Raw genomic sequence first — 60,948 nt, 5'->3', positions numbered from 1 at the left:
CACAAATGCATGGGTCCAGATCTACGTTTGGGTCAAGTTTCATTTAATTTTGAGAACGTTCAAAATTAAGCGGTTCTGCACGGTTTTATTAAAGCAAGTTCGTTTTCCTTTTACACTAACTTGTAGTTATTATTACGCTTAGCAAATTTACAAGACGAATGCATGGGACAGTCCTACGTTTGGTTCAAGTTTCGTGGAATTCTAAGAACATTCAAAATTTAGCTGTTTTGCGTGGTTTTATTAAAGCAATTTCGTTTCGCTTATACACTAACTTGTGTTTATTATTACGCTTTGAAAATTTACCACAGAAATGCATGAGTTTAGACCTACGTTTGGGTCAAGTTTCGTGGAATTCTAAGAACGTTCAAAATTAAGCTTTTCTACACGGCTTTATTGAAGCAAATTCGTTTCCCGTCTACACTAACTTGTAGTTATTATTACGCTTTGCAAATTTACCATACAAATACATGGGTCTAGACCAACGTTTGAGTCAAGTTTCGTGGAATTCTATGAACGTTCAATTTTTAGCTGTTTTGCACGGTTTATCAGAGCAAGTTCGTTTCCCTTTTACACTAACTTGTAGTTATTATTACGCTTTGCAAATTTACAACACAAATGCATGGGTGTCGACCAACCTTTCGGTCAAGTTTCGTCGAATTGTAAGAACGTTCAAAATTTAGCTGTTTTGCACCATTTTATTAAAGCAAGTTGTTTTTTCTTTTACACTAACTTCTTGTTATTATTACGCTTAGCAAATTTACAGACAAATGCATGGGTCTAGAGCAACGTTTGGGTCAAGTTTAGTGGAATTCTGAGAACGTTCAAAAGTTAGCTGTTTTGCTCGGTTTTATTAAAACAAGTTCGTTTCCCTTTTACACTAACTTGTAGTTATTATTACGGTTTGCAAATTTACCACACAAATGCATGAGTTTAGACCTATATTTGGGTCAAGTTTCGTGGAATTCTGAAAACGTTCAAAATTTAGTTGTTTTTGCACGGCTTTATTAAAGCAAATTCATTTCCCGTTAACACTAACTTGTAGTTATTATTACGGTTAGCAAATTTACCACACAAATACATGGGTCTAAACCAACGTTTGGGTCAAGTTTTGTGGAATTCTATGAACGTTCAATATTTAGCTGTTTTGCACGGTTTATTAAAGCAAGTTGGTTTTCCTTTTACACTAACTTGTAGTTATTATTACGCTTAGCAAATTTACCACATAGATGCATGGGTCTACCAATATTTGGGTCATGTTTCGTGGAATTTTGAGAACGTTCAAAATTAAGCTGTTTTGCACGGTTTTGTTAAAGCAAGTTCATTTTCTTTTTACACTAACTTATAGTTATTATTACACTTAGCAAATTTACCACACAAATGCATGGGTCTAGTCCTACGTTTGGGTCAAGTTTTTTTTTTTGGTAAAAGTAAGTTTCATTGAGTAAAAATGGTACAGTACAACAATATGGTCCCCAAATGGTTTATCCCTCGACAGGCCAAGGGATTCGCCATAATCGAAATAAAGCACTTGTATTGAGTGATCTAGCGAGTGAGATGCTTTGGATTCGCTGTCTAATGTCCTCAATGGTCAGTAATGCTATGGTAGTAGGCGTCCTCTCGGTGTGATCGAATCGTCTCAGGTTTCTTTCCTTCCAAATGTGGTATACACATGCTGCAAGTAGTGCTCTATAAGACATGTTGATTATGTGTTTACCCCTCCATCTCTGTGAAGCCCATGTTTGGGTCAAGTTTCGTGGAATTCTGAGAACGTTCAAAATTTAGCTGTTTTGCTCGATTTTATTAAAGCAAGTTCGTTTCCCTTTTATACTAACTTGTAGTTATTATTACGGTTTGCAAATTTACCACACAAATGCATGAGTTTAGACCTACGTTTGGGTCAAGTTTCGTGGAATTCTGAGAACGTTCAAAATTTAGCTATTTTTTCGGGGTAAATGTAAGTTTCATTAAAAAAATAGGTAAAAAGTACAAAGTACAACAATCAAATGGTGGTACCCCCAACAGACCAAGGGATACGCCAAAGTCTATAGAGTGCACGTGTACTAATAGAGCTGGAAAAATTAATGCTAATTATCCTCTGTCTAACGTCTTCTATGATGCAAGTAGCTAATACAGCTTCCGGCCGATTGGTGTGCTCAAATCATCTCAAATTCCTCTCTCGCCATATATGGTATATGCATGCACCAAGTAATGCTCGATAAGCAACATTAACAATATACTTTCCCCTCCACTTCCTCGATGCCCATTCCACGTCTCTTGTCCACTCACGATTGGGCCAAGTAAATCGGGTATGATGTCGTATAGCTGCAAGGCATCCTCTGCTATATCGACATCGGAAGAACATGTGAGTGTGTGTCTCCGCTGCACCCTTGTCATAGAGAATACATCCCCTTAGATGCGTCATCCATGGTTTATCAGTTTTCGGTAGCTTCTCCTGAACTGCTAACCAAAGAATGAAGTTATGATGGGGAATCTTCAAAGAACCCGAAAGTAGTGAAGACCATCCTACTTTCGGTTCAGGTGGACAGAAAAGTCTATATAGGGATTGTGTAGTGGGCCGTCCCTCTGAAAACCGCCAGTTGATCCTGTCATCCCCTCCATAAATCTGGGGTAACATGTAAATAATCTCCATACATTCCAAATCGGTAATGAAGGGCCACTGCCATTGCCCCTCATTAATGACTACTTGTAGTTTGGCGGATTCATCAAGTCCTAAGAGGCTCGGTCCCCTTGGGAATCTAGCAATAAGTGGGCCCAAGTGGTGCCACGGGTCCTTCCACAAGTAGAATGACCTCCCCTCTCCAATAAGAAACTCTGTCATAGGTAGTATAGAGCTGCGAAGTCGGAGCAATTTCCGTCATCCCCATGATCCTCCCTTCTCATTAATTGTCCAAATTGAAGTGTTGTGCAATCGTGTCTGCTTCAACCATTCAACCCATATAGATGTTCGGTCACATCTAATAACATCACATAACTTCTTTGCTATTAATGAGCGGTTAAGGATACCGATATCCTTAATTCCTTGGCCTCCTTCTTTAATTGGTTTACACACATCCTTCCACGCTACCTTGGCGTATCCCGACGTAGAAGTGTCTTTCCAAAGGAAAGTTCTGAGCCGTTTCTCAATTTGTTTAATAATAGCCTTCGGTAAGATGAATGCAGACGCCCAATAAATGCTCATTGCTGAAAATACAGATTTAATGATTTGTATACGTCCAGCATATGATAATGAAATTCCTTCCCAGCCATTAATGCGAGCATCAATTTTCAATAGAAGTGGTTGACAATCGGATATAGACAATCTAGAAGACAGTAGAGGGAGACCCAAGTACCTCATTGGTCCCTCTTGGAAGCCCATAATTGTTAAAATCTGATCCTTCCAACCTTGTGCCGATCGAGAGATAATGACATGACTTTTTGTACATTCAGCCGAAGTTCCGACCATTTTGCAAATCGGTCCAACCCCCTCTTGAGGATCCTGAGTGAATTCAAGTCAGCTCTACAGAAAAGCAGGAGATCGTCTGCGAATCCCAACTGGAAGACTTTGGCCGGCTCACATTTCCAGTGATAAGAGAATTGCAAATCCTGCTCAATAAGTTGCATTAATCCCAAATGCAAGACTTCCATAACGAGAACAAAGAGATAGGGCGATAGAGGGTCTCCCTGTCTTAATCCACGTGCTCCTGCAAAGAAACTGTGAGGGTTTCCATTAAGACCAATCGAAAATGCCGCCGTCGTTGCACACTCCTCAATCCACCTGGTGAACGTTTGGGGGAATCCAAAAAATTGCAAGACCGCAAGTAGGAAATCCCACTCTACAGTATCATATGCCTTCCTGATATCGACTTTTAGGGTACAACGAGGTGGAAGCCTCACCTGGTTGTATCCCGTGAGCAGTTCCTGTGCCAACAAAATATTGTCCCTAATGCTACGCCCTGGGATAAACGCTCCCAGATAGGGACTAATTATCTTGTCCAGAACCACACTCAACCGCTGGACAAGTAATTTCGCAATAATTTTGTATAACACATTACAGCATGAAATTGGCCTAAAATCACCAACAATCATAGGAGTGTGTACCTTTGGGATTAGTGGCAAAAGTGTGGAGTTGACTTGTTTGAGTAGTTTACCGGTACTAAAGAATTCCAGTACCGCCTTTGTAACTTCCTGTCCCACCACTGGCCAGGCTGCTTTAAAGAATCCTGATGATTATCTATCAGGTCCCGGGGCCTTGTCATCTGCAATGTCAAATACTGCTTGCTTCACATCATCCGGTGTAAACGCCAATATAAGGTGGCCAACCTCTTCATTAGAGAGAATATGTCTTGCCCACGGTTTGAGAAAGCCAATATCTAGCGTTATCTGACGTTTGTTACCGCCCAAGAGATTTTGATAGTAACAGACAAATTCATTGATAATGTAACAGCCCAAAAATTATAATATATAATTGGGGGATTAATTGGTAAATTATTATGAAACTTGGTTAATTAGTAAATAAATTATGTTCTATAATTGGAATATAATAAACTTGAACGGATTAAATTGGAGTTCGTTATAATATTTTGGGACAATTTATATTAATTAAGAAAATTATGAAGGACGTAAATGGTATTTTGAGAAAAGTTTAATTAAATAAATAAAATAATAATAATATTATATATATAAAAATAATATGTATATATATATAAGTAGAGAGAGAGAGAATTGAGAGTGGAGGTGGGGCCCAATTCCCACCGCCTCACTCTCCTCTTTCTTTTTAAGTATTTGTTTGTTGTTGTTGTTGTTCATTAACACACACACATAACTCATAACACACACAATTGCAATCTACATTCTGTCCGGCGGAAAAACTGAAAACATAGGTATGAAATTTGCTATTTTAATTTATATTAATTTATATAATTATATTATTTAATTAGTTGGTTTATTAAATGTTGATTATACTAAGCGATGTACCATTTAATCGGAATATTTTACGGGTTTGGCTATTTAAAATAGTGTCAAATTAAATATAGAATCGGATATAAAAATGATGTCGTTGGTTGATTAGATTATTAAATTTATTAGATTCGAATGTTGCTGTAGCAAATTTATATAATTCCATCGGAATTGTTAACCAAATACGTAATTTTACGTATTTTTATTTAATTAAATTATATAATAGCGAGAAATTGATAAGAAATCCGTAGGAATATTCCGAAAACTATACTTAAGAAATAATATATTGTTAAAGAGGAAGAATGAGATTTTAAGGATAATTTAATTTAAGGTGTTATTAAAAATGATAGCTATAAATATATAGGGGTTTCGTTAAATAAATTCCTATGACTCACCTGGCAAATTATAAATATTTTTATGAAGCCTATAGTGTCGAGTTATTGAGAAGAACTAGAACGAAGATTTATATTTCGATAGAAGTGGAATATTAAAGAATTATTAAAAATTGTACGAACAATATTTAATATTATATTTAAAAGAAATTACAATATTCTCGATATACTAATTGTATGTGATATAACCCATTATAGGACACGGAGTGAGGTGAAAGGACCGACAATTAGCGATTGAGTAAAAAGAAACGTTGTGAGGTTGAGGTAAGTAAATAATTAGTATTATCTATATATGCTTTCTGTATTTGTGGTTTTACTGTTATATGAATTTGTGGTTAATGCTGTCATTGATTTGTCTGAAAGTATATAAGTGATGAATGATTTGATTTGATTGTCGATATTGTGTACGTGGAATGAGGAAATACGTTGAAATATCATGTTTGTTGTTTGATGTGTTGTGGGTGTCTGAAAATGAGAATGTAATGATATATTGTTTTACGTTACTAGTTGCTTACAAGAATGGTGATATGTGGAAATGAGGGAGTGGTGGAAATTGAATATAATTGTGGCGTGAATACCCCTTGACGTGTTGAAAAGAGCTTTGATGCGATATGAGAAAGAAATGAAATGAAAAGAGCTTTGATGCGATATGAGAAAGAAATGAAATGAAAAGAGCTTTGATGCGATATGAAAAAAAAAAAAAAGAGATGTGATGTGAAAAGAGCTATGATGCGAAATAAAAGAGCTATGATGCGAATTGAAAGAGCTATGATGCGAATTGAAAAGAGCTATGATGCGAAATGAGATTAATGAGCCGGCTGTCAAGGGGATTCACTTAAATTTATATGACGGTGAGATTGAGTTGACGGGAAAAAACACGATATCACCTTCTGGTAAGCAAACTAGGAAAAAAGAAGTTTAATTGATTATTTTATTGTGAGATAGCTATGTGGTGTACTACAATTGATTATGTTGGAGTTAAATTGACTATAATCCATGCATGTTGCCTACTTGTCATGTTTGGGCTGTGTTTGATGTACATATATAGATAGGGCTAATTATTTACTTACTGAGTGGCAGGCTCATCCCTCTGTTGATACTTTCTTTCAGGAGTAGACTTTGAGGTGTTTGACTGTCGAAGAATAGGTCTACGCACTATACTCAGTCAGGTCGGGCCAGTATGCTGTTTTCTCCTCTTGTCAGTTAGAGTACAAACCACATTTTGTTTGTACAGAGAGAATATAAGCGTACGGATTACTTGTGACGAATCACCTTGTGGTGTGTGATATGTATATATATATATATATAATGTTGTGGGTTGATAATACGTGCTATGATGTGTTGGGATTACGTATGCAAATTGATTAGATGGTTATGTGCAAATGTATATACATTAATACAGGGATAAGTATGACATTTAGGGTAAATATAGCTCTTGTAGCGAAGGGGGTGCTACAGATAATCTCTTCTGGTTCAGTGTGGATGGTCCCGTTGTCATCATTAATCTGCAGTATCCTCCTTGCCACCCTTCTCTTGGCAATTTTACGAAAGAAAATTCGGGAGCACTGGTCACCCCCCTTCATCCACTGCATCTTGGCTCGCTGTTGCAGCATGATTTGTTCCAGTTTTGCCGCTTTTGCATAAACCAGACGGCAACAGTGTTCTAATAGTAGAAAGGCCTCATTCTGTCTATCTGAACTCACCAGCTGTTGTGCCTCATCTAGAAAGACTTTAGCTAATTGAACGTTTAGAGTCAAATCCCCCTTCTTCCTCCTTTGCTCTCTGAAGACCGGCTTCAATGCTTTAAGTTTACGTGTTACCGCAAACATAGGCACCCCAACGATTGTATTCTGTCAGATATTCTGCACACTAGGGATAAATTCAGGTGAGTGTATTAGGTAGTTGTCAAATCGAAACATACCTCCTGTTTGATTTTGCCTGTCCCCATGCAGTAGAAGCGGCGAGTGGTCAGAAGTCCGCGGTAAAAGGCAATGATAACATGAGGAAGGGAACCTCGCAAGCCATCTATCATTAATAAGGATTTGATCCAATCTCTTCCATAGACTCTGCGAGTTCGTGCTGCAGTTGTGCCAAGTATACCATTCCCCTTGCATAGGCAAGGGTATTAACCCAGCCTCCTGAATACCAACATTGAATTCTTCCATGGCCATCCTTATATCTCTAGAAGCTCCACACACCTCTTTCATTTCTCGGACCGCGTTGAAGTCCCCCCGCACCAGCCAAGGCTCATCCGAGTGCTCTCGAGCTAAAACTTCCAAGGTATTCCATAAACTTCTGCGATCAATCATCTTAGAGATACCATAAACAATAGTGATTATGAGGGATTCACTATCTGCCCTATGAGTGACACGACAGTGCATAAATTGGTTCCCCAAATCAAGAATATGAACGTCCACAACATTATCATCCCACGCTACCCAAATAAGGTTACCCACAGTTGCATAATCAACAAACCATTTCCAATGAGGAAGCAAAAAAGACTGAATATGCATGACGTTGTTAATACGCACATGAGTTTCTAAGATGCCTATAAAATCTACCCTGTATTCCGAGATAAGGTCCTTTAATGCGAGCTGATGGTCTCTCTTATTCAGCCCCCGGACATTCCACACCGCGAGGTTCAACATGGATCACTACTAGAGGGGCTGCATGTGTTTGGACCCCTAGTATCCTCATCTGCGTCGTCCAGTGAATTCAGAGCATCAAAAGGATTAAAAGTAACCACTTCCTTACCCTTCTCTTTCTGCAATGAGGTGTAGCGTTTATTCTGTTTTTACCTTCATCTCCTTTCACTTTATCCTCCACCACAACCACGGTCTTATGTTTCTTTACTCTCTCCTCGGTAACTGGTGGGGGGGGGGGATGTTGGCTTTGGTACATACACTTTCACCGGAGGCTTTGTCTGTTTCTGAGGATTGGTCAACGAACACTCCTTCACCGAGTGACCCAACATCATGCATCCTGTGCATTTAGTGGGAAGCCATTCATACTCGATATCAACCTTGCATGGGGTTTCCCCACCATCTTCATCTGGCGTCATTATAATAATATGTTTTTCCAATTTCTGAGTAACATCAATCATCACGCATACACGAGCGAAGTCCAGTCTCGTGCATGCCCTCGTTATCGCATCAGGGTATAGTGGCTTACCCACACCGCTAGCCACAATACTCAATCCTTCCGTCGTCCAGAATTCCAATGGAAGGTGTCGCAGTTTTATCCAGACCGGCACTTGTGTATGCTTCAACTTTCTCATAGCCATACCCGGTTTCCACTTTTGTAGCACAATTGGTTGTCCCTGAAACAGCTATGGCCCCCCTTCTATGACCTCCTCCATATCGATTTCCGTTTTAAATCGAAAGAAAAAGAAGCCATTAGCAGTTGTTGTGACCTCTCGTAGAGCCGGCCAAATCGAATGGGCAAACTCCTTTAAGTGGTGATAGTACGGCCGCTTACCCATAAAATATCCCACTGCCGTAGATTTCCATCGTTTGGCTCCGTCCCGCACAGTATCAAGTGAAGGACGAACTACAACCTCCCCATTTTGCTTCGTTGGGGCAATGAAAGCATTTTTCGGGACGAATTGTTGAAAGCATCAGCAATTTTATCATTAACAATCCCACTAGAACCAGTGTGAAGCGGAATGTTCCCAATAAACAAGGGAACTGGCGTCAATTTTTCCCCAGATTGCTGTTTTTCCCCCCCATAAAATTAGTGATGTCAGCCTTAGGATGGATGACATCAACCCTAGCATCATCGATGACATAAGCCCTAGGATCAACGATGACATCAGCCTAGCATCATGGATGACCTCAGCCCTAGCATCATGGGTGATATCAGCCCTAGTAGGGCTTATGTCAGCCGCCCTCTCATCCACCTCACCTATCTCATCACCCACTTCCGCCGCCAAGTCAGCTCCGGCAACGTCAGCGGTCGCCGAGAACGTCACCGGCCATTCACCAACACGCCAGGAAAAACGCGCAAGGGGATCCAGGCACTACAGAACTGTTCGCAGCAACCTTCCGACCGCCGGCACTCATCGGTCGTCCAGAAACTCCTTCGTTTCCGCCCATCTCCGACGAATAATCGCAAACAGCCGCTGCCGTGGGGTTGAAGCTTTGCAGCCGTCTCACCTCCATTTCCGACCATCGTTTGCCTAGCAATGCGAGGGAGAAGGCAGCGCCTGGCCTTGAGAAGTTTTTCGGTCACTGGTCGCTCTTGCCCGCGGGCCACCATTGGCGTTGCACACCGATTTCCGCCGTCTCCAAAAAATTTTGCTGTTTTGCACGGCTTTATTAAAGCAAATTCGTTTCCCGTTTACACTAACTTGTAGTTATTATTACGCTTAGCAAATTTATCACACAAATGCATGGGTCTAGTCCAATGTTTGGGTCAAGTTTCATTTTCATATGCTGGGCGGGTACAAATCATCAAAACCATACTTTCGGGATTGAGTTTATACTGGGCATCTGCATTCATATTACCTAAGAAAGTTATCAATAAAATTGAGAAGAGGTTGAGGAACTTTCTATGGAAGGGTACGAAATCTTCTGGTTATGCCAAGGTTGCCTGGAAAGATGTGTGTCGACCGGCAGATGAGGGGAGACTTGGATTCAAGGACATCTCTACCTTGAATCGCGTATTAATGAGCAAGAAATTATGTGATGTTATCCGATGTGACAGGACATCCATCTGGGTTCAACAGCTTTACCAAGGCCGGTTACGGGATACATCAATTTGGATTGTCCGTGAGCAGGGAGGTTCTTGGGGATGGCGGAAAATGCTCAGGCTCCGTCCTTATCTTTGCTCTATTGTGGATTACCATATTAGAAATGGATGTAGATTCTTTATTTGGCAAGACCCGTGGCATCACTTGGGATCCACTTATTGAGCGATTTCCTCGTGGACCACGCCATCTTAGACTTGAAGAATCAGCAAAACTCAGTTCGGTGATTTTAGCTGGAGAATGGCATTGGCCTACCATCACGGACTTTGAATGTTTGGAGATCACACATAACTTACCGCTTATTCTTGGAGGTGAGGATCGAGTGGTGTGGAGATGTGACGAAGGGCAACCTACTACTCAGGCCCTCTACCGATTATTTGATCACTCTGAGCCGAAAGTAGGGTGGGTTTCACTACTTTCGGGCTCCCTGAAGATCCCTCGGCATTCGTTCATCTTATGGCTCGCAATCCTTGGCAAACTACCTACCACAGACAAATCATGGCTGTCTCACCTAGGAGCGTGCATATTGTGCGATGAGAGAACTACGGAATCTCATTCACACTTATTCTTCCGATGCAGATTTAGTCGTAAGTGTCTTCTTGAGATTCGCAGACGGACTCGCTTTCACTGGCCTAACAGGGATTGGTCAACAGATATTGAATGGGCGACGCGAAAATGGAGAGGTAAGCACATTATTAATAGTGCTTACCGTACACTACTTGCATCGTGTGTCTACCACATTTGGAGGGAGAGGAACTTGAGGAGATTTTAACACACTGAGCGGACACCGGCCACTTTGAGTATCCTAATAGTCGATGACGTCCGGCAGAGGATTCTTAGCGTTGATTTAGCTTCGTCAGTCAGTACACGAGCATTGTATAGATTATGGCGTATCCCTTGTGTTGAGGGATAAACCATTTGATGGCCACATGTTGTACTGTACCATTACTCTTTATTAATGAAATTTACATTTACCAAAAAAAAAAGTTTCATTGACTTCTGAGAACGTTCAAAATTAAGCTGTTTTGCATGGTTTTATTAAAGCAAGTTCGTTTCTCTTTTATACTAACTTGTAGTTATTATTACACTTAGCAAATTTAACACACAAATGCATGGGACTAGAACTACATTTGGTTCAAGTTTCGTGGAATTATGAGAACATTCAAAATTTAGCTGTTTTGCATGGTTTTATTAAAGCAATTTCGTTTCCCTTATACACTAACTTGTATTTTAATTACGCTTTGTAAATTTACAACACGAATGCATGGGTGTAAACCAACGTTTGTGTCAAGTTTCGTCGAATTCTAAGAACGTTCAAAATTTAGCTGTTTTGCACGGTTTTATTAAAGCAAGTTCTTTTTTCTTTTACACTAACTTCTTATTATTATTATTACGCTTAGCAAATTAACCACACAAATGCACGGGTCTAGACCTACGTTTGGGTCAAGTTTCGTGGAATTCTAAGAACGTTCAAAATTTAGCTGTTTTGTTCGGTTTATTAAAGCAAGTTCGTTTCCCTTTTACACTAACTTGTAGTTATTATTACAGTTTGCAAATTAACCGCACAAATGCATGAGTTTAGACCTACGTTTGGGTCAAGTTTCGTGGAATTCTAAGAACGTTCAAAATTTAGCTGTTTTGCACGGCTTTATTGAAGCAAATTCGTTTTCTGTTTACACGAATTTATATTTATTATTACTCTTAGCAAATTTACCACTCAAATACATGGGACTAGACCAACGTTTGGGTCAAGTGTCGTGGAATTCTATGAACGTTCAATATTTAGCTGTTTTGCACGGTTTATTAAAGCAAGTTGATGCCAAGCAGCTTTGAAAAAGCCCGATGAATACCCGTCTGGTCCCGGTGCTTTATCCTCAAGAATATCAAAAACTGCCTGCTTGACGTCCGCTGTTGTGAATGGCAGGAGTAAAGAATTGACGTCCTCTTCACTCAAAGTATGTCTAGGTCGCAGGTATCGAAAGTTTACCACAGCACGTCGTCGGTTCCCACCAAGTAGGTTTTGGTAGTATGTTACAAACTCATTGGTAACATCTCTTGGTTCTGTTTGATCATCATTTATTTGTAAGATTCTCCTCGCCGATCTCCTTTGAGCAATCCTACGGAAGAACACCCGGGAACACTGGTCACCTCCCTTCATCCACTGCATTTTTGCTCGCTGTTGAAGCATAACCTGTTCAAGTTTGGCTGCTTTAGCTAGTACTAACCGGCAGTAGTGTTCCAACTGTAGGTATAGTTCATCCTGTCTGTTTGAACTAACAAGTGATTGCGCCATCTCAAGAAACCCTGTAGCTAGTTGGACATTGTGAGATAAGTCCCCCTTATTCCTCCCATATTTCGGTCAAGTTTCGTGGAATTCTAAGAACGTTCAAAATTTAGCTGTTTGTCACGGTTTGATTAAAATAAATTTGTTTCCCTTTTCTACTAACTTGTAGTTATTATTAGGTTTAAAAAATTTACCACACAAAAAGAATTTGTCTAGTTCTTCCGATACCGATATAGCAGAAGATGCCTTATAGCCATACGGGAAATTATTCGATTCGATTGGCCCAATCGCACATGGGCAATGGATGTGGAATGGGCAGTAAAAAAATGGAGAGGGAAGCATATCATCAATGCAGCATACCGAGCATTACTTGGGTCATTGGTTTACCATTTGTGGCGAGAAAGAAACTCCAGACGGTTCCAACAAAGTGAACACCCGCCTAATGTATTGGCTTCTCATATTATTGATGATGTTAGGCAGAGGATTCTGAGCCTTAATCTTTCCAGTTCGATTAGTACATGGGCCCTTTATAGACTATGGCGTATCCCTTGGCCTGTCGAGGGACTACCCAATTAATTGTTGTACTGTACCATTTTTTAATAATGAAATTTACCATTACCGAAAAAAAGAATTTGTCTAGACCAACGTTTGGGTCAAGTTTCGTGGAATTTTGAGAACGTTCAAAATTTAGCTGTTTGGCATGGTTATATATAAGCAAGTTTGTTTCCCATTTCTACTAATTTGTAGTTATTATTACACTTAGCAAATTTACCACACAAATGCATTGGTCTAGAACAACGTTTGGGTCATGTTTCGTAGAATTCTGAGAACGTTCAAAATTTAGTTGTTTTGAGCGGTTTTATTAAAACAAGTTTGTTTCGCTTTTATACTAATTTGTAGTTATTATTACGGTTACCAAATTTACCACACAAATGCATGTGTCTAAACCAACGTTTGGGTCAAGTTTCATGGAATTCTAAGAACGTTCAAAATTTAACTGTTTTGCACGGTTTTATTAAAGCAAGTTCCTTTTATACTATTTTGTAGTTATTATTACGTTTAACAAATTTACTACACAAATCCATGGGTCTAAATCAACGTTTGGATCAAGTTTCATGGAATTCTCAGAACGTACAAAATTTAGCTGTTTTGCACGATTTTATTAAAGCCAGTTTATTTCCCTTTTCTACTAATTTCTAGTTATTATTACGCTTAGAAAATTTACCACACAAAAGAATGGGTCTAGACCTACGTTTGGGTCAAGTTTTGTGGAATTCTAAGAACGATCAAAATTTAGCTGTTTGTCACGGTTATTTTAACGCAAGTTTGTTTCCCTTTTCTACTAATTTGTAGTTATTATTACGTTTAGCAAATTTACCACACAAAAGAATGAGTCTAGACCTACGTTTCGGTAAAGTTTCATGGAATTCTAAGAACGTTCAAAATTTATCTGTTTGTCACGGTTTTATTAAAACAAGTTTGTTTCCCTTTTCTACTAACTTGAAGTCATTATTAGGTTTAACAAATTTACCACACAAAACAATAGGTCTAGACCAACGTTTGGGTCATGTTTCGTGGAATTTCGAGAACGTTCAAAATTTAGGTTTTTGGCACGGTTTTATATAAGCAAGTTTGTTTCCCATTTCTACTAATTTGTAGTTATTATTACACTTAGCAAATTTACCACACAAATGCATTGGTCTAGAACAACGTTTGGGTCATGTTTCGTAGAATTCTGAGAACGTTCAAAATTTAGTTGTTTTGAGCGGTTTTATTAAAACAAGTTTGTTTCGCTTTTATACTAATTTCTAGTTATTATTACACTTAGCAAATTTACCAGACAAAAGAATGGGTTTAGACCTACGTTTGGGTAAAGTTTCGTGGAATTCTGAGAACGTTCAAAATTTAGCTGTTTGTCACGGTTTGATTAAAACAAATTAATTTTCCTTTTTTACTAACTTGTAGTTATTATTAGGTTTAGCAAATTTACCACACAAAAGAATAGGTCTAGACCAACGTTTGGGTCATGTTTCGTGGAATTTTGAGAACGTTCAAAATTTAGCTGTTTGGCACGGTTATATATAAGCAATTTTGTTTCCCATTTCTACAAATTTGTAGTTATTATTACACTTAGCAAATTTACCAGACAAATGCATTGGTTTAAAATGACGTTTAGGTCATGTTTCGTAGAATTCTAAGAACGTTCAAAATTTAGCTGTTTTGAGCGGTTTTATTAAAACAAGTTTGTTTCGCTTTTATACTAATTTGTAGCTATAATTACGGTTACCAAATTTACCACAAAAATGCATGTGTCTAAACAAACGTTTGGGTCAAGTTTCATGGAATTCTGAGAACGTTCAAAATTTAACTGTTTCGCACGGTTTTATTAAAGCAAGTTTGTTTCCCTTTTATACTATTTTGTAGTTATTATTACGTTTAACAAATTTACTACACAAATCCATGGGTCTAAACCAACGTTTGGGTCAAGTTTCATGGAATTCTCAGAACGTACAAAATTTAGCTGTTTTGCACGGTTTTATTAAAGCCAGTTTGTTTCCCTTTTCTACTAATTTCTAGTTATTATTACGCTTAGAAAATTTACCACACAAAAGAATGGGTCTAGACCTACGTTTGGATCAAGTTTTGTGGAATTCTGAGAACGATCAAAATTTAGCAGTTTGTCACGGTTATTTTAACGCAAGTTTGTTTCCTTTTTCTACTAATTTGTAGTTATTATTACGCTTAGCAAATTTACCGCACAAAAGAATGAGTCTGGACCTACGTTTCGATCATGTTTCGTGGAATTTTGAGAACGTTCAAAATTTATCTTTTTGTCACGGTTTTTTCGGTAAAAGTAAGTTCCATTGAGTAAAATTGGTACAGTACAACAATATGGCCACCAAATGGTTTATCCCTCGACAGGCCAAGGGATTCGCCATAATCGAAATAAAGCACGTGTACTGACTGATCTAGTTAGTGGGATGCTATGGATTCGCTGTCTAATGTCCTCAATGATCAGTAATGCTATGGTAGTAGGCGCCCTCTCGATGTGATCGAATCGTCTCAGGTTTCTTTCCTTCCAAATGTGGTATACATGCTGCAAGTAGTGCTCCATAAGACACGTTTGTCACGATTTTTTTTTTTTCGGTAAAAGTAAGTTTCATTGAGTAAAAATGTTACAGTACAACAATATGGTCCCAAAAAGGTTTATCCCTCGGCAGGCCAAGGGATTCGCCATAATCGAAATAAAGCATGTGTACTGACTGATCTAGAGAGTGAGATGCTATGGATTCGCTGTCGAATGTCCTCAATGATCAGTAATGCTATGGTAGTAGGCGTCCTCTCGGTGTTATCGAATCGTCTCATGTTTCTTTCCTTCCAAATGTGGTATACACATGCTGCAAGTAGTGCTCTATAAGACATGTTGATTATGTGTTTACCCCTCCATCTCTGTGAAGCCCATGTAATGTCATCTTTCCACTCTCTATTGGGCCATAAGAATCGTACCGTTCTTCGAATTTCCGTGAGACATCTTCGACTAAATCTGCATTGGAAGAATAAATGTGCATGTGTCTCTGTCAGTCCTTCATTACATAGGACTCATGGGCCAAGGTGAGCAAGCCATGGTTTGTCTGTCGTGGCCAACTTGTCTTGGATGGCAAGCCAAACCCAGCCTACTTTCCGTCCTGGTGGGTCACATAACTCATAAATAGCCTGTGTTGTTGGTCGCCCATTCTCAAATCTCCAAATTATACGGTCTTCCCCTCCAAAAATAGTGGGTAGTACATGTGTGATCGCCAAGCACTCAATATCCGTGATAAGGGGCCACTGCCATACTCCTTCATGAATCACCGTGCTTAGTTTGGATGACTTATCTAGTCCAAGAAGCCTCGGTCCTCGTGGGAAGGTGTCACATAGAGGGCCAAGGTGGTGCCACGGATCCTGCCACAAGAAGAAATTCCTCCCATCTCCAATCCGGTAGTCTACCATGGTTCGGAGAAACATCCGTACTCGAAGGATTTTCCTCCATCCCCATGAGCCGCCATGGTCCATAATCGTCCATATAGAGGTGTGTTGTAGGCGTCCCTTGTACAGCCATTCAACCCAAATCGATGTCCTGTCGCATCTAATGACATAACATAGTTTTTTTGTCATCAATGCACGATTCAAGGTACTGATATCCTTGAATCCAAGTCCTCCCTCCTCCTTAGGTCGGCATATATCCTTCCACGCAACCTTGGCATAGCCACTATTCGTCGTTCCCTTCCACAAGAAAGCTCGCAACCTTTTCTCAATTTCATTAATAACTTTCTTCGGTAATATAAATGCCGATGCCCAATAAAGACTCAATGATATAAGTACAGATTTAATAATTTGTACTCTACCAGCATAAGATATAGTGGTACCTTCCCATCCAGCGATCCGTTTGTCAATCTTCAGTAATAGTGGACGGCAATCTGCAATAGTTAGTCGAGACGATATAAGTGGTAACCCCAGATACCTCATTGGAAGGACCCCTTCCTGAAATCCGAGTAGTGCCAGCATCTCCTCACGTAATGTTTGCGCTGAGCGTGATATAATCAAGTTGCTTTTCTGTACGTTCAGTCTAAGACCCGACCATTCAGCAAAGCGATCCAAACCTGCTTTAAAGATTCTTAGAGATTCCATATCAGCACGGCTAAATAATATCACATCATCAGCAAACCCCAACTGAAAGATCCTGGCTGCCTCGCATTTCCAGTGATAGGAAAATAACTCCTCCTGATCAATCAACTGTAGGAAGCCCAAGTGTAGGACTTCCATCACAAGCACAAATAGGTAGGGTGATAAAGGGTCACCCTGCCTAAGTCCTCTGACTCCTCAAAAGAATCCATGGGGCTTCCCATTTAGCCCAACAGAGAATGAAGGTGTTGTCACACACTCCTCAATCCACTTCACACACGTGATAGGGAACCCAAACATCTCCAAAACTTCTATCAAGAAATCCCAATCCATTGTGTCATATGCCTTCCGGATGTCTACTTTCAGAGTACATCTAGGAGGTAGACGAGTTTGGTTGTATCCCGTAAAAAGTTCCTGTGCTAGCATAATATTATCTCCAATGCTGCGTCCCGGCACAAATGCCGCTTGGCATGGGCTGATCAGTTTGTCCATTATCACACTCAACCTTTGGACAATGAGCTTTGCAATGATCTTATAAAGAACATTACAGCATGCTATGGGCCGAAAATCACTAACCGTCATAGGTGAATGTACTTTTGGTATGAGTGCCAAAAGTGTAGTATTTATCTGCTTCAAAAGTCGGCCTGTACTAAAGAAGTCCAGTACTGCCGAACTCACCTCCTGTCCAAAAACCGCCTGTTTGACATCTGCTGGTGTGAACGGTAATAGTAAAGCGGTTGACTCCTCATTACTCAGAATGTGCCTAGCCCACGGTCTGAGAAACCGAATGTCAATACGTGCTCTTCGTCTATCTCCTCCTAGCAGGTTTTGGTAGTATGTGATAAACTCATTAATAACTTCTTCTGGATCAGTGTGAGTAGATCCCTGGTCATCGTTGATCTGGAAGATCCTCCTTGATGATCTTCGTTGGGCAATCTTCCGAAAGAACACTCGGGAGCACTGATCGCCTCCCTTCATCCACTGCATCTTCGCTCGTTGATTTAACATAATCTGCTCCAATTTTGTTGCTTTGGCCAGTACGAGTCGACAACAGTGTTCTAGTTGTATGTATAGCTCATCTCGCCTTCTTGAGCTAACAAGTAGTTGTGCTGCTTCAAGAAACCCTTTCGCCATTTGGATATTGTGCGATAGATCCCCCTTATTCCTCCTTTGCTCTCGGAAGATTGGTTTCAATGCTTTGAGTTTGCGTGTCACAGCATACATAGGCGTACCAATAATGTTATGTTGCCATATATTCTGCACACTAGGAATAAACTCAGGTGAACGAGCGAGGTAGTTATCAAATCGAAACATACCTCCATATTGCTGCTGTTGGTCCCCATTTAGTACCATCGATGAGTGGTCTGAAGTGCATGGTGTAAGGACCGAGTAGAATGTGTTAGGGAACCGTGCCATCCATCTCTCATTTATCAACATGCGGTCCAATCTTTTCCAGAGGTTCCATGGTGTCGCACTGTGGTTGTGCCATGTGTACCACTCTCCCTGCATGGGTAGTGGTAGTAATCCTGTATTTTGAGTGGCAGCATTAAAATCTTCAATAGCTATTCGGATATCCCCTGATGTGCCACATACTTCGCTGAGGTCGCGAACTGCATTAAAATCCCCTCCAATCAACCATGGGATATCAGCACACTGTATAGCTAAACTTTCCAGGGCATTCCATAACTCTCTCCTGTCAATCACCTCAGTAGCTCCATAAGCGACAGTAACAACGACTGACTCATGAATTGCACGAATATTAACAAGACAATGGATAAATTGCATTCCACATTCAACCACATTAACATCAATAAAATTATCATCCCACGCTATCCACACCCGATTACCAGAAGATCCATAATCCATATACCATTTCCAATGGGGTAATAGGAAAGATTGAATTGGAGCTGTATTATTAAATCGAACACGAGTTTCAAGGAGGCCGAGAAATTGTAACCTGAACTCAGCAACGATGTCTCTGACTGCCAACTGATGATCTCTTTTGTTCAGGCCCCGTACATTCCATATTGCTGCATTTAACATGGATCACTAGGTATGGGGCTGCTGTTTTTAGGACCCCGAGTCGACTCATCTGTATCATCCAGTATGTGTAGTGCATCAAATGTATTATATATAACAACCGCCTTACCCCTCTCCTCTCGACTTGGGCCTGTTGCATCTCTAGGGGATTCACGGCCCTCTCTCTTCTTTTCTACCACTGGAGCTTGTGGTGGTCTGCTTATCTTTCGATCAGGCAAACGTGGTGGCCGAGATGGTATATAAGTTGTATCGCCATCCTCCCTAGGATGGTTCCTACTCCGTTCAAACATTGCTGTTTCATGCGGTGTCCCCACTTTGGGTATGTATACAGCAATCGGTGGTTTAATTGGTTTTGATTTGTTAAGAACACACTCTTTGGCAGAGTGCCCCAATGTCATACAACTTTTGCACTTCGGGGGTATCCATTCGTACTCAACATCTACTTTACATGGGGATTCTCCTCCTTCTTCATCCGGTGTCATAATTATGATGTGTTTCGGTAAATTTGAGGTCACATCCAACATTACGCATACACGAGCGAAGTCCAGTCTCGTGCATGCTCTCGTAATCGCATCTGGGTAAAGTGGTTTACCCACTCCACTGGCCACCGTACTAAGACCCCCCTCTGTCCACAACTCGACTGGAAGGTGTCGTATTTTGATCCACACAGGAACCTCTGTATGCTGTAGTTTCCTCAATACCATCCCTGGTTTCTTTGAAGAATAATAGGCTGCCCCTGATATAGCCATGGACCTCCTTCAATGACATCTTCCATAGCAACTATTGATTTGAATTGGAAGAAAAAGAACCCATTATTTGTACCAGTGACCTCCTTTAAGTCCGGCCATATCGACTTTGCAAATTCCTTTAGATGGTGAAAGTACGGTCTTTTTTCAAGAAAATATCCCACCGCGGTAGCCATCCATCTTTTAGACCCATTCCGTATAATATCCAGTGTTGATCGCACTATCACCTCTCCTTTTTGTACCGTTGGAGCCACATAGGATAGGGTCTTTCGAGTTGAATCGTGGAATGCAGGAGCTATTTTATCATCGTTAATCGTGTCCGAGCATGCATGCAATGGAATGTTTCCAACGAACAAACCCGTAGGAGCGCGATAATCAAAAGTAGAAATCTGTTTTTTTGTCTTTTTGTGCAGGATGATGTCATCCATGATGTCAGTAGTGATGTCATTTGGAGTGATCTCAGAAGTGATGTCATCTGCAGTGATGTCAGCAGTGATGTCATCTTCCACCTCACCCTCCACGTCACCTACAGAAGCCACGTCAACTGATTTTGGAATACCAACCGTCGCCGGACTAGTGAGTCGCCGGTCACCCTTCACCGGAGCTGCCATATCAGTCGACGGCGGCAGCAAAGCAAGTTCATTTCCGACGGAAAGTCGCGAAATCTCAGGCACCGGCGACTGTAGATCTGAATCTGTCGAGTTCCCATCAGTTTCCGGCGCTCCACTACTTGTTCCCGACGGCAATAAGCATTTCATAGCCGGACGTAAACCACCCACGCGTGGCGGCGCATCTCTTTTCTCAACCAACAAACGCAGCGACGGGACGCTTCGAAATCGCTCCTTCCATCTAGTTTTCAGATCTCTGAGTGCTGTAATGGTTTGCTCGTCTCCTTTCTCGATCACAGCTTTGGCCAATTTCAAGAACTCATCAAGATTAAACGGCTCAAATTTCCTTCCGCCATTGATGAAAGGTGAAGCTTCACCAAACCCTAATCTAGGCGGCGCTCGGAACGAAGACGAGTCATAGGCCAAGTTCTCACCTTTCTCGTTTATAGTCGTTTCCACTTCCTCCACAGATTCCGGCGTACCTTCATCAGCCTGAATAGTGCCAGTTTCCGACGGGTTTTGGCTGCACGACCCTTCGTCTCCCAAAAACCCTAACAGCGGGGTCTGCAATTTTCCCCTTGTTTCAGCCCTCAAAAAACAATCACTCGACGTTAGACTTCCATTCCCTTCCTCTGAAATTACTGTGTCATCGTTCCCAATTGTCTGATCTGCCATTGTTGCCGGCAAACTGCCCAAAACCGGCGATTTACGTTCCAATTGCAAATTTCCTATTTTCGCTCTCGGGTCACTGGAAAACTGACCAAAACAGTCCGTCTCTCGTCGTCCTTCATCACCGTCAGCCTCCCCCTCGCCAGCCAGAGCTCCTTCCTCGTCGCCGGCAGCGGTTTGAGTTGTTAGGGCTTGTGTGTGTGTGTTTTGTGGTGTAGTAGTGTGTGAGAGAGAATAGAGAGGGTCCATTTTTTAGAGAGAGAATTTTTTTTTTTCCATACTTGTCACGGTTTTATTAAAACAAGTTTGTTTCCCTTTTCTACCAACTTGTAGTTATTATTAGGTTTAGCAAATTTACCACACAAAAGAATAGGTCTAGACCAACGTTTGGGTCATGTTTCGTAGAATTTCGAGAACGTTCAAAATTAAGGTTTTTGGCACGGTTTTATATAAGCAAGTTTGTTTCTCATTTGTACTAAATTGTAGTTATTATTACACTTAGCAAATTTACCACACATATGCATGGGTCTAGACCAGCGTTTGGGTCAAGTTTCGTATAATTCTGAGAACGTTCAAAATTTAGCTGTTTTTCGTGGTTTTATTAAAACAAGTTTGTTTCCCTTTTATATACTAATTTGTAATTATTATTACGCTTACCAAATTTACCACACAAATGCATGTTTCTAAACCAACGTTTGGGTCAAGTTTCATGGAATTCTGAGAGCTTTCCAAATTTAACTATTTTGCACGGTTTTATTAAAGCAAGTTTGTTTCCCTTTTATACTATTTTGTAGTTCTTATTACGTTTAACAAATTTACTACACAAATGCATGGGTCTAAACCAACGTTTGGGTGAAGTTTCATGGAATTCTCAAAACGTCCAAAATTTAGTTGTTTAGCAAGGTTTTATTAAAGCCAGTTGTTTGCCATTTCTACTAATTTCTAGTTATTATTACGCTTAGTAAATTTACCACACAAAAGAATGGTCTAGACCTACGTTTGGGTCAAGTTTTGGGGAATTCTGAGAACGATCAAAATTTAGCAGTTTGTCACGGTTACTTCAACGCAAGTTTGTTTTATTTTTCTACTAATTTGTAGTTATTATTACGCTTAACAAATTACCACAGAAAAGAATGGGTCTAGACGTACGTTTGGGTCAAGTTTCTTGAAATTCTGAGAACGTTCAATATTTAGGCGTTTGTCACGGTTTTATTAAAACAAGTTTGTTTCACTTTTCTACTAACTTGTAGTTATTATGAGGTTATGAAAATTTACCACACAAAAGAATAGGTCTAGACCAACGTTTGGGTCAAGTTTCATGGAATTTTGAAAACGTTCAAAATTTAGCTGTTTGGCACGGTTTTGTATAAGCAAGTTTGTTTCCCATTTCTACTAATTTATAGTTATTATTACACTTAGCAAATTTACCACACAAATGCATGGGTCTAGGCCAATGTTTGGGTCAAGTTTTATAGAATTCTGAGAACGTTCAAAATTTAGCTGTTTTGAGTGGTTTTATTAAGACAAGTTTGTTTCGCTTTTATACTAATTTGTAGTTATTATTATGGTTACCAAATTTACCACACAAATGCATGTGTCTAAACCAACGTTTGGGTCAAGTTTTATGGAATTCTGAGAACGTTACAAATTTAACTGTTTTGCACGATTTTATTAAAGCAAGTTTATTTCCCTTTTATACTATTTTGTAGTTATTATTACGTTTAACAAATTTACCACACAAATCCATGGCTTTAAACCAACGTTTGGGTCAAGTTTTTTTTTGGGTAAATGTAATTTTCATTAAGTAAAATAATTGTATAGTACAACAATTTGATCATCAATTGGTTTCTCCCTCGACAGGCCAAAGGATACGCCATAGTCTATATAATGCTTGTGTACTAACGGACAAAGCAGTGTTGATACTGAGGATCCTCTGTCTGACATCGTCGATGATCAGAATACCAATGGTGTTCGGTGTCCGTTCAGTATGTTCAAATCGCCTCAGGTTCCTCTCTCTCCAAATGTGATAGACACATGATGCTAGTAGTGTACGGTAAGCTATGTTGACAATGTGCTTTCCTCTCCATTTTTTGTCGCCCATTCAATGTCTGTTTCCCAATCCATATTGGGCCATTGGAACCGAATCCTTCTGCGTATTTCTGTAAGGCACTGCCAGCTAAATCTGCATTGGAAGAATAAGTGAGAGTGGGTTTCTGTACTTCCTTCGTCACATAGGATGCAGGCTCCCAAATGGGATAGCCATGGTTTGTACGTGGTGGGAAGTTTGCCAAGAATTGCGAGCCAAAGGATGAACGCGTGTCTTGGTATCTTCAAGGAACCCGAAAGTAGTGAAGACCAGCCTACTTTCGGCCCTGGGGGGTCAAATAATTTGTAGAGGGCCTGTGTTGTGGGTTGTCCTTTGTCAAATCTCCAGACAACCCTGTCCGCTCCTCCACAAATCTGTGGCAAGGTGTGGGTGATCTCCAAACACTCAAAATCTGTAATGGGAGGCCAATGCCACTCTCCCTCTGAAATAACATAACTGAGTTTGGTCGATTCGTTAATATCAAGTAATCTCGGGCCCCGTGGAAATCGCTCAATGAGTGGTCCGAGGTGGTGTCATGGGTTCTGCCAAATATAGAAAGTCGCTCCGTTTCCAATATGATAATCCGCACTAGAGCGTAGAAAAGGACGGAGACGTAGTAATTTCCTCCATCCCCAAGAGCCTCCGTGGTCTCGAATCGTCCATAGATGTGTCACGTAGCCGATCATGGTAGAGCCACTGCACCCATATTGAGGTCCGATCACATCGGATAACATCACAAAGCTTTTTACTCATTAATGCCTGGTTCAAGCTTGTAATGTTCTTGAATCCAAGTCCCCCCTCTTCCACCGGTCTGCACACATCAATCCATGCTACCTTGGCATAGCCACTAGTTGTAGTGCCTTTCCGTAGGAAGTTTCTCATCCTCTTCTCAATTTCCTTGATAATTTTCTTAGGAAGTATAAAAGCAGGCGCCCAATATAAACTCAAAGATGAAAGTATGGATTTGATGATTTGTACCTGCCCAGCATAAGTTAATGAGAGTCCTTCCCATCCCATAATACGTGCATCCATTTTTGATAAAAGTGGTTGACAGTTAGAAATAGTCAATCTAGATGAAATCAGAGGAAGACCCAGGTACCTTTTTTTTTTTTTTGGGTAAATGTAATTTGCATTATGAAAATAATGGTACAGTACAACAGTCAATTGGTTTATCCCTCGACAGGCCAAGGGATACGCCACAGTCTATAAAGAGCAATTGTACTAATGGAATTAGGCATATTAATACTCAAGATCCTCTGTCTAATATCATCTACAATGAAGGAAGCCAAAACGTTTGCCGGATGCTCAATTTGCTGGAATCGTCTCAAGTTTCTTTCTCGCCATATATGGTAGACGAGTGATCCAAGTAGTGCTCGATATGCTGAATTAATAATATGCTTCCCTCTCTATTTTCGTGTTGCCCATTCGACGTCCCTTCCCCATTCCTGGTTGGGCCAAGGGACTCGAATATTCCGCCGAACAGCTGGAAGGCATAATCTACTGAAACGGCATCGGAAGAAAAGGTGGTTATGTGTCTCCAATGCCTCCTCGTTACAAAGAATACACCCACCAAGATGTGTGAGCCATGGTCTGTCGGTTGTCGGTAGCTTTTCCTGAATAGCCATCCATAAGATAAATGAATGGCGTGGAATCTTCAAAGATCCCGAAAGTAGTGAAGTCCAGCCCACTTTCGGTCCAGGTGGGCAAAAAAGTCGGTAAAGTGCCTGAAGACCCAGGTACCTTATCGGGAGGTGCCCTTCTTGAAAGCCCAAGACCGCCAACATCTGTTCTTTCCATTCTTGAGCGGATCGAGAGATAATTAAGTGACTTTTTTTGTACATTCAACCGGAGTCCCGACCACTCCGCGAAACGATCAAGTCCCACTTTAAAAACTCTGATTGAGTCTATATCAGCTTTGCAGAAAAGAAGTATGTTGTCTGCAAATCCCAGCTGAAAGACCCTTGCAGGCTCACACTTCCAGTGAAAGGTAAACTGCATATCTTGTTCAATAAGCTGTAGGAATCCCAAGTGCAGAACTTCCATAACCAGCACAAAAAGGTATGGAGATAGAGGATCATCTTGTCGTAATCCTCTTGCTCCAGCAAAGAACCCGTGTGGTTTTCCATTGAGTCCTATCGAAAATGAGGCCGTGGTGATACACTCCTCAATCCATTTGAAAAATATTGGTGGAAACCCGAACATCTGCATCACCGCTAATAGGAAGTCCCATTCCACCGTGTCATAGGCTTTCCTAATATCAACTTTCATTGCACATCTTTGGGGAAGACGTATCTGGTTATAGCCCGTGAATAGTTCTTGCGCTAGCATTATGTTATCTCCAATGCTTCTTCCTGGGATAAATGCTGCCTGACAGGGACTAATGATCTTGTCCAATACCCCACTTAGTCGTTGGACAAGGAGTTTAGCAATAATTTTGTATAAGACATTGCAGCATGAGATGGGTCTAAAATCACCAACTGACATAGGTGTGTGTACCTTAGGAATCAATGCCAAGAGCGTGCAATTGGTCTGTTTAAGGAGTTTCCCCGTAGCAAAGAAGTCCAGAACCGCCCTTGTAACTTCATCCCCCACCACTGGCCAAGCTGCTTTAAAGAATCCTGATGAGAAGCCATTAGGTCCCGGTGCCTTATCCTCGGCGTTGTCAAACACTGCCTGCTTAACATGATCTGTTGAAAATGGCAAGAGGAGGAGACCAGTTTCCTCATCTGTAAGAAAATGCCTCGCCCACGGCCTAAGGTATCGAATATGCACTGGAACATTTCTTCTGGTACCTCCTAAGAGGTTCTGATAGTATGAGATAAATTCATGAACAATTTCCCCTTGTTCCGTGTGGATGTTGCCATTCTCATCATTGATCTGTAAGATTTTTCTTATCACCCTTCTATGAGCAATCTTACGAAAGAAGACCCTAGAGCATTGGTCTCCATCCTTCATCCACTGTATTTTCGCCCTCTGCTGCAGCATAATTTGTTCCAACTTGGCCGCTTTTGCATAAACAATCCGAAAGCAGTGTTCCAAGTATAAGTAGAGTTCATTCTGTCTGTCGGAGCTTACCAAGTTTTGTGCCTCCTACAGAAATCCTTTGGCCAATTGGACATTGATTGTTAAGTCCCCCTTTTTCTTTTTCAGTGCTCTAAAGACCGATTTTAGGGCTTTTAGTTTGCGCGTCACTGCAAATTTAACTGTTTTGCATGGTTTTATTAAAGCAAGTTTGTTTCCCTTTTATACTATTTTATAGTTATTATTACATTTAAAAAATTTACTACACAAATGCATGGGTCTAAACCAACGTTTGGGTCAAGTTTCATGGAATTCTCAGAACGTACAAAATTTAGCTATTTTGCACGGTTTTATTAAAGCCAGTTTGTTTCCTTTTCTAATAATTTCTAGTTATTATTACGCTTACCAAAATTTTTTTTGGGTAAATGTAAGTTTCATTAACGAAAAGGAGGTAAAGTACAACAATCATGTGGTGGCTCCCCCGACAGACCAAGGGATACGTCAAAGTCTATAGAGTGCACATGTACTAATAGAACTGGAAAGATTAATACTAATTATCCTCTGTTTAACGTCTTCTATGATGCAAGTAGCTAATACACTTTCGGACCGACGGGTTTGCTCAAATCGTCTCAAGTTCCTCTCTCGCCATAAATGGTATATGCATGCACCAAGTAATGCTCAATAAGCAATATTGACAATATGCTTTCCCCTCCACTTCCTCGATGCCCATTCCACGTCTCTTGTCCACTCAGGATTTGGCCAAGCAAATCAAATATGTTGTCGTATAGCTGCAAGGCATCCTCTGCTAAATCAACATCGGAAGAACATGTGAGTGTGTGTCTCCGTTGTACCCTCGTCACAGAGAATACATCCCCCTAGATGGGTCATCCATGGTTTATCAGTTGTCGGTAGCTTCTCCTGAATTGCTAATCAAAGAATGAAGTTATGTCGGGGAATCTTCAAAGAACCTGAAAGTAGTGAAGACCATCCTACTTTTGGTCCAGGTGGACAGAAAAGTCTGTATAGGGATTGTGTAGTGGGTCGTCCCTCTGAAAACCGCCAGTTGATCCTGTCATCCCCTCCATGAATAGGTAAAGTGTAAATGATTTCCATACATTCCAAATCAGTAATGAGGCCACTGCCATTGTCCCTCATCAATGACTACTTGTAGTTTGGCGGATTCATCAAGTCCTAAGAGGCTCGGTCCTCGTGGGAATCTAGCAATAAGTGAGCCCAAGTGGTGCCACGGGTCCTTCCACAAGTAGAATGACTCCCCTCTCCAATAAGGAATTCCATCATAGGTAGGATAGAGCTGCGAAGTCGGAGCATTTTTCGCCATCCCCATGATCCTCCCTTTTCATTAATTGTCCAAATTGAAGTGTTGTGCAATCGTCCCTGCTTCAACCAGTCAACCCATATAGATGTTCGGTCACATCTGATAACGTCACATAACTTCTTTGCTATTAAGGAACGGTTAAAGATAACGATATCCTTAATTCCTTGGCCTCCTTCGTTAATTGGTTTACACACATCCTTCCACGTTACCTTGACGTATCCCGACGTAGAAGTGCCTTTCCATAGAAAAGTTCTGAAGCGTTTCTCAATTTGTTTAATAATAGCCTTCGGTAGGATGAATGCAGACGCCCAATAGATGCTCATTGCTGATCGTACGGATTTAATGATTTGTATACGTCCAGCATAAGATAATGAAATTCCTTCCCAACCATTAGTGCGAGCATCAATATTCAATAAAAGTGGTTGACAATCGGATATAGACAATCTAGAAGACAGTAGAGGGAGGCCTAAGTACCTCATTGGTAGTTGGCCCTCCTGGAAGCCCATAATTGCTAAGATCTGATCCTTCCAGCCTTGTGCTGATCGAGAGATAATGACATGGCTTTTTTGTACATTCAGTCGAAGTCCCGACCATTCTAAAAATCGGTCCAACCCCCTCTTGAGGATCCTGAGAGAATCCAAGTCAGCTCTACAGAAAAGTAGGAGATCGTCTGCGAATCCCAACTGGAAGACTTTGGCCGGCTCACATTTCCAGTGATAAGAGAATTGCAAATCCTGTTCAATAAGTTGTAATAATCCCAAACGCAAGACTTCCATAACGAGAACAAAAAGATAGAGAGATAGAGGGTCTCCCTGTCTTAATCCACGTGCTCCTATAAAGAAACCGTGAGGGTTTCCATTAAGACCAATCGAGAATGCCGCGACACACTCCTGAATCCACCTGGTGAACGTTTGGGGGAAACCAAATAATTGCAAGACCGCAAGTAGGAAATCCCACTCCACAGTATCATATGACTTCCTTATATCGACTTTCAGGGTACAACGAGGTGGGAGCCTCACCTGGTTATATCCCGTGAGCAGTTCCTGTGTCAGCAAAATATTGTCCCTAATGCTACGCCCTGGAATAAACGCTCCCTGACAGGGACTAATTATCTTGTCCAGAACGACACTCAGTCGTTGGACAAGTAATTTCGCAATAATTTTGTATAACACATTACAGCACGAAATTGGTCTAAAATCACCAACAGTCATAGGAGTGTGTACCTTTGGTATTAGTGCCAAAAGTGTGGAATTGACTTGTTTGAGTAGTTTACCGGTACTAAAGAATTTCAATACCGCTTTTGTAACTTCCTGTCCCACCACTGGCCAGGCTGCTTTAAAGAATCCTGATGAATATCCATCAGGTCGCGGGGCCTTGTCATCTGCAATGTCAGATACTGCTTGCTTTACATCATTTAGTGTAAACCCCGATATAAGATGGCCAGCCTCCTCATTAGAGAGAACATGTCTTGCCCACGGTCTCAGAAAGCCAATATCCAACGTTATCTGTCGTCTGTTACCGCCCAAGTTGTTTTGATAGTAACGGACAAATTCATTGATAATCTTTTCTAGTTCAGTGTGGATGGTCCCATTATCATCATTTATCTGCAGTATCCTTCTTGCCACCGTTCTCTGGGCAATTTTACGAAAGAAAATCCGAGAGCATTGGTCACCCCCCTTCATCCACTGCATCTTGGCTCGCTGTTGCAGCATGATTTGTTCCAATTTTGCCGCTTTTGCATATACCAAGCGGCAGCAATGTTCTAATTGTAAAAAGGCCTCATTCTGTCTATCTGAGCTCACCAGCTGTTGTGCCTCATCTAGAAAGCCTTTAGCTGATTGAACGTTTAGAGTCAAATTCCCCTTCTTCCTCCTTTGTTCCCTGAAGACCGGCTTCAATGCTTTAAGTTTACGTGTTACCGCAAACATAGGAACCGGAACGATTGTATTCTGCCAGATATTCTGCACACTGGGGATAAATTCAGGTGAGTGTGTCAGGTAGTTGTCAAATCGAAACATACCTCCAGTTTGACTTTGCCTGTCCCCATGCAGTACAAGCGGCGAGTGGTCTGAAGTCCACGGTAAAAGGCTATGATAACATGAGGAAGGAAATCTCGCAAGCCATCTGTCATTAATGAGAATTCGATCCAATCTCTTCCACAGACTCCGAGAGTTCGTGCTGCAGTTATGCCACGTATACCATTCCCCCTGCATAGGTAATGGTATTAACCCGGCCTCCTGGATACCAGTATTGAATTCTTCCATGGCCATCCTTATATCACCAGAAGCTCCACACACCTCATTCATTTCTCAGACCGCGTTGAAGTCCCCCCCTACCTGCCAGGGCTCATCCGAGTGCTCTCGAGCTAATGTTTCCAAGGTATTCCATAGACTTCTACGATCAATCATCTCAGAGGCACCATAAACAATAGTGATTAAGAGGGATTCACTATTTGCCCTATGAGTGACACGACAATGCATAAATTGATTCCCCAAATCAAGAATATGAACATCCACAACATTCTCATCCCACGCTACCCAAATACGACCCACAGTTGCATAATCAACAAACCATTTCCAATGAGAAAGCAAAAACGACTGAATATGCATGACATTGTTAATACGAACACGAGTTTCTAAGATGCCCATAAAATCTAACCTGTATTCCGAGATTAGGTCCTTTACTACGAGCTGATGGTCTCTCTTATTTAGCCCCCAGACATTCCACACTGTGAGATTCAACATGGATCACTACTAGAGGGGTTGCATGTGTTAGGACCCCTAGTATTCTCTTCTGCGTCGTCTAGTGAATTCAAAGCATCAAAAGGATTATAAATAACCACTTCGTTACCCTTCTCCTTCTGCGATGAGGTGTAACGTTTATTCTGTTTTGTACCTTTATCTCCTCTCGCTTTATCATCCACCTCAACCACGGTCTTATGTTTATTTTCTCTCTCCCCGGGGGCTGGTGGAGGGGGGACATTGGCTTTTGGTACATACACTTTCACCGGGGGCTTTGTCTGTTTCTGAAGTTTGGTCAACGAACACTCCTTCTTCGAATGCCCCTATGTCATGCATCCCGTGCATTTAGGGGGAAGCCATTCATACTCGATATCAACCTTGCATGGGGTTTCCCCGCCATCTTCATCTGGCGTCATTATGATAATATGTTTTTCTAATTTCTGCGTAACGCCAATCATCACGCATACACGAATGAAGTCCAGTCTCGTGCATGCCCTTGTTATTGCATCAGGGTATAGAGGCACTGCTAGCCACAGTACTCAATCCTTCCGTCGTCCAGAATTCCAATGGAAGGTGTCGCAGTTTTATCTAGACAGGCACTTGTGTATGCTTTAACTTTCTCATAGCCATACCCAGTTCCCACTTTTGCAATACAATTGGTTGTCCCTGAAATAGCCATGGCCCCCCTTCTATGACCTCCTCCATATCAATTTCCGTTTTAAATTGGAAAAAAAGGAAGCCATTAGCAGTTGCTATGACCTCTCGTAGCGCTGGCCAAACCGAATGGGCAAACTCCTTCAAGTGGTGATAGTACGGCCGCTTTCCCATAAAGTATCCCACTGCCATAGATTTCCATCATTTGGATCCGTCACGCACAATATCAAGTGAAGGACGAACTACAACCTCCCCATTTTGCTTCGTAGGAGCAATGAAAGATAGCGTTTTTCGGGACGAATTGCTGAATGCATCAGCAATTTTATCATTAACAATCCCATTAGAACCAGTGTGAAGCGGAATGTTCCCAATAAACAAAGGAATGGGTGCCAATTTGTTACCCAAGTTGTTGTTTTTTTCCTCCATAAAACTGCTGATGTCAGCCCTAGGATTGATGACATCAGCAGCTGTGTATGCAGTGACATCAGCAGATGTGTAAGAAGTGACATCAGCCCTAGCATCATGGATGACATCAGCCCTAGCACAATGGATGACATCAGCAGAAGAGTAAGCGCTGACATCAGCCCTTGCAGCATTGATGACGTCAGCCCTAGTAGGGCTGACGTCAGCTGACCTCTCAATCGCCACTTCAGCGTCCAAGTCACTCACAACCGGCGCCACCTCACCATCCACGTCTCTCACAACCGGCGCTACCTCAACATCCACGTCACTCACAACCGGCGCCACCTCAACATCCATGTCACTCACAACCGACGCCACCTCAACATCCATGTCAGGAAGTCGGCGTACATCACTGGTCGTCGGAAAAATCGCCGGCCGTTCACCCGTTCGCCAGAAAATCGCGCCTGAGTGTTTCTCTCTCGTTTGGACTGTTGTTTCATCGCCTTGTTCGCCAGAAAGGGCCTCGCACAGTCGTGCCGGGATCTGGGTAGTTTCTTCAAGCGCCTGCGGACCACCATCGTCTTCGTCCAAGCGTGGTTTCCACCCATCAAAAGGCGTCGATCCACCAGCGCCATTCGCCTTCCCAGTCGCCGTCGATGGAGGCCCAAAAATAAAATCTTCCCGTCGCGTTTCATTCGCCGGCCCAAGAAGGCAAAGACGGGCTTGAATAGGTCGACGGCCGTAAGGTAGCGAGGCTACAGCCATCGTCGCCGTCTGCTTAGTCGCTATTGCGCCATTGCCAAACCTTCTCTCCCATCGCGATTTTAACACCACCAAAGCCTCCATTGCATCAGCGTCGCCTTCGTCCATGACTCTGCTCGCAAAGCTGAGAAATTCAACCATATTAAACTCACGCGGTGAGATTCCAATCCTTCGTCCGCCATTAAAGGAGCTTGAAAAAGCTTCAAAACCCAAGAATGGCGGTGCTCTCAAAACAACCCTTTCCGTGGAAAAAATGGACTCTCAAAATTCTCTCTCTTCTCTCTCACACACTAGCACACATCCAAAAACACACACTAATGCTTCAACCATGCAAACTCCGGCCGACGACTTGGGTGATGAGGAGGAAGAGTTGGCAGACGAGGGGCAAGCCGGAGGGACGGGTGGCAGCGACCAGATGGCCGGCGGCGATGAGAAACTGCAATTTTTCCGGCGAGAAGATGAAAGGTCGGATTTCGAGATTTTGCCGAAGACGAGTTTTTTTTAGGCGACTAAGGACGGATCTATGGTCAGGGAGATGCAAGGAACAATTCTGGTCGAAAAAGAGCGAAACTTGGCCATGGAAAAGGACTCTATGGAACAACCGCCAAAACTAGGGTTTCTTGGTGCCTCTTCAAGCTCCAACAATGGCGGACGAGTGACAGCGCCTGCTTTTCACATCGACGAATTCCTACGCCTCGCAAACAAGGTAGTGGACGAAGGAGACACTGATTCTATGGCTGCGTTGGAAGTGCTAAAAAATCGATGGGAGGCGAGGTTTGGCCATGGCGGAAGCTATCGGTTTCAAGCACCATCTTTGAGGGGAGGATTTCAGGGCATTCCTCGTGCAACTATCAAGGCTCGTCGGGGTATTCTGAAGCCGGCGATAGACAAAACGGGCGAAAATGATGTAGATTTGACAGGCGTGACATTTGGTCTTCCACCGGCAACGCCTGAGATTCAGGCCGGTGACAGCGGGAGGCAGGGCTGTGAAGACACGATTCCGACCAGAGGGGTAGAAGTTTCGTCGTCCACGTATTCTCCGTTGAAAGATACTCCACTGGTGACGAAATCCATTGAGGAGACGAGTCGTCTTCCTCCATTGTCAACTGGAGATTTGGGGCTTTTGGCCGGCCGGACGACGACCCTGGAGCACGAAACGGGACGACCAGAGAGCTCACAACAGGCTGCTACTACTGTCTTGTTGAATAACGAGTTTCCGCCGGTGAATGAGATGAACTCGCCAGGGAAGATGGTGGCTGGTCCATCGGTAAATGACATGGCGCCCATCAGTGAGGTGGCGCACACTTTTTGTGACGTGGAAGATGACGTGGATACTTTTTCAGCAGATGAGATGGCTGAGGATGAAATGGCACAAGTGATGGTTGGTATTCCTGAAGACATCAGCAACACCAGGGCTTATGTCAGCAGCACCAGGGCTGAGGTCAGCAGCGCCAGCGCTGAGGTCAGCAGTGATGCTGCTGCTGATGTCAGCAATGATGTGGTAAAAAAACAGCCTCATTTTCAAACAATAGTCCAAATGGGATTGTACGTGGGTAATATCCCATTGCATGCATGCCCGGAACCTATTATTGATGATAAAATTGCGCATGCATTTAACCATTCATCTAGAAAGACCCTCTCGCACGTTGCGCTGACATTACAGAATGGAGAGGTGATTGTCAGACCGACGTTAGATGCCATTCGTAACGGGGCTAAACGTTGGAAAGCTACTGCGGTAGGATATTTTCTTGGGAAACGTCCGTATTTCCACCATTTGAAGGAATACGCGGTGTCGGTATGGCCGGGGTTAAGAGAGGTGACTGGTACTACTAATGGTTTCTTTTTCTTTCAGTTTAAATCTATTGCTGCTATGGAAGATATTATTTAAGGAGGGCCGTGGCTGTTGCAGGGACAACCTATTGTTCTTCAAAAATGGGAACCGGGAATGGTTTTGAGGAAACTGCAACATACGCAGGTTCCTGTTTGGATCAAACTACGCCACTTTCCAGTGGAGTTATGGACAGAAGAGGCCCTAAGTACGGTAGCCAGTGGTGTAGGTAAACCTTTATACCCGGATGCGATTACGAGAGCATGCACGAGACTGGACTTCGCTCGTGTTGTGTTATGTTGGATGTAACCTCGAATTTACCGAAGCATATTATTATTATGACTCCACATGAGGACGGGGGAGAATCACCATACAAAGTTGATGTTGAGTACGAATGGTTACCCCCGAAGTGCACTAGTTGTATGACTTTGGGGCACTCCGCCAAAGAGTGTGCCCTTAACAAAACAAAGCCAGTTAAGCCACCGATCGCTATATATGTTCCAAAAGTAGGGGCACCGCGTCCAGTAGTGCATGAACTGAGTAGGAACCATCCAATAGATCACATGAGGGAGGAGCAGACAGTGACTCGTGATACTACTTCTATACCACCTCGGCTACCACCTACACTTGATCGGGAGATGCGTAGACCATCACCAACTCGAGTGGTAGAAAAGCAAAGAGAGGGCCAGGAGTCTCCTAGAGCTGACACGCGCCCAAATTGTGAGGAGAGGGGCAAGACACTTGTTATATATAATACTTTTGATGCACTACACCTACTAGATGATACAGATGAGTTGTCTTGGGGTCCTAAGTCTAGCAGCCCCATACCCGGTGATCCATGTTGAACGCGGCAATATGGAATGTTCGTGGCCTGAACAAAAGAGATCATCAGCTGGCAGTAAAAGACATCGTTGCTGAGTTCAGGTTACATTTTCTTGGTCTCCTTGAAACTCATGTTCGTATCAATAATGTAGCTCAAATTCAATCATTTTTATTACCCCATTGGAAATGGTTTGTGGATTATGGATCTTCTGGTACTTGGGTATGGATTGCTTGGGATGCTAATTTCATCGATGTTGTTGTGACTGAAAGCGCTACACAATTTATGCATTGTCTTATTAATATCCATGCACTTCATGAGTCAGTTGCTATTACTGTCATTTATGGGGCTACTGAGATGGCAGACAGGAGGGAGTTATGGAGGTCCCTGGAGATAAAGTTGTGACGAGGAATTTTAAGTGATCCCGAAAGTAATGAAAACCAGCCTACTTTCGGTCCTGGTGGGTCAAATAACTCATAAATAGCCTGTGCAGTTGGTCGATCATTCTCAAATCTCCAAATTATACGGTCATCCCCTCCAAAAATAGTGGGGAGCACATGTGTGATCTCCAAACACTAAAGATCCGTGATAAGGGGCCACTGCCATACTCCTTCATGAATCACCGTGCTGAGTCTGGATGACTCATGCAGTCCAAGTAGCCTCGGTCCTCGTGGGAAAGAGTCACAAAGAGGGCCTAGGTGGTTCCATGGATCCTACCACAGGAAGAAATGCCTCCCATCTCCAATCCGGTAGTCCACCATGGTTTGCAGAAACATCCGTAATCGGAGGATTTTCCTCCATCCCCATGAGCCGCTTTGGTCCGTAATCGTCCATATAGAGGTTGGTCTAGACCCAAACGTTGGTCTAGACCCATGCATATGAGTCATAAATTTGCTAAGTGTAATACTAACTATAAATTAGTAGAAATGGGAAACAAACTTGCTTATATAAAACCGTGCCAAACAGCTAAATTTTGAACGTTCTCAAAATTCCACGAAACTTGACCCAAACGTTGGTCTAGACCAATTCTTTTGTGTGGTAAATTAGCTAAACCTAATAATAACTACTAGTTAGTAGAAAAGGGAAACAAACTTGTTTTAATAAAACTGTGCAAAACAGCTAAACTTTGAACGTTCTCAGAATTCTACGAAACTTTTTTTTTTTTGGTAAAAGTAAGTTTCATTAAGTAAAATTGGTACAGTACAACAATATGGTCCCCAAATGGTTTATCACTCGACAGGCCAAGGGATTCGCCATAATCGAAATAAAGCACGTGTACTGACTGATCTAGATAGTGTGATGCTATGGATTCGCTGTCTAATGTCCTCAATGATCAGTAATGCTATGGTATGAGGCGTCCTCTAGTTGTGATCGAATCGTCTCAGGTTTCTTTCCTTCCAAACGTGGTAAAGACATGATGCAAGTAGTGCTCATAAGACATGTTGATGATGTGTTTACCCCTCCATCTCCGTGAAGCCCGTGTAATGTCATCTTTTCACTCTCTATTGGGCCACAAGAGCCGTATCGTTTTTCGAATTTCCGTGAGGCATCTTAACCTAAATCTGCATTGGAAGAATAAATGTGCATGTGTCTCTGTCATTCCTTCATTGCATAGGATACATGGGCCAAGGTGAGCAAGCCATGGTTTATCTGTCGTAGCCAACTTGCTTTGGATGCCAAGCCATAGAATAAAGTTGTGACGAGGAATTTTAAGTGATCCTGAAAGTACTGAAAACCAGCCTACTTTCGGTCCTGGTGGGTCAAGTAACTCATAAATAGCCTGTGCAGTTGGTCCATCATTCTCAAATGTCCAAATTATACGGTCATCCCCTCCAAAAATAGTGGGGAGCACATGTGTGATCTCCAAACACTCAAGATCCGTGATAAGGGGCCACTGCCATACTCGTTCATGAATCACCGTGCCGAGTCTGGATGACTCATGCAGTCCAAGTAGCCTCGGTCCTCGTGGGAAAGAGTCACAAAGAGGGCCTAGGTGGTTCCATGGATCCTACCACAGGAAGAAATGCCTCCCATCTCCAATCCGGTAGTCCACCATGGTTCGGAGAAACATCCGTAATCGGAGGATTTTCCTCCATCCCCATGAGCCGCTTTGGTCCGTAATCGTCCATATAGAGGTTGGTCTAGACCCATGCATATGTGTCATAAATTTGCTAAGTGTAATACTAACTATAAATTAGTAGAAATGGGAAACAAACTTGCTTATATAAAACCGTGCCAAACAGCTAAATTTTAAACATTCTCAAAATTCCACGAAACTTGACCCAAACGTTGGTCTAGACCAATTCTTTTGTGTGGTAAATTTGCTAAACCGAATAATAACTACAAGTTAGTAGAAAAGGGAAACAAACTTGTTTTAATAAAATTGTGCAAAACAGCTAAACTTTGAACGTTCTCAGAATTCTACGAAACTTTTTTTTTTGGTAAAAGTAAGTTTCATTAAGTAAAATTGGTACAGTACAACAATATGGTCCCCAAATGGTTTATCACTCGACAGGCCAAGGGATTCGGCATAATCGAAATAAAGCACGTGTACTGACTGATCTAGATAGTGTGATGCTATGGATTCGCTGTCTAATGTCCTCAATGATCAGTAATGCTATGGTATGAGGCGTCCTCTCGGTGTGATCGAATCGTCTCAGGTTTCTTTCCTTCCAAACGTGGTAAAGACATGATGCAAGTAGTGCTCTATAAGACATGTTGATGATGTGTTTACCCCTCCATCTCCGTGAAGCCCGTGTAATGTCATCTTTTCACTCTCTATTGGGCCACAAGAACCGTATCGTTTTTCGAATTTCCGTGAGGCATCTTAACCTAAATTTGCATTGGAAGAATAAATGTGCATGTGTCTCTGTCATTCCTTCATTGCATAGGATACATGGGCCAAGGTGAGCAAGCCATGGTTTATCTGTCGTAGCCAACTTGCTTTGGATGGCAAGCCATAGAATAAAGTTGTGACGAGGTATTTTAAGTGATCCCGAAAGTACTGAAAACCAGCCTACTTTCGGTCCTAGTGGGTCAAATAACTCATAAATAGCCCGTGCAGTTGGTCGATCATTCTCAAATCTCCAAATTATACGGTCATCCCCTCCAAAAATAGTGGGGAGCACATGTGTGATCTCCAAACACTCAAGATCCGTGATAAGGGGCCACTGCCATACTCGTTCATGAATCACCGTGCCGAGTCTGGATGACTCATGCAGTCCAAGTAGCCTCGGTCCTCGTGGGAAAGAGTCACAAAGAGGGCCTAGGTGGTTCCATGGATCCTACCACAGGAAGAAATGCCTCCCATCTCCAATCCGGTAGTCCACCATGGTTCGGAGAAACATCCGTAATCGGAGGATTTTCCTCCATCCCCATGAGCCGCTTTGGTCCGTAATCGTCCATATAGAGGTTGGTCTAGACCCATGCATATGTGTCATAAATTTGCTAAGTGTAATACTAACTATAAATTAGTAGAAATGGGAAACAAACTTGCTTATATAAAACCGTGCCAAACAGCTAAATTTTAAACATTCTCAAAATTCCACGAAACTTGACCCAAACGTTGGTCTAGACCAATTCTTTTGTGTGGTAAATTTGCTAAACCGAATAATAACTACAAGTTAGTAGAAAAGGGAAACAAACTTGTTTTAATAAAATTGTGCAAAACAGCTAAACTTTGAACGTTCTCAGAATTCTACGAAACTTTTTTTTTTGGTAAAAGTAAGTTTCATTAAGTAAAATTGGTACAGTACAACAATATGGTCCCCAAATGGTTTATCACTCGACAGGCCAAGGGATTCGGCATAATCGAAATAAAGCACGTGTACTGACTGATCTAGATAGTGTGATGCTATGGATTCGCTGTCTAATGTCCTCAATGATCAGTAATGCTATGGTATGAGGCGTCCTCTCGGTGTGATCGAATCGTCTCAGGTTTCTTTCCTTCCAAACGTGGTAAAGACATGATGCAAGTAGTGCTCTATAAGACATGTTGATGATGTGTTTACCCCTCCATCTCCGTGAAGCCCGTGTAATGTCATCTTTTCACTCTCTATTGGGCCACAAGAACCGTATCGTTTTTCGAATTTCCGTGAGGCATCTTAACCTAAATTTGCATTGGAAGAATAAATGTGCATGTGTCTCTGTCATTCCTTCATTGCATAGGATACATGGGCCAAGGTGAGCAAGCCATGGTTTATCTGTCGTAGCCAACTTGCTTTGGATGGCAAGCCATAGAATAAAGTTGTGACGAGGTATTTTAAGTGATCCCGAAAGTACTGAAAACCAGCCTACTTTCGGTCCTAGTGGGTCAAATAACTCATAAATAGCCCGTGCAGTTGGTCGATCATTCTCAAATCTCCAAATTATACGGTCATCCCCTCCAAAAATAGTGGGGAGCACATGTGTGATCTCCAAACACTCAAGATCCGTGATAAGGGGCCACTGCCATACTCGTTCATGAATCACCGTGCCGAGTCTGGATGACTCATGCAGTCCAAGTAGCCTCGGTCCTCGTGGGAAAGAGTCACAAAGAGGGCCTAGGTGGTTCCATGGATCCTACCACAGGAAGAAATGCCTCCCATCTCCAATCCGGTAGTCCACCATGGTTCGGAGAAACATCCGTAATCGGAGGATTTTCCTCCATCCCCATGAGCCGCTTTGGTCCGTAATCGTCCATATAGAGGTTGGTCTAGACCCATGCATATGTGTCATAAATTTGCTAAGTGTAATACTAACTATAAATTAGTAGAAATGGGAAACAAACTTGCTTATATAAAACCGTGCCAAACAGATAAATTTTGAACATTCTCAAAATTCCACGAAACTTGACCCAAACGTTGGTCTAGACCAATTCTTTTGTGTGGTAAATTTGCTAAACCTAATAATAACTACAAGTTAGTAGAAAAGGGAAACAAACTTGTTTTAATAAAATTGTGCAAAACAGCTAAACTTTGAACGTTCTCAGAATTCTACGAAACTTTTTTTTTTGGTAAAAGTAAGTTTCATTAAGTAAAATTGGTACAGTACAACAATATGGTCCCCAAATGGTTTATCACTCGACAGGCCAAGGGATTCGGCATAATCGAAATAAAGCACGTGTACTGACTGATCTAGATAGTGTGATGCTATGGATTCGCTGTCTAATGTCCTCAATGATCAGTAATGCTATGGTATGAGGCGTCCTCTCGGTGTGATCGAATCGTCTCAGGTTTCTTTCCTTCCAAACGTGGTAAAGACATGATGCAAGTAGTGCTCTATAAGACATGTTGATGATGTGTTTACCCCTCCATCTCCGTGAAGCCCGTGTAATGTCATCTTTTCACTCTCTATTGGGCCACAAGAACCGTATCGTTTTTCGAATTTCCGTGAGGCATCTTAACCTAAATTTGCATTGGAAGAATAAATGTGCATGTGTCTCTGTCATTCCTTCATTGCATAGGATACATGGGCCAAGGTGAGCAAGCCATGGTTTATCTGTCGTAGCCAACTTGCTTTGGATGGCAAGCCATAGAATAAAGTTGTGACGAGGTATTTTAAGTGATCCCGAAAGTACTGAAAACCAGCCTACTTTCGGTCCTAGTGGGTCAAATAACTCATAAATAGCCCGTGCAGTTGGTCGATCATTCTCAAATCTCCAAATTATACGGTCATCCCCTCCAAAAATAGTGGGGAGCACATGTGTGATCTCCAAACACTCAAGATCCGTGATAAGGGGCCACTGCCATACTCGTTCATGAATCACCGTGCCGAGTCTGGATGACTCATGCAGTCCAAGTAGCCTCGGTCCTCGTGGGAAAGAGTCACAAAGAGGGCCTAGGTGGTTCCATGGATCCTACCACAGGAAGAAATGCCTCCCATCTCCAATCCGGTAGTCCACCATGGTTCGGAGAAACATCCGTAATCGGAGGATTTTCCTCCATCCCCATGAGCCGCTTTGGTCCGTAATCGTCCATATAGAGGTTGGTCTAGACCCATGCATATGTGTCATAAATTTGCTAAGTGTAATACTAACTATAAATTAGTAGAAATGGGAAACAAACTTGCTTATATAAAACCGTGCCAAACAGATAAATTTTGAACATTCTCAAAATTCCACGAAACTTGACCCAAACGTTGGTCTAGACCAATTCTTTTGTGTGGTAAATTTGCTAAACCTAATAATAACTACAAGTTAGTAGAAAAGGGAAACAAACTTGTTTTAATAAAATTGTGCAAAACAGCTAAACTTTGAACGTTCTCAGAATTCTACGAAACTTTTTTTTTTGGTAAAAGTAAGTTTCATTAAGTAAAATTGGTACAGTACAACAATATGGTCCCCAAATGGTTTATCACTCGACAGGCCAAGGGATTCGGCATAATCGAAATAAAGCACGTGTACTGACTGATCTAGATAGTGTGATGCTATGGATTCGCTGTCTAATGTCCTCAATGATCAGTAATGCTATGGTATGAGGCGTCCTCTCGGTGTGATCGAATCGTCTCAGGTTTCTTTCCTTCCAAACGTGGTAAAGACATGATGCAAGTAGTGCTCTATAAGACATGTTGATGATGTGTTTACCCCTCCATCTCCGTGAAGCCCGTGTAATGTCATCTTTTCACTCTCTATTGGGCCACAAGAACCGTATCGTTTTTCGAATTTCCGTGAGGCATCTTAACCTAAATTTGCATTGGAAGAATAAATGTGCATGTGTCTCTGTCATTCCTTCATTGCATAGGATACATGGGCCAAGGTGAGCAAGCCATGGTTTATCTGTCGTAGCCAACTTGCTTTGGATGGCAAGCCATAGAATAAAGTTGTGACGAGGTATTTTAAGTGATCCCGAAAGTACTGAAAACCAGCCTACTTTCGGTCCTAGTGGGTCAAATAACTCATAAATAGCCCGTGCAGTTGGTCGATCATTCTCAAATCTCCAAATTATACGGTCATCCCCTCCAAAAATAGTGGGGAGCACATGTGTGATCTCCAAACACTCAAGATCCGTGATAAGGGGCCACTGCCATACTCGTTCATGAATCACCATGCTGAGTCTGGATGACTCATGCAGTCCAAGTAGCCTCGGTCCTCGTGGGAAAGAGTCACAAAGAGGGCCTAGGTGGTTCCATGGATCCTACCACAGGAAGAAATGCCTCCCATCTCCAATCCGGTAGTCCACCATGGTTCGGAGAAACATCCGTAATCGGAGGATTTTCCTCCATCCCCATGAGCCGCTTTGGTCCGTAATCGTCCATATAGAGGTTGGTCTAGACCCATGCATATGTGTCATAAATTTGCTAAGTGTAATACTAACTATAAATTAGTAGAAATGGGAAACAAACTTGCTTATATAAAACCGTGCCAAACAGCTAAATTTTGAACATTCTCAAAATTCCACGAAACTTGACCCAAACGTTGGTCTAGACCAATTCTTTTGTGTGGTAAATTTGCTAAACCTAATAATAACTACAAGTTAGAAGAAAAGGGAAACAAACTTGTTTTAATAAAATTGTGCAAAACAGCTAAACTTTGAACGTTCTCAGAATTCTACGAAACTTTTTTTTTTTGGTAAAAGTAAGTTTCATTAAGTAAAATTGGTACAGTACAACAATATGGTCCCCAAATGGTTTATCACTCGACAGGCCAAGGGATTCGCCATAATCGAAATAAAGCACGTGTACTGACTGATCTAGATAGTGTGATGCTATGGATTCGCTGTCTAATGTCCTCAATGATCAGTAATGCTATGGTATGAGGCGTCCTCTCGGTGTGATCGAATCGTCTCAGGTTTCTTTCCTTCCAAACGTGGTAAAGACATGATGCAAGTAGTGCTCTATAAGACATGTTGATGATGTGTTTACCCCTCCATCTCCGTGAAGCCCGTGTAATGTCATCTTTTCACTCTCTATTGGGCCACAAGAACCGTATCGTTTTTCGAATTTCCGTGAGGCATCTTAACCTAAATTTGCATTGGAAGAATAAATGTGCATGTGTCTCTGTCATTCCTTCATTGCATAGGATACATGGGCCAAGGTGAGCAAGCCATGGTTTATCTGTCGTAGCCAACTTGCTTTGGATGGCAAGCCATAGAATAAAGTTGTGACGAGGTATTTTAAGTGATCCCGAAAGTACTGAAAACCAGCCTACTTTCGGTCCTAGTGGGTCAAATAACTCATAAATAGCCCGTGCAGTTGGTCGATCATTCTCAAATCTCCAAATTATACGGTCATCCCCTCCAAAAATAGTGGGGAGCACATGTGTGATCTCCAAACACTCAAGATCCGTGATAAGGGGCCACTGCCATACTCGTTCATGAATCACCATGCTGAGTCTGGATGACTCATGCAGTCCAAGTAGCCTCGGTCCTCGTGGGAAAGAGTCACAAAGAGGGCCTAGGTGGTTCCATGGATCCTACCACAGGAAGAAATGCCTCCCATCTCCAATCCGGTAGTCCACCATGGTTCGGAGAAACATCCGTAATCGGAGGATTTTCCTCCATCCCCATGAGCCGCTTTGGTCCGTAATCGTCCATATAGAGGTTGGTCTAGACCCATGCATATGTGTCATAAATTTGCTAAGTGTAATACTAACTATAAATTAGTAGAAATGGGAAACAAACTTGCTTATATAAAACCGTGCCAAACAGCTAAATTTTGAACATTCTCAAAATTCCACGAAACTTGACCCAAACGTTGGTCTAGACCAATTCTTTTGTGTGGTAAATTTGCTAAACCTAATAATAACTACAAGTTAGAAGAAAAGGGAAACAAACTTGTTTTAATAAAATTGTGCAAAACAGCTAAACTTTGAACGTTCTCAGAATTCTACGAAACTTTTTTTTTTTGGTAAAAGTAAGTTTCATTAAGTAAAATTGGTACAGTACAACAATATGGTCCCCAAATGGTTTATCACTCGACAGGCCAAGGGATTCGCCATAATCGAAATAAAGCACGTGTACTGACTGATCTAGATAGTGTGATGCTATGGATTCGCTGTCTAATGTCCTCAATGATCAGTAATGCTATGGTATGAGGCGTCCTCTCGGTGTGATCGAATCGTCTCAGGTTTCTTTCCTTCCAAACGTGGTAAAGACATGATGCAAGTAGTGCTCTACAAGACATGTTGATGATGTGTTTACCCCTCCATCTCCGTGAAGCCCGTGTAATGTCATCTTTTCACTCTCTATTGGGCCACAAGAACCGTATCGTTTTTCGAATTTCCGTGAGGCATCTTAACCTAAATTTGCATTGGAAGAATAAATGTGCATGTGTCTCTGTCATTCCTTCATTGCATAGGATACATGGGCCAAGGTGAGCAAGCCATGGTTTATCTGTCGTAGCCAACTTGCTTTGGATGCCAAGCCATAGAATAAAGTTGTGACGAGGAATTTTAAGTGGTCCTGAAAGTACTGAAAACCAGCCTACTTTCGGTCCTGGTGGGTCAAGTAACTCATAAATAGCCTGTGCAGTTGGTCCATCATTCTCAAATCTCCAAATTATACGGTCATCCCCTCCAAAAATAGTGGGGAGCACATGTGTGATCTCCAAACACTCAAGATCTGTGATAAGGGGCCACTGCCATACTCGTTCATGAATCACCGTGCCGAGTCTGGATGACTCATGCAGTCCAAGTAGCCTCGGTCCTCGTGGGAAAGAGTCACAAAGAGGGCCTAGGTGGTTCCATGGATCCTACCACAGGAAGAAATGCCTCCCATCTCCAATCCGGTAGTCCACCATGGTTCGGAGAAACATCCGTAATCGGAGGATTTTCCTCCATCCCCATGAGCCGCTTTGGTCCGTAATCGTCCATATAGAGGTTGGTCTAGACCCATGCATATGTGTCATAAATTTGCTAAGTGTAATACTAACTATAAATTAGTAGAAATGGGAAACAAACTTGCTTATATAAAACCGTGCCAAACAGCTAAATTTTGAACATTCTCAAAATTCCACGAAACTTGACCCAAACGTTGGTCTAGACCAATTCTTTTGTGTGGTAAATTTGCTAAACCTAATAATAACTACAAGTTAGAAGAAAAGGGAAACAAACTTGTTTTAATAAAATTGTGCAAAACAGCTAAACTTTGAACGTTCTCAGAATTCTACGAAACTTTTTTTTTTTGGTAAAAGTAAGTTTCATTAAGTAAAATTGGTACAGTACAACAATATGGTCCCCAAATGGTTTATCACTCGACAGGCCAAGGGATTCGCAATAATCGAAATAAAGCACGTGTACTGACTGATCTAGATAGTGTGATGCTATGGATTCGCTGTCTAATGTCCTCAATGATCAGTAATGCTATGGTATGAGGCGTCCTCTCGGTGTGATCGAATCGTCTCAGGTTTCTTTCCTTCCAAACGTGGTAAAGACATGATGCAAGTAGTGCTCTACAAGACATGTTGATGATGTGTTTACCCCTCCATCTCCGTGAAGCCCGTGTAATGTCATCTTTTCACTCTCTATTGGGCCACAAGAACCGTATCGTTTTTCGAATTTCCGTGAGGCATCTTAACCTAAATTTGCATTGGAAGAATAAATGTGCATGTGTCTCTGTCATTCCTTCATTGCATAGGATACATGGGCCAAGGTGAGCAAGCCATGGTTTATCTGTCGTAGCCAACTTGCTTTGGATGGCAAGCCATAGAATAAAGTTGTGACGAGGTATTTTAAGTGATCCCGAAAGTACTGAAAACCAGCCTACTTTCGGTCCTAGTGGGTCAAATAACTCATAAATAGCCTGTGCAGTTGGTCGATCATTCTCAAATCTCCAAATTATACGGTCATCCCCTCCAAAAATAGTGGGGAGCACATGTGTGATCTCCAAACACTCAAGATCCGTGATAAGGGGCCACTGCCATACTCGTTCATGAATCACCATGCTGAGTCTGGATGACTCATGCAGTCCAAGTAGCCTCGGTCCTCGTGGGAAAGAGTCACAAAGAGGGCCTAGGTGGTTCCATGGATCCTACCACAGGAAGAAATGCCTCCCATCTCCGATCCGGTAGTCCACCATGGTTCGGAGAAACATCCGTAATCGGAGGATTTTCCTCCATCCCCATGAGCCGCTTTGGTCCGTAATCGTCCATATAGAGGTTGGTCTAGACCCATGCATATGTGTCATAAATTTGCTAAGTGTAATACTAACTATAAATTAGTAGAAATGGGAAACAAACTTGCTTATATAAAACCGTGCCAAACAGCTAAATTTTGAACATTCTCAAAATTCCACGAAACTTGACCCAAACGTTGGTCTAGACCAATTCTTTTGTGTGGTAAATTTGCTAAACCTAATAATAACTACAAGTTAGAAGAAAAGGGAAACAAACTTGTTTTAATAAAATTGTGCAAAACAGCTAAACTTTGAACGTTCTCAGAATTCTACGAAACTTTTTTTTTTTGGTAAAAGTAAGTTTCATTAAGTAAAATTGGTACAGTACAACAATATGGTCCCCAAATGGTTTATCACTCGACAGGCCAAGGGATTCGCCATAATCGAAATAAAGCACGTGTACTGACTGATCTAGATAGTGTGATGCTATGGATTCGCTGTCTAATGTCCTCAATGATCAGTAATGCTATGGTATGAGGCGTCCTCTCGGTGTGATCGAATCGTCTCAGGTTTCTTTCCTTCCAAACGTGGTAAAGACATGATGCAAGTAGTGCTCTACAAGACATGTTGATGATGTGTTTACCCCTCCATCTCCGTGAAGCCCGTGTAATGTCATCTTTTCACTCTCTATTGGGCCACAAGAACCGTATCGTTTTTCGAATTTCCGTGAGGCATCTTAACCTAAATTTGCATTGGAAGAATAAATGTGCATGTGTCTCTGTCATTCCTTCATTGCATAGGATACATGGGCCAAGGTGAGCAAGCCATGGTTTATCTGTCGTAGCCAACTTGCTTTGGATGCCAAGCCATAGAATAAAGTTGTGACGAGGTATTTTAAGTGATCCCGAAAGTACTGAAAACCAGCCTACTTTCGGTCCTAGTGGGTCAAATAACTCATAAATAGCCTGTGCAGTTGGTCGATCATTCTCAAATCTCCAAATTATACGGTCATCCCCTCCAAAAATAGTGGGGAGCACATGTGTGATCTCCAAACACTCAAGATCCGTGATAAGGGGCCACTGCCATACTCGTTCATGAATCACCATGCTGAGTCTGGATGACTCATGCAGTCCAAGTAGCCTCGGTCCTCGTGGGAAAGAGTCACAAAGAGGGCCTAGGTGGTTCCATGGATCCTACCACAGGAAGAAATGCCTCCCATCTCCGATCCGGTAGTCCACCATGGTTCGGAGAAACATCCGTAATCGGAGGATTTTCCTCCATCCCCATGAGCCGCTTTGGTCCGTAATCGTCCATATAGAGGTTGGTCTAGACCCATGCATATGTGTCATAAATTTGCTAAGTGTAATACTAACTATAAATTAGTAGAAATGGGAAACAAACTTGCTTATATAAAACCGTGCCAAACAGCTAAATTTTGAACATTCTCAAAATTCCACGAAACTTGACCCAAACGTTGGTCTAGACCAATTCTTTTGTGTGGTAAATTTGCTAAACCTAATAATAACTACAAGTTAGAAGAAAGGGGAAACAAACTTGTTTTAATAAAATTGTGCAAAACAGCTAAACTTTGAACGTTCTCAGAATTCTACGAAACTTTTTTTTTTTGGTAAAAGTAAGTTTCATTAAGTAAAATTGGTACAGTACAACAATATGGTCCCCAAATGGTTTATCACTCGACAGGCCAAGGGATTCGCCATAATCGAAATAAAGCACGTGTACTGACTGATCTAGATAGTGTGATGCTATGGATTCGCTGTCTAATGTCCTCAATGATCAGTAATGCTATGGTATGAGGCGTCCTCTCGGTGTGATCGAATCGTCTCAGGTTTCTTTCCTTCCAAACGTGGTAAAGACATGATGCAAGTAGTGCTCTACAAGACATGTTGATGATGTGTTTACCCCTCCATCTCCGTGAAGCCCGTGTAATGTCATCTTTTCACTCTCTATTGGGCCACAAGAACCGTATCGTTTTTCGAATTTCCGTGAGGCATCTTAACCTAAATTTGCATTGGAAGAATAAATGTGCATGTGTCTCTGTCATTCCTTCATTGCATAGGATACATGGGCCAAGGTGAGCAAGCCATGGTTTATCTGTCGTAGCCAACTTGCTTTGGATGGCAAGCCATAGAATAAAGTTGTGACGAGGTATTTTAAGTGATCCCGAAAGTACTGAAAACCAGCCTACTTTCGGTCCTAGTGGGTCAAATAACTCATAAATAGCCTGTGCAGTTGGTCGATCATTCTCAAATCTCCAAATTATACGGTCATCCCCTCCAAAAATAGTGGGGAGCACATGTGTGATCTCCAAACACTCAAGATCCGTGATAAGGGGCCACTGCCATACTCGTTCATGAATCACCATGCTGAGTCTGGATGACTCATGCAGTCCAAGTAGCCTCGGTCCTCGTGGGAAAGAGTCACAAAGAGGGCCTAGGTGGTTCCATGGATCCTACCACAGGAAGAAATGCCTCCCATCTCCGATCCGGTAGTCCACCATGGTTCGGAGAAACATCCGTAATCGGAGGATTTTCCTCCATCCCCATGAGCCGCTTTGGTCCGTAATCGTCCATATAGAGGTTGGTCTAGACCCATGCATATGTGTCATAAATTTGCTAAGTGTAATACTAACTATAAATTAGTAGAAATGGGAAACAAACTTGCTTATATAAAACCGTGCCAAACAGCTAAATTTTGAACATTCTCAAAATTCCACGAAACTTGACCCAAACGTTGGTCTAGACCAATTCTTTTGTGTGGTAAATTTGCTAAACCTAATAATAACTACAAGTTAGAAGAAAAGGGAAACAAACTTGTTTTAATAAAATTGTGCAAAACAGCTAAACTTTGAACGTTCTCAGAATTCTACGAAACTTTTTTTTTTTGGTAAAAGTAAGTTTCATTAAGTAAAATTGGTACAGTACAACAATATGGTCCCCAAATGGTTTATCACTCGACAGGCCAAGGGATTCGCCATAATCGAAATAAAGCACGTGTACTGACTGATCTAGATAGTGTGATGCTATGGATTCGCTGTCTAATGTCCTCAATGATCAGTAATGCTATGGTATGAGGCGTCCTCTCGGTGTGATCGAATCGTCTCAGGTTTCTTTCCTTCCAAACGTGGTAAAGACATGATGCAAGTAGTGCTCTACAAGACATGTTGATGATGTGTTTACCCCTCCATCTCCGTGAAGCCCGTGTAATGTCATCTTTTCACTCTCTATTGGGCCACAAGAACCGTATCGTTTTTCGAATTTCCGTGAGGCATCTTAACCTAAATTTGCATTGGAAGAATAAATGTGCATGTGTCTCTGTCATTCCTTCATTGCATAGGATACATGGGCCAAGGTGAGCAAGCCATGGTTTATCTGTCGTAGCCAACTTGCTTTGGATGGCAAGCCATAGAATAAAGTTGTGACGAGGTATTTTAAGTGATCCCGAAAGTACTGAAAACCAGCCTACTTTCGGTCCTAGTGGGTCAAATAACTCATAAATAGCCTGTGCAGTTGGTCGATCATTCTCAAATCTCCAAATTATACGGTCATCCCCTCCAAAAATAGTGGGGAGCACATGTGTGATCTCCAAACACTCAAGATCCGTGATAAGGGGCCACTGCCATACTCGTTCATGAATCACCATGCTGAGTCTGGATGACTCATGCAGTCCAAGTAGCCTCGGTCCTCGTGGGAAAGAGTCACAAAGAGGGCCTAGGTGGTTCCATGGATCCTACCACAGGAAGAAATGCCTCCCATCTCCGATCCGGTAGTCCACCATGGTTCGGAGAAACATCCGTAATCGGAGGATTTTCCTCCATCCCCATGAGCCGCTTTGGTCCGTAATCGTCCATATAGAGGTTGGTCTAGACCCATGCATATGTGTCATAAATTTGCTAAGTGTAATACTAACTATAAATTAGTAGAAATGGGAAACAAACTTGCTTATATAAAACCGTGCCAAACAGCTAAATTTTGAACATTCTCAAAATTCCACGAAACTTGACCCAAACGTTGGTCTAGACCAATTCTTTTGTGTGGTAAATTTGCTAAACCTAATAATAACTACAAGTTAGAAGAAAAGGGAAACAAACTTGTTTTAATAAAATTGTGCAAAACAGCTAAACTTTGAACGTTCTCAGAATTCTACGAAACTTTTTTTTTTTGGTAAAAGTAAGTTTCATTAAGTAAAATTGGTACAGTACAACAATATGGTCCCCAAATGGTTTATCACTCGACAGGCCAAGGGATTCGCCATAATCGAAATAAAGCACGTGTACTGACTGATCTAGATAGTGTGATGCTATGGATTCGCTGTCTAATGTCCTCAATGATCAGTAATGCTATGGTATGAGGCGTCCTCTCGGTGTGATCGAATCGTCTCAGGTTTCTTTCCTTCCAAACGTGGTAAAGACATGATGCAAGTAGTGCTCTACAAGACATGTTGATGATGTGTTTACCCCTCCATCTCCGTGAAGCCCGTGTAATGTCATCTTTTCACTCTCTATTGGGCCACAAGAGCCGTATCGTTTTTCGAATTTCCGTGAGGCATCTTAACCTAAATTTGCATTGGAAGAATAAATGTGCATGTGTCTCTGTCATTCCTTCATTGCATAGGATACATGGGCCAAGGTGAGCAAGCCATGGTTTATCTGTCGTAGCCAACTTGCTTTGGATGGCAAGCCATAGAATAAAGTTGTGACGAGGTATTTTAAGTGATCCCGAAAGTACTGAAAACCAGCCTACTTTCGGTCCTAGTGGGTCAAATAACTCATAAATAGCCTGTGCAGTTGGTCGATCATTCTCAAATCTCCAAATTATACGGTCATCCCCTCCAAAAATAGTGGGGAGCACATGTGTGATCTCCAAACACTCAAGATCCGTGATAAGGGGCCACTGCCATACTCGTTCATGAATCACCATGCTGAGTCTGGATGACTCATGCAGTCCAAGTAGCCTCGGTCCTCGTGGGAAAGAGTCACAAAGAGGGCCTAGGTGGTTCCATGGATCCTACCACAGGAAGAAATGCCTCCCATCTCCGATCCGGTAGTCCACCATGGTTCGGAGAAACATCCGTAATCGGAGGATTTTCCTCCATCCCCATGAGCCGCTTTGGTCCGTAATCGTCCATATAGAGGTTGGTCTAGACCCATGCATATGTGTCATAAATTTGCTAAGTGTAATACTAACTATAAATTAGTAGAAATGGGAAACAAACTTGCTTATATAAAACCGTGCCAAACAGCTAAATTTTGAACATTCTCAAAATTCCACGAAACTTGACCCAAACGTTGGTCTAGACCAATTCTTTTGTGTGGTAAATTTGCTAAACCTAATAATAACTACAAGTTAGAAGAAAAGGGAAACAAACTTGTTTTAATAAAATTGTGCAAAACAGCTAAACTTTGAACGTTCTCAGAATTCTACGAAACTTTTTTTTTTTGGTAAAAGTAAGTTTCATTAAGTAAAATTGGTACAGTACAACAATATGGTCCCCAAATGGTTTATCACTCGACAGGCCAAGGGATTCGCCATAATCGAAATAAAGCACGTGTACTGACTGATCTAGATAGTGTGATGCTATGGATTCGCTGTCTAATGTCCTCAATGATCAGTAATGCTATGGTATGAGGCGTCCTCTCGGTGTGATCGAATCGTCTCAGGTTTCTTTCCTTCCAAACGTGGTAAAGACATGATGCAAGTAGTGCTCTACAAGACATGTTGATGATGTGTTTACCCCTCCATCTCCGTGAAGCCCGTGTAATGTCATCTTTTCACTCTCTATTGGGCCACAAGAGCCGTATCGTTTTTCGAATTTCCGTGAGGCATCTTAACCTAAATTTGCATTGGAAGAATAAATGTGCATGTGTCTCTGTCATTCCTTCATTGCATAGGATACATGGGCCAAGGTGAGCAAGCCATGGTTTATCTGTCGTAGCCAACTTGCTTTGGATGGCAAGCCATAGAATAAAGTTGTGACGAGGTATTTTAAGTGATCCCGAAAGTACTGAAAACCAGCCTACTTTCGGTCCTAGTGGGTCAAATAACTCATAAATAGCCTGTGCAGTTGGTCGATCATTCTCAAATCTCCAAATTATACGGTCATCCCCTCCAAAAATAGTGGGGAGCACATGTGTGATCTCCAAACACTCAAGATCCGTGATAAGGGGCCACTGCCATACTCGTTCATGAATCACCATGCTGAGTCTGGATGACTCATGCAGTCCAAGTAGCCTCGGTCCTCGTGGGAAAGAGTCACAAAGAGGGCCTAGGTGGTTCCATGGATCCTACCACAGGAAGAAATGCCTCCCATCTCCGATCCGGTAGTCCACCATGGTTCGGAGAAACATCCGTAATCGGAGGATTTTCCTCCATCCCCATGAGCCGCTTTGGTCCGTAATCGTCCATATAGAGGTTGGTCTAGACCCATGCATATGTGTCATAAATTTGCTAAGTGTAATACTAACTATAAATTAGTAGAAATGGGAAACAAACTTGCTTATATAAAACCGTGCCAAACAGCTAAATTTTGAACATTCTCAAAATTCCACGAAACTTGACCCAAACGTTGGTCTAGACCAATTCTTTTGTGTGGTAAATTTGCTAAACCTAATAATAACTACAAGTTAGAAGAAAAGGGAAACAAACTTGTTTTAATAAAATTGTGCAAAACAGCTAAACTTTGAACGTTCTCAGAATTCTACGAAACTTTTTTTTTTTGGTAAAAGTAAGTTTCATTAAGTAAAATTGGTACAGTACAACAATATGGTCCCCAAATGGTTTATCACTCGACAGGCCAAGGGATTCGCCATAATCGAAATAAAGCACGTGTACTGACTGATCTAGATAGTGTGATGCTATGGATTCGCTGTCTAATGTCCTCAATGATCAGTAATGCTATGGTATGAGGCGTCCTCTCGGTGTGATCGAATCGTCTCAGGTTTCTTTCCTTCCAAACGTGGTAAAGACATGATGCAAGTAGTGCTCTACAAGACATGTTGATGATGTGTTTACCCCTCCATCTCCGTGAAGCCCGTGTAATGTCATCTTTTCACTCTCTATTGGGCCACAAGAGCCGTATCGTTTTTCGAATTTCCGTGAGGCATCTTAACCTAAATTTGCATTGGAAGAATAAATGTGCATGTGTCTCTGTCATTCCTTCATTGCATAGGATACATGGGCCAAGGTGAGCAAGCCATGGTTTATCTGTCGTAGCCAACTTGCTTTGGATGGCAAGCCATAGAATAAAGTTGTGACGAGGTATTTTAAGTGATCCCGAAAGTACTGAAAACCAGCCTACTTTCGGTCCTAGTGGGTCAAATAACTCATAAATAGCCTGTGCAGTTGGTCGATCATTCTCAAATCTCCAAATTATACGGTCATCCCCTCCAAAAATAGTGGGGAGCACATGTGTGATCTCCAAACACTCAAGATCCGTGATAAGGGGCCACTGCCATACTCGTTCATGAATCACCATGCTGAGTCTGGATGACTCATGCAGTCCAAGTAGCCTCGGTCCTCGTGGGAAAGAGTCACAAAGAGGGCCTAGGTGGTTCCATGGATCCTACCACAGGAAGAAATGCCTCCCATCTCCGATCCGGTAGTCCACCATGGTTCGGAGAAACATCCGTAATCGGAGGATTTTCCTCCATCCCCATGAGCCGCTTTGGTCCGTAATCGTCCATATAGAGGTTGGTCTAGACCCATGCATATGTGTCATAAATTTGCTAAGTGTAATACTAACTATAAATTAGTAGAAATGGGAAACAAACTTGCTTATATAAAACCGTGCCAAACAGCTAAATTTTGAACATTCTCAAAATTCCACGAAACTTGACCCAAACGTTGGTCTAGACCAATTCTTTTGTGTGGTAAATTTGCTAAACCTAATAATAACTACAAGTTAGAAGAAAAGGGAAACAAACTTGTTTTAATAAAATTGTGCAAAACAGCTAAACTTTGAACGTTCTCAGAATTCTACGAAACTTTTTTTTTTTGGTAAAAGTAAGTTTCATTAAGTAAAATTGGTACAGTACAACAATATGGTCCCCAAATGGTTTATCACTCGACAGGCCAAGGGATTCGCCATAATCGAAATAAAGCACGTGTACTGACTGATCTAGATAGTGTGATGCTATGGATTCGCTGTCTAATGTCCTCAATGATCAGTAATGCTATGGTATGAGGCGTCCTCTCGGTGTGATCGAATCGTCTCAGGTTTCTTTCCTTCCAAACGTGGTAAAGACATGATGCAAGTAGTGCTCTACAAGACATGTTGATGATGTGTTTACCCCTCCATCTCCGTGAAGCCCGTGTAATGTCATCTTTTCACTCTCTATTGGGCCACAAGAGCCGTATCGTTTTTCGAATTTCCGTGAGGCATCTTAACCTAAATTTGCATTGGAAGAATAAATGTGCATGTGTCTCTGTCATTCCTTCATTGCATAGGATACATGGGCCAAGGTGAGCAAGCCATGGTTTATCTGTCGTAGCCAACTTGCTTTGGATGGCAAGCCATAGAATAAAGTTGTGACGAGGTATTTTAAGTGATCCCGAAAGTACTGAAAACCAGCCTACTTTCGGTCCTAGTGGGTCAAATAACTCATAAATAGCCTGTGCAGTTGGTCGATCATTCTCAAATCTCCAAATTATACGGTCATCCCCTCCAAAAATAGTGGGGAGCACATGTGTGATCTCCAAACACTCAAGATCCGTGATAAGGGGCCACTGCCATACTCGTTCATGAATCACCATGCTGAGTCTGGATGACTCATGCAGTCCAAGTAGCCTCGGTCCTCGTGGGAAAGAGTCACAAAGAGGGCCTAGGTGGTTCCATGGATCCTACCACAGGAAGAAATGCCTCCCATCTCCGATCCGGTAGTCCACCATGGTTCGGAGAAACATCCGTAATCGGAGGATTTTCCTCCATCCCCATGAGCCGCTTTGGTCCGTAATCGTCCATATAGAGGTTGGTCTAGACCCATGCATATGTGTCATAAATTTGCTAAGTGTAATACTAACTATAAATTAGTAGAAATGGGAAACAAACTTGCTTATATAAAACCGTGCCAAACAGCTAAATTTTGAACATTCTCAAAATTCCACGAAACTTGACCCAAACGTTGGTCTAGACCAATTCTTTTGTGTGGTAAATTTGCTAAACCTAATAATAACTACAAGTTAGAAGAAAAGGGAAACAAACTTGTTTTAATAAAATTGTGCAAAACAGCTAAACTTTGAACGTTCTCAGAATTCTACGAAACTTTTTTTTTTTGGTAAAAGTAAGTTTCATTAAGTAAAATTGGTACAGTACAACAATATGGTCCCCAAATGGTTTATCACTCGACAGGCCAAGGGATTCGCCATAATCGAAATAAAGCACGTGTACTGACTGATCTAGATAGTGTGATGCTATGGATTCGCTGTCTAATGTCCTCAATGATCAGTAATGCTATGGTATGAGGCGTCCTCTCGGTGTGATCGAATCGTCTCAGGTTTCTTTCCTTCCAAACGTGGTAAAGACATGATGCAAGTAGTGCTCTACAAGACATGTTGATGATGTGTTTACCCCTCCATCTCCGTGAAGCCCGTGTAATGTCATCTTTTCACTCTCTATTGGGCCACAAGAGCCGTATCGTTTTTCGAATTTCCGTGAGGCATCTTAACCTAAATTTGCATTGGAAGAATAAATGTGCATGTGTCTCTGTCATTCCTTCATTGCATAGGATACATGGGCCAAGGTGAGCAAGCCATGGTTTATCTGTCGTAGCCAACTTGCTTTGGATGGCAAGCCATAGAATAAAGTTGTGACGAGGTATTTTAAGTGATCCCGAAAGTACTGAAAACCAGCCTACTTTCGGTCCTAGTGGGTCAAATAACTCATAAATAGCCTGTGCAGTTGGTCGATCATTCTCAAATCTCCAAATTATACGGTCATCCCCTCCAAAAATAGTGGGGAGCACATGTGTGATCTCCAAACACTCAAGATCCGTGATAAGGGGCCACTGCCATACTCGTTCATGAATCACCATGCTGAGTCTGGATGACTCATGCAGTCCAAGTAGCCTCGGTCCTCGTGGGAAAGAGTCACAAAGAGGGCCTAGGTGGTTCCATGGATCCTACCACAGGAAGAAATGCCTCCCATCTCCGATCCGGTAGTCCACCATGGTTCGGAGAAACATCCGTAATCGGAGGATTTTCCTCCATCCCCATGAGCCGCTTTGGTCCGTAATCGTCCATATAGAGGTTGGTCTAGACCCATGCATATGTGTCATAAATTTGCTAAGTGTAATACTAACTATAAATTAGTAGAAATGGGAAACAAACTTGCTTATATAAAACCGTGCCAAACAGCTAAATTTTGAACATTCTCAAAATTCCACGAAACTTGACCCAAACGTTGGTCTAGACCAATTCTTTTGTGTGGTAAATTTGCTAAACCTAATAATAACTACAAGTTAGAAGAAAAGGGAAACAAACTTGTTTTAATAAAATTGTGCAAAACAGCTAAACTTTGAACGTTCTCAGAATTCTACGAAACTTTTTTTTTTTGGTAAAAGTAAGTTTCATTAAGTAAAATTGGTACAGTACAACAATATGGTCCCCAAATGGTTTATCACTCGACAGGCCAAGGGATTCGCCATAATCGAAATAAAGCACGTGTACTGACTGATCTAGATAGTGTGATGCTATGGATTCGCTGTCTAATGTCCTCAATGATCAGTAATGCTATGGTATGAGGCGTCCTCTCGGTGTGATCGAATCGTCTCAGGTTTCTTTCCTTCCAAACGTGGTAAAGACATGATGCAAGTAGTGCTCTACAAGACATGTTGATGATGTGTTTACCCCTCCATCTCCGTGAAGCCCGTGTAATGTCATCTTTTCACTCTCTATTGGGCCACAAGAGCCGTATCGTTTTTCGAATTTCCGTGAGGCATCTTAACCTAAATTTGCATTGGAAGAATAAATGTGCATGTGTCTCTGTCATTCCTTCATTGCATAGGATACATGGGCCAAGGTGAGCAAGCCATGGTTTATCTGTCGTAGCCAACTTGCTTTGGATGGCAAGCCAAAGAATAAAGTTGTGACGAGGTATTTTAAGTGATCCCGAAAGTACTGAAAACCAGCCTACTTTCGGTCCTAGTGGGTCAAATAACTCATAAATAGCCTGTGCAGTTGGTCGATCATTCTCAAATCTCCAAATTATACGGTCATCCCCTCCAAAAATAGTGGGGAGCACATGTGTGATCTCCAAACACTCAAGATCCGTGATAAGGGGCCACTGCCATACTCGTTCATGAATCACCATGCTGAGTCTGGATGACTCATGCAGTCCAAGTAGCCTCGGTCCTCGTGGGAAAGAGTCACAAAGAGGGCCTAGGTGGTTCCATGGATCCTACCACAGGAAGAAATGCCTCCCATCTCCGATCCGGTAGTCCACCATGGTTCGGAGAAACATCCGTAATCGGAGGATTTTCCTCCATCCCCATGAGCCGCTTTGGTCCGTAATCGTCCATATAGAGGTTGGTCTAGACCCATGCATATGTGTCATAAATTTGCTAAGTGTAATACTAACTATAAATTAGTAGAAATGGGAAACAAACTTGCTTATATAAAACCGTGCCAAACAGCTAAATTTTGAACATTCTCAAAATTCCACGAAACTTGACCCAAACGTTGGTCTAGACCAATTCTTTTGTGTGGTAAATTTGCTAAACCTAATAATAACTACAAGTTAGAAGAAAAGGGAAACAAACTTGTTTTAATAAAATTGTGCAAAACAGCTAAACTTTGAACGTTCTCAGAATTCTACGAAACTTTTTTTTTTTGGTAAAAGTAAGTTTCATTAAGTAAAATTGGTACAGTACAACAATATGGTCCCCAAATGGTTTATCACTCGACAGGCCAAGGGATTCGCCATAATCGAAATAAAGCACGTGTACTGACTGATCTAGATAGTGTGATGCTATGGATTCGCTGTCTAATGTCCTCAATGATCAGTAATGCTATGGTATGAGGCGTCCTCTCGGTGTGATCGAATCGTCTCAGGTTTCTTTCCTTCCAAACGTGGTAAAGACATGATGCAAGTAGTGCTCTACAAGACATGTTGATGATGTGTTTACCCCTCCATCTCCGTGAAGCCCGTGTAATGTCATCTTTTCACTCTCTATTGGGCCACAAGAGCCGTATCGTTTTTCGAATTTCCGTGAGGCATCTTAACCTAAATTTGCATTGGAAGAATAAATGTGCATGTGTCTCTGTCTTTCCTTCATTGCATAGGATACATGGGCCAAGGTGAGCAAGCCATGGTTTATCTGTCGTAGCCAACTTGCTTTGGATGGCAAGCCATAGAATAAAGTTGTGACGAGGTATTTTAAGTGATCCCGAAAGTACTGAAAACCAGCCTACTTTCGGTCCTAGTGGGTCAAATAACTCATAAATAGCCTGTGCAGTTGGTCGATCATTCTCAAATCTCCAAATTATACGGTCATCCCCTCCAAAAATAGTGGGGAGCACATGTGTGATCTCCAAACACTCAAGATCCGTGATAAGGGGCCACTGCCATACTCGTTCATGAATCACCATGCTGAGTCTGGATGACTCATGCAGTCCAAGTAGCCTCGGTCCTCGTGGGAAAGAGTCACAAAGAGGGCCTAGGTGGTTCCATGGATCCTACCACAGGAAGAAATGCCTCCCATCTCCGATCCGGTAGTCCACCATGGTTCGGAGAAACATCCGTAATCGGAGGATTTTCCTCCATCCCCATGAGCCGCTTTGGTCCGTAATCGTCCATATAGAGGTTGGTCTAGACCCATGCATATGTGTCATAAATTTGCTAAGTGTAATACTAACTATAAATTAGTAGAAATGGGAAACAAACTTGCTTATATAAAACCGTGCCAAACAGCTAAATTTTGAACATTCTCAAAATTCCACGAAACTTGACCCAAACGTTGGTCTAGACCAATTCTTTTGTGTGGTAAATTTGCTAAACCTAATAATAACTACAAGTTAGAAGAAAAGGGAAACAAACTTGTTTTAATAAAATTGTGCAAAACAGCTAAACTTTGAACGTTCTCAGAATTCTACGAAACTTTTTTTTTTTGGTAAAAGTAAGTTTCATTAAGTAAAATTGGTACAGTACAACAATATGGTCCCCAAATGGTTTATCACTCGACAGGCCAAGGGATTCGCCATAATCGAAATAAAGCACGTGTACTGACTGATCTAGATAGTGTGATGCTATGGATTCGCTGTCTAATGTCCTCAATGATCAGTAATGCTATGGTATGAGGCGTCCTCTCGGTGTGATCGAATCGTCTCAGGTTTCTTTCCTTCCAAACGTGGTAAAGACATGATGCAAGTAGTGCTCTACAAGACATGTTGATGATGTGTTTACCCCTCCATCTCCGTGAAGCCCGTGTAATGTCATCTTTTCACTCTCTATTGGGCCACAAGAGCCGTATCGTTTTTCGAATTTCCGTGAGGCATCTTAACCTAAATTTGCATTGGAAGAATAAATGTGCATGTGTCTCTGTCATTCCTTCATTGCATAGGATACATGGGCCAAGGTGAGCAAGCCATGGTTTATCTGTCGTAGCCAACTTGCTTTGGATGGCAAGCCATAGAATAAAGTTGTGACGAGGTATTTTAAGTGATCCCGAAAGTACTGAAAACCAGCCTACTTTCGGTCCTAGTGGGTCAAATAACTCATAAATAGCCTGTGCAGTTGGTCGATCATTCTCAAATCTCCAAATTATACGGTCATCCCCTCCAAAAATAGTGGGGAGCACATGTGTGATCTCCAAACACTCAAGATCCGTGATAAGGGGCCACTGCCATACTCGTTCATGAATCACCATGCTGAGTCTGGATGACTCATGCAGTCCAAGTAGCCTCGGTCCTCGTGGGAAAGAGTCACAAAGAGGGCCTAGGTGGTTCCATGGATCCTACCACAGGAAGAAATGCCTCCCATCTCCGATCCGGTAGTCCACCATGGTTCGGAGAAACATCCGTAATCGGAGGATTTTCCTCCATCCCCATGAGCCGCTTTGGTCCGTAATCGTCCATATAGAGGTTGGTCTAGACCCATGCATATGTGTCATAAATTTGCTAAGTGTAATACTAACTATAAATTAGTAGAAATGGGAAACAAACTTGCTTATATAAAACCGTGCCAAACAGCTAAATTTTGAACATTCTCAAAATTCCACGAAACTTGACCCAAACGTTGGTCTAGACCAATTCTTTTGTGTGGTAAATTTGCTAAACCTAATAATAACTACAAGTTAGAAGAAAAGGGAAACAAACTTGTTTTAATAAAATTGTGCAAAACAGCTAAACTTTGAACGTTCTCAGAATTCTACGAAACTTTTTGTTTTTGGTAAAAGTAAGTTTCATTAAGTAAAATTGGTACAGTACAACAATATGGTCCCCAAATGGTTTATCACTCGACAGGCCAAGGGATTCGCCATAATCGAAATAAAGCACGTGTACTGACTGATCTAGATAGTGTGATGCTATGGATTCGCTGTCTAATGTCCTCAATGATCAGTAATGCTATGGTATGAGGCGTCCTCTCGGTGTGATCGAATCGTCTCAGGTTTCTTTCCTTCCAAACGTGGTAAAGACATGATGCAAGTAGTGCTCTACAAGACATGTTGATGATGTGTTTACCCCTCCATCTCCGTGAAGCCCGTGTAATGTCATCTTTTCACTCTCTATTGGGCCACAAGAACCGTATCGTTTTTCGAATTTCCGTGAGGCATCTTAACCTAAATTTGCATTGGAAGAATAAATGTGCATGTGTCTCTGTCATTCCTTCATTGCATAGGATACATGGGCCAAGGTGAGCAAGCCATGGTTTATCTGTCGTAGCCAACTTGCTTTGGATGGCAAGCCATAGAATAAAGTTGTGACGAGGTATTTTAAGTGATCCCGAAAGTACTGAAAACCAGCCTACTTTCGGTCCTAGTGGGTCAAATAACTCATAAATAGCCTGTGCAGTTGGTCGATCATTCTCAAATCTCCAAATTATACGGTCATCCCCTCCAAAAATAGTGGGGAGCACATGTGTGATCTCCAAACACTCAAGATCCGTGATAAGGGGCCACTGCCATACTCGTTCATGAATCACCATGCTGAGTCTGGATG

General features: G+C 41.9%; 1 protein-coding gene and 1 long non-coding RNA gene across 2 annotated transcripts; one reads left to right on the top strand and one right to left on the bottom strand.

Moving 5' to 3' along the window:
• Positions 1-4,757: 4,757 nt before the first annotated feature.
• LOC148784776 (uncharacterized) lies at positions 4,758-6,675 on the top strand. Its single transcript, XR_016063297.1, has 3 exons — positions 4,758-4,880; positions 5,547-5,612; positions 6,459-6,675. It is a non-coding gene; the product is annotated as an uncharacterized LOC148784776 (long non-coding RNA).
• Positions 6,676-23,778: 17,103 nt separating this feature from the next.
• LOC148784775 (uncharacterized) lies at positions 23,779-32,247 on the bottom strand. Its single transcript, XM_088876511.1, has 8 exons — positions 31,488-32,247; positions 30,119-30,275; positions 29,884-30,004; positions 29,568-29,635; positions 29,293-29,428; positions 28,945-29,178; positions 24,931-26,280; positions 23,779-24,168 (listed from the first exon to the last, which is right to left on the bottom strand). The coding sequence occupies exons 1-8, from the start codon at positions 32,245-32,247 to the stop codon at positions 23,779-23,781; spliced, it is 3,216 nt and encodes a 1,071-aa protein (XP_088732637.1).
• Positions 32,248-60,948: the final 28,701 nt, after the last annotated feature.

Source organism: Sesamum indicum, linkage group LG12, assembly GCF_026168435.1.
Source record: "Sesamum indicum cultivar Baizhima isolate 11 linkage group LG12, ASM2616843v1, whole genome shotgun sequence".
Lineage (NCBI taxonomy): Eukaryota > Viridiplantae > Streptophyta > Magnoliopsida > Lamiales > Pedaliaceae > Sesamum > Sesamum indicum.
Note: the sequence above shows the minus strand (reverse complement) of the source record. Positions and strands in the feature narration are given on the sequence as shown.

Excerpts from the sequence above, each read along its gene's own strand:
- LOC148784775 (XM_088876511.1), bottom strand. The coding sequence starts at position 32,247 with ATGGTTGAATTTCTCAGCTTTGCGAGCAGAGTCATGGACGAAGGCGAC. Across the intron at positions 30,276-31,487 it reads TTCTGCTGATGTCATCCATT|TGTGGAATGTCTGGGGGCTA; the intron begins GTGCTAGGGCTG and ends TGAATCTCACAG. Across the intron at positions 29,636-29,883 it reads ACTCGGATGAGCCCTGGCAG|CCTTTTACCGTGGACTTCAG; the intron begins GTAGGGGGGGAC and ends ATGTTATCATAG.